The sequence below is a fragment of the Bidens hawaiensis genome, unplaced genomic scaffold (genome assembly GCF_021521415.1).
Source record: "Bidens hawaiensis isolate Kalapana, Puna unplaced genomic scaffold, B.hawaiensis_p1.1 tig00002772_1, whole genome shotgun sequence".
Lineage (NCBI taxonomy): Eukaryota > Viridiplantae > Streptophyta > Magnoliopsida > Asterales > Asteraceae > Bidens > Bidens hawaiensis.
In genome coordinates, this window is record NW_027491150.1 from 260,049 (window position 1) to 314,253 (window position 54,205).

At 35.3% G+C, this 54,205-nt stretch overlaps 4 protein-coding genes and 1 pseudogene across 5 annotated transcripts; 4 read left to right on the forward strand and 1 right to left on the reverse strand.

The window, feature by feature from the left end:
* The first annotated feature begins 11,522 nt into the window (after positions 1 to 11,522).
* On the forward strand, positions 11,523 to 18,489 carry LOC143621032 (SKP1-like protein 21). Of its 2 annotated transcripts, XM_077092565.1 has the most exons (10): positions 11,523 to 11,668; positions 13,723 to 13,805; positions 14,215 to 14,436; positions 15,170 to 15,361; positions 15,439 to 15,549; positions 15,612 to 15,690; positions 16,215 to 16,339; positions 16,426 to 16,610; positions 17,209 to 17,342; positions 18,231 to 18,489. In XM_077092565.1, exons 2-10 carry the CDS (start codon positions 13,776 to 13,778, stop codon positions 18,260 to 18,262), a joined length of 1,110 nt encoding a protein of 369 aa, XP_076948680.1. In that variant the 5' UTR covers positions 11,523 to 11,668; positions 13,723 to 13,775; the 3' UTR covers positions 18,263 to 18,489. The 2 variants fall into 2 exon arrangements, with proteins under 2 accessions (XP_076948680.1, XP_076948681.1); XM_077092566.1 differs by lacking the exon at positions 11,523 to 11,668 and having other exon boundaries at positions 13,711 to 13,805.
* A 6,845-nt stretch (positions 18,490 to 25,334) lies between these two features.
* On the forward strand, positions 25,335 to 31,044 carry LOC143621139 (uncharacterized). The gene is made up of 7 exons (XM_077092653.1): positions 25,335 to 26,623; positions 27,354 to 27,554; positions 27,603 to 27,673; positions 27,925 to 29,107; positions 29,188 to 29,300; positions 29,948 to 30,119; positions 30,193 to 31,044. The coding sequence occupies exons 2-7, from the start codon at positions 27,401 to 27,403 to the stop codon at positions 30,510 to 30,512; spliced, it is 2,013 nt and encodes a 670-aa protein (XP_076948768.1). The 5' UTR covers positions 25,335 to 26,623; positions 27,354 to 27,400; the 3' UTR covers positions 30,513 to 31,044.
* A 1,880-nt stretch (positions 31,045 to 32,924) lies between these two features.
* On the reverse strand, positions 32,925 to 35,056 carry LOC143621214 (pentatricopeptide repeat-containing protein At1g03540 pseudogene; annotated as a pseudogene).
* Positions 35,057 to 39,097: 4,041 nt separating this feature from the next.
* LOC143621033 (gibberellin 20-oxidase-like protein) lies at positions 39,098 to 41,785 on the forward strand. Its single transcript, XM_077092567.1, has 2 exons — positions 39,098 to 39,505; positions 41,019 to 41,785. Exons 1-2 carry the CDS (start codon positions 39,141 to 39,143, stop codon positions 41,662 to 41,664), a joined length of 1,011 nt encoding a protein of 336 aa, XP_076948682.1. The 5' UTR covers positions 39,098 to 39,140; the 3' UTR covers positions 41,665 to 41,785.
* Positions 41,786 to 49,876: 8,091 nt separating this feature from the next.
* Positions 49,877 to 53,428, forward strand: LOC143621034 (beta-amylase 2, chloroplastic-like). Its single transcript, XM_077092568.1, has 7 exons — positions 49,877 to 49,999; positions 50,102 to 50,305; positions 50,388 to 50,582; positions 50,671 to 50,835; positions 51,806 to 52,066; positions 52,158 to 52,376; positions 52,891 to 53,428. Exons 1-7 carry the CDS (start codon positions 49,991 to 49,993, stop codon positions 53,131 to 53,133), a joined length of 1,296 nt encoding a protein of 431 aa, XP_076948683.1. The 5' UTR covers positions 49,877 to 49,990; the 3' UTR covers positions 53,134 to 53,428.
* Positions 53,429 to 54,205: the final 777 nt, after the last annotated feature.

The window sequence follows — 54,205 nt, forward strand, 5'->3', positions numbered from 1 at the left end:
ATCCCTAGACTTTGAAAAGTTGATACTTTGAACTCGAAATTTTCACCTTGTTACAGGTGATAAGATGGCTGCTGATTTGTCTTTTTGGCACCATGAATCCATCCTGCATTTTGTGATTTTGTCACACTTGTTTAAAGTTTAGACAATAGTTTGTTATACAATATTATTATTATATAATTATAAACAGTATGAAACAATTTGGACATTTGGTTAGTAACTAGTAAGACTTAAATGTTAACATCAATGAGACTACCATGTGGATTCTGCACAGAGGCATTTAAAACAATTATGTACTTTATTATATATATCCAACCACCACCTAAATGTACTGCTAAACAGATATGTGTATTTTGAGAAACAAATACACATGCCAATGACATAATAATGCACCAAAAATATAGATAATTTATAAGTCAATTCTAGCTATTTTTTCCCATTTAGCAATGGATCCACCAAAAATACGGTGTGAATGACATGAGCTACTTAAACTTGGATTGATAAAAAAACTCGAAACGAGCTTAGCCATATCGAGCCCAAACTCAAGCATTGTACGGGAAAATCGTTTAGGCTCGTTAATCCTTAAGGAGCCTTGTGAATCTTTAAGGTTTTAACATTTTTCACTTCTATATGTTAGTTTCAAACTCCACAGGCGAACGCTCGAGTTGAGCTTTAGTTCGTTTAAGTCGTACTGCACTCGAGCTGAGCTTAGGGTTGTTTAAGGTTTTCTCAATATGTATAAAAATATATAATCTTTATGTAAGTTAATTAATAGTAAGTAATGAGCGAGCTAGCCGAGCTCGAGCTTTATAAAAAGAGCTTGACTAGTAAGTCAAAACGTGAAGCCTTTACAAGCCTTATGAACTTATAAATTTTAACACTTTTGAACATTTAAATTTTAGTTTCACACCGCACAGCCGATCTCGAGTCAAGATTTGGGTCATTCAAGGTTTTCTCAAAACGTATAAAAATAATATTTTATGTAATTTAATTAATAAATAATTAACGAGCTGAGCCCAGCCATGCGTGAGCTTGAGCTCTCGTATGTCAAAAGAAGTCGAGCTTGAGTCTCACCGAGCTCAGTCTCGGCTCAAACATTGCTTTTGTATAAGTGACGGATTCAGAAAATTTTTTAAACCGAATGAATGAAGAGAGCGTGGGAGGTGTTGTGTTTAAATCTAGTAGGGTGCATCATGGAAATTGACGATATTGTCCCTGGATGTATAGGTAATAGGTGAGAAGTTGACTAATGAGTTTGACTTTTGACTTTATTTAATGTGTAGTTGAATATTTCATATTTTTTGGTTTATAGTTATGCATTTGTTATAAGTGCCATTAGAAAAATAAATAATAAATGAATGAATAATGTGTAATAACGTTTTATGAGTCAAAATTAGGATATAAATCAGTTATAAAACATATTAATATATAAATCTATTTTTATATATAAATCTATTTACGGGTTAAGGCAGCTTGTACATAAGTTGATTGATTGTCATGTTCTTATGATATTTGACATTTGACATTTGGCATACATATAATATCCAAAACTAAAAAATATTCTTCTAAATTTCTAATAGAATATTTATATATAGTTGATTATTCTTGTAATTATTAGTTGATTATTATTGCCATTTATACGGGATACTTTGTATTATTTATACCGATGGGAATTGTTAATGAAAAGATGAGGATGATTTATTCTAATATGGTATCAAGAGTCTAACCCTAATCTCCCCACCCCTTCCCTGCCGCCCCCTCCTTCTGCTGCAGTCTCATCTGCCGAAACCACCATGGCCGAGAAACTCCACCCTGCCATTACTGTCAACAACATCCGACACGCCATTCCAGTCCTCCTTGAATCCGAATCCAGTCAATATGGACTGTGGGCAGAGCTCTTCCAAAATCACTGCCATGCTTATCAGGTAAGTGATCACCTTTCTCCTCGTATCACAACCGCAACATCCTCCTCATCGGATGCTGCAAAAGATACAACTCAGCAGTCCCTGGATGATCAATGGTCTCGTCTAGATGCCATTGTCAAACAATGGATCTATGGGACTATCTCTAATGATCTTCTTAATACTATTGTCAAACCCAAGATGTCGGCCTATGATGCTTGGTCGGCTCTTGAAGGCCTTTTCCAAGACAACAAGAACACTCGAGCTACATACCTTCTTCAGAAATTTGCAACCACTCGGCTTGATGGTTTTCCCAACATGTCTGCTTATTGTCAAGCCATCAAATCCATCGCCGATCAACTTGCCAACGTAGGTGCTCCCCTTGATAATAAACTCCTAGTCTTACACCTACTTGCTGGCCTCACCGATGCATATGAAGGCATCTCAACCATCCTACAACACAAAGACCCCATCCCATCCTTTCATGAAGCCCGCTCCCAACTTTGTATGATCGAAAGTCAAAAAGCCGAGAAAGCCCAGTATGCAGCCACCATAGCCGGTCAAGCCTTACACACTACCACCTCTAAAACCACAAACCAACCCACCCCCCCTCGGCCGCCCAACCTGACCCGAATCCACCTTCAGCCCGCGGTCGCGGACGCACCCGGGGCCGTGGTCGCGGTAGATACTCCTGGTCGCGGGGCAATCCCAACCTTGGGCGTGGACAACCATACGGTCATTGGACCTCACCCACAACCTACACTTGGACCATGCCGAACCCCCACCCCACCTCCTCCTCCCCACCACCTTGGCTCCCTTGGTCTCCTCCACCACCCCCATGCCCGTACCCCACTGTCCCCCCACCACAGAACACCTCCCACAGCCAAGGGATCCTCGGCCCACGACCTCACCAAGGCCACCAAGCAACCTATACTCCCACTGACATTCAACAGGCACTTTACACCATGTCTCTCAACCCACCGGACTATCAGCATGGCGTCATGGACACCGGTGCAACCATCAGCATGGACCCTAACTCAGGTAACTTTCGTACCATTCTTAATAATCGTGTGAATGAAAATATTATTGTTGGTAATGGCACCTCCATTCCGGTATATGGACATGGACCACAAACCTTCCCAAAACCCTACCCACCATTTGTCTTAAACCGTGTCCTCTATGCACCCAACCTTATTAGAAAACTCATCTCTGTTCGTCAATTCACTAGAGATAATTCTGTTTCTGTGGAATTTGATCCCTTTGGTTTTCTTGTGAAGGACTTCAAGACCCGGAAACCTATAATCCGGTGCGACAGCAGCGGTGATCTCTACACCTTCTCCAAGGATGCCCACTGTTTCTCCACCTCCACCACTGCTGCTCAGTCCTCCAGTCTATGGCATCAACGCCTGGGTCACCCTGGCCCGGCTCTTCTACAGTCTTTGAAGAATTCTAATTCCATTGTCTTTTCAAATTTCAATAAAGCTGTTTGTGAACCTTGTGTGTTTGGCAAGAGTACTAGACTCCCCTTTCATTTGTCTAATAATAATACATTGCAACCATTTGATATTGTGCATAGTGATGTTTGGACCTCACCGGTCATAAGCTCCGCCGGGCACCGCTATTATGTGTTATTTTTAGATGATTATACAAATTACTTGTGGACATATCCAATCTCAAACAAATCACACGTTTTTACCGTATTTGAAATTTTCACCAACCTTGTTCGCACCCAATTCAACCGCACCATTAAAACTTTTCAATGTGATAACGGTAAAGAATATGTTAACACGTCATTCAAACACTTATTTGATAAACATGGTATCCTCTACCGTCTATCATGCCCATATACTTCGCCACAAAATGGCAAGGCGGAACGCAAAATCCGCTCCATTAATAACATCCTCCGCACCTTACTTGCCCAATCTTCCTTACCCACAAACTTCTGGCATCATGCCCTTGAAACTTCCACCCACCTCATCAACATAACCCCCTCTAAAACCCATCACTTCCGCACACCTACCCAACTGCTTTACTCCCAAATACCGACATACGACCACTTACGCGTATTCGGTTGCCTTTGCTACCCACTTAAACCCTCCACCACCATTAACAAGCTCGAACCGTGGTCCTACCCATGCTTTTTTCTTGGCTATCCTCCTTCCCACCGCGGTTATAAATGTTACAACCTACGATCCCATCACATTACTATTTCCCGCCATGTCCTCTTAGACGAATCCACTTTTCCCTTTGCCAACCTTATTCAAACCTCTCCACAAAAATCATACCAGTTTCTCACTGATCGTCCTTCCTCGTTCCTATGGGACTCATATTCCTTTCCTCATAACCCCACCTCCTCACCCTCTTCACCCCCTCATACACCAGTTCGATCTCCTTCCTCGCCCTCACCGTCGGCCCAACCCACTACCTCCCATTCCCCACCCTCCACCCGACCTATACTCACCTACTCCAGGCGCCGCCTGGCCCCACCCCCGGCACCCGCCACTCAACCCGCATCCCACACTACCCCATCATCCCCCCCACCTATGCAGCCAACCACCACACGCACAATGCGTACACGGGCTATGGATGGCATCATTAAACCCAAACAACCGTTCACCTTTCACTCCACAAACATCATCCCTGTACCCAAAAACCCATCCCTAGCCTTGTCCATACCGGAATGGCATACTGCCATGACCAATGAGTTTCACGCCCTTATTAATAATGATACTTGGGACTTGGTGCCACGTGAACCACATATGAACATTATTAGAAGCATGTGGTTACTTAAACACAAATTCAGGTCTGATGGTACCCTTGAACGGTATAAAGCCCGATTAGTTTGTGACGGTCGATCTCAACAGGTGGGTATTGATTGTGGCGAAACCTTTAGTCCGGTGGTTAAACATGCTACTATTCGCACCGTCCTAACCATTGCTCTATCAAAATCTTGGCCGGTTCATCAACTCGACGTCACCAATGCCTTCCTTCACGGCCATCTCCATGAAACTGTGTACATGCACCAGCCCATGGGTTTTCGGGATAAGCAGTTCCCGGATCATGTTTGTCGATTGAAAAAGTCTTTATATGGTTTAAAACAAGCACCTCGAGCCTGGTATCAACGGTTCACAGACTATGTTCTTACCTTGGGATTCACTCAAAGTGGCTGCGATGCGTCCTTGTTCATCCTGCATCAAAATGGTGACACTGCATATCTTCTCCTTTATGTTGATGATATTCTCTTGGTTACTTCTTCTACCTCTCTCCGCCAGCATCTTATGCAGTATCTCTCCACTGAATTCGCCATGAAGGATCTCGGTGACTTAAGTTTTTTTCTAGGGATTTCGGTCACCCGACGCCAAGACACCATGTGTAACATCCCGAAATTTCGAGATAATATTAATTATATTACTTAACAATAGAGGGAAAGATTACTCGGGTTATCAGGAAATAAATAATAGAATAGGAGTTGGTATGGGTCGGGCTAGTGTTGGGAAATGTATGTGGGTCTTGGACTTAGATTGCGTAAGATGGGTTAAATGAGAATGGGCCTTGGGTCCGTGGGCTTGAGAGAGATAAATACCCATCCCAAGCCCAAAATATCATTTATTTCCATCTTTCTCTTTTACACTCCTCAAAAACACACACATAACCGACCGAGATTCGAAGCCGAGACCCGAGATTCTGTTGAATAGATCTGAGTTGATAAGGTAAGAACTAATCCAACAAAGCTAATATTACTGAAAATGGTTAGGATTGGATGGGTTAACCGGACCCGAAACCCAACTGCCCAAATCGGACCCCTAAAACGTCGATTTTAGGCCGATTTGATGGTTGGGATTTGTAGGCGCCGATCATACGATTCCGTGGGTACCAAAATCGAGTTATTTGGCTAAGAAACGAAGGAGTTATGGGCAAACAGATCTGCAGCGCGACAACTTCGCCTTCATCTGGGCAACTTCGCCTTCAAGCGATGAACTTCGCCTGCAAGCTAAGTTCGCCTGATGAACTTCGCCTGCAAGCCAAGTTCGCCTGATGATAAGTTCGCCTGAAGCCAAGTTCGCCTGATGGCAACTTCGCTGAAAAGCTAAGTTCGCCTAAATGGTAACTTCGCCTAAAAGCTAAGTTCGCCTAAATGGTAACTTCGCCTAAAAGCCAAGTTCGCCTGAGGTTTAACTTCGCCTAAAAGCCAAGTTCGCCTAAGGTTTAACTTCGCCTAAAAGCCAAGTTCGCCTGAGGTTTAACTTCGCCTAAAAGCCAAGTTCGCCTGAGGTTTAACTTCGCCTAAAAGCCAAGTTCGCCTAAGGTTTAAACTTCGCCTGAAGCCAAGTTCGCCTAAGGTTTAACTTCGCCTAAAGTGAAGTTCGCTTAGATAATAAATTAAAAACCTAATGGAAAATGTGTTAAGGCAGTTATCGAAAATAAAATTTTTCCAAGCTGACCTGGCAGCTTAACCCCAGCCAGGGGCTCTGCCCCTTGGACCCCGCTAGGGGCTGCCGCCCCTAGAACCCCGCTGCCAGGGGCGCTGCCCCCGGACCCCCGTTCGTTGTGGGTCATATATAGATAGAAATACAAAACGAGTAGTAGTAGTTAATTGATATATGTAAATATTATACAGTTAGCCGAGCCCAGTTAAAGAAAGGAATTACGATCAACGGCGAGCGTAACAGGATCCGGGTGAGTTTCTAGCCCCATTATGTGTTATGTTTTCGGGGCTGTGTGCATACTCGATATGTTTGTTAATACGCTTATCCTAAGAGATAAGTGTATGCCTTATGTGAATGATATGATATATAGGAATGATTGCTTGATGGTACGTGAACGATCTTCGGATATTGCACGTACTGTCAGGTTGTAACACTATGTGTAAGGTAAGTATGATATGTATGTTTATGTGTATGAACATGATAGAGATAATAGAAGAAAGAAATGATAATGTATGGTTACGAAAAGGGTACCGAGCCCTACTAATACTCGAGGTATGATGTATGGTTGTATGGTGACGAAGAGGGAATCGAACCCTTCTAATATTCGAAAACAAGGGACCAGACCCTTATAATATCTGTGATGTTAGGGACCAGACCCTTATAATATCTGTGACGTTAGGGACCAGACCCTTATAATATCTGTGATGTTAGGGACCAGACCCTTATAATATCTGTGATGTTAGGGACCAGACCCTTATAATATCTGTGACGTTAGGGACCAGACCCTTATAATATCCGTGACGTTAGGGACCAGACCCTTATAATATCTGTGATGTTAGGGACCAGACCCTTATAATATCTGTGATGTTAGGGACCAGACCCTTATAATATCTGTGAGGTTATAGGGCGAAAGGCTCTTTAAAACGTATGAATATATGAATGTATAGAAGTATGAAAGAATAAAAGTATGAATACATGAATGTATAGAAGTATGAAAGAATAAAAGCATGAATACATGAATGTATAGAAGTATGAATGAATAAAAGTATGAATATATGAATGTATAAAAGTATGAAGGTAAGAAAGTATGAAATGCAAGAATGTATTGTATGATTATGTGATTAACTAGAACTCACTCAGCGTAGCTGACTTTTAGTATGCACGCAGGTGAGCTGATTATAGAGTTAGCATGAGGATGGCACATGGCATGGATTGAACGGCTGGCATCTGAAGAAAGAAGTAAAGATGTTTTAAATATAAAGTTTTGGTGTTATGGTATCAAGGAAAAGATTTAATGTTTTGTAACAAATGATTGACGTTTTATATTCCGCGAAAAGTTTTAATAAACTCTGATTTGAAGAACTGTGTTTATGAGTAAATCCGACACGACAGTAGGGTTACCGGTAACGGGGCCTTACACCATGTTTCTATCTCAACAAACCTATGCGACTGAAATTATTGAACGTGCCGGCATGTCGTCTTGTAAGCCAGCTGTCACTCCGGTCGACACGAACTCCAAACTCAGTGCAACCTCGGGTACCGCCTTTGACAACCCAACACTCTACCGGAGCTTGGCTGGGGCGCTACAATATCTCACCTTCACACGGCCCGACATTTGTTATGCTGTACAGCAAGTGTGCATACATATGCACGCGCCCAAAACTGATCACTGGAATGCTCTAAAGCGCATTATTCGTTATGTCCAAGGCACAGTCTCATACGGCCTCACCCTAACTTCTCACCGTGATCCCACGCTTCTTGCTTACACCGATGCCGACTGGGCTGGTTGTCCAGACACTCGTCGATCCACAAGTGGTTACTGTGTGTACTTAGGCGACAACATCATTTCCTGGTCTTCCAAGAGGCAGCCTACCATCTCTCGTTCTAGTGCCGAGGCTGAATATAGAGGGGTTGCAAACGTAGTTGCTGAAATCTGTTGGCTTCGCAATCTACTTCTGGAACTTCATCGTCCACTGTCTAAAGCCACCGTCGTTTACTGTGACAATGTGAGTGCAATCTATCTCTCCGGTAACCCGGTTCAACACCAGCGCACTAAACACATTGAACTTGACATCCACGTTGTCCGTGAACAAGTCCAGCGTGGTCAAGTTCGAATTCTCCACGTTCCGTCTCGTTATCAAGTTGCTGACATTTTCACAAAAGGGTTACCGCGCATTCTGTTTGAAGACTTCAGATCCAGTCTCAGCATCCGGTCGCCTCCCGCTTCGACTGCGGGGGTGTAATAGAATATTTATATATAGTTGATTATTCTTGTAATTATTAGTTGATTATTATTGCCATTTATACGTGATACTTTGTATTATTTATACCGATGGGAATTGTTAATGAAAAGATGAGGATGATTTATTCTAATAATTTCAAATCCATCTAATTAATCATAAGAAGATATGTGTTTCGTGGTGTAATCATGCATACGCATACTGACGGAAAGAAAACATGTTAGATTTGTGTTAAGGTTGCATAATCATATAAAAGTATGAAAATAAATACGATGTCAAAATCATTCTATTTATACATAATAATGCATTTATGTTAACTTGTATCATAAAACTATAAATTTTTGTTTATCTTTCAAGTCATCTAGTAACATTTATAAAAATGCCAAAAAAACATATTTGTCAAAATTCATAATATTTTTAAGGCCAACTTACATTAGTCGTTTTTAGTTTATGCTTGTTACATAAAATTTCAAATGAACACTCCATTTATTTAGTAGAATCCCAATAATCACATTATGTTTTTACACATACATATTACTTGTCTCTAAGTATTCAGTTTTTTGATCTTACATCATATTTGTCACAAGATTTTCACTCATGTCGAAAGCAACAATACTCTTTTACCGCAAAGTACTCATATTTAAACGAAATTTGTCACCTCAAACACTATATCTCGTTGCAACAAGCATATTAAGAATTTATACGAATTACAACCGTTGAACTGTTCAATAAGACAATAACAACGATTAAGAAATAAAATACAATGTCCAAAAACTTCTCAATAGGTTTGATAGAACGTAAGGCTTTGTGTTTGAACAATATATTTTTAAACACACGAAGACTACGAGTTGATAAATCAACAAAAGTACTTTGATGGTCAAAGATACTGGTCAAGATGTTCGTGAGCCTAAATCATGGGCAAACAATAGAGAAAACAAAATATCATTTGGGCCACTTTATTTCAAATTCATTTTCAACGGGAGTCCACGGTCCACTAATTTCTCGTTGAATTCATCAAAATTGGTTGGACTATATATAAATGTTTGACATAAATATAAATTTTTTTCATTAAAAATACATGATTTACGAATCAGGTCATTTAAAATGTTTATTTTAAGGCGATGTTCTTTACATGGTATGTTTATTTTATTTGATTTTTGTCCTTTAAACTAACTGTCATCAAGACTTCCGTTAAGTTGATGCGCACGGGTAACATGTATACATGTTAAAGATATTTATGTGTGATTGATCTGGTATTTAGCGTGGTTTAAGAGAGAGATGAGGGATAATTGATATGTTAAAAGACCAAAAAGCCCTCACATGTTACTCACGGTCTCACGTGCATCAACTTAATGGAGGAATTAGATGATAGTTAGCTTAAATGATGGAAATCAAATAAACATAACATGTAAATGACACCATCTGAAAGTAAACATTTTGAATGACTTGATTCGTAAATCAGGTATGCTTAAAAAACAAAATTTGTATTTCCGTCTAAATGTTTTCTTTGTGACTTTCTTTGTGATGGGCCCATCTATTTTGTGTCAACTAAGAAATATTATATTATATTATATTATTTTATTTTATTATGTAATATTATATTATACTATTTGTATTATATTATTTTGCTGTTTACTAGCACTGATTTAATATTAATACTTTTGCTAATAAACTATGTAATTATTTATTAATATCTTTAAACTAATAGTAAATATACTGAAACTTCAACAAAGCTACTTGATAATCTTCTTTTTTATTAGTGTTATTATTTTTAATATAAAGTATAACTATATGTCTATATCTAATTATCTATAACAATAAATTCTTTACAATGTTTAACGCATAGCAATAAATTAATTGTTACGATACACCTTTTAACTATATTTGCAGTTGTTTGTTGTCATGAGTTAAATTCAATTAATTTTCGGATTTAAAGTTTATTCAATGCATCTATTCTCTTAATAACACCAAGCAAACTAAACAACATTTATAGGTTACAATACCATCATACTTTAATGTTTACCAACATTAATAAATCGTAATATTACCGGTGATATATAGTCATAAAAATAATCAAACACGGTAAAGAAATAAAAAAAATCATATTATACATCAATTCAGACGAGGTTGTTCATGAGTCAAACTGATATGAGGTTGGGCATGCTCATGCTTGGCTTGTTTATAAACCTAATCGAGCAAATATGTTTAAATACAAATTGAGCCAAATTGAACGAACATTTTTTGATTGAGCATCGAGCGAGTTTTCTAGCATTACTTATTTTTTTCACTTTAAACGAACATTTTCTAACATTTTTTGATTGAGCGAGTTTTCTAGCCAAATTGAACGAACATTTTCTAACATTTTTTGATTGAGCATCGTGTTTATCTCGCTTACAAACCGAACCTAGCCCTCGGCTCATTTACATACTGAATCGATAGGATTGTTCATAAAGTTCGCGGCTCATAGCTTGCTCGATAAAATCCCGAATAAAACCATCTAAAAAACTTGATTTGAAACAACCGGAGTCAAGCAGGATCATTTTTGTAATCGAGATGAGCGTGACCCAAGCTCGGATCAGTTCATGGCTCAGCTCGTTGGCTCATTTAACTTCAAGCTCGAGCTCGAGCCTAGCCAAACGGTCTCATTCAACTTCGAGCTCATGCTCGAACCCACCCTGGCTCGGCTCGTGAACAAACCTACGAGTCACTAACACAAGGTTACAACAAAAAGGTAAAAAATGACATGATTGAAATGTGAGAGGGGGGTAAATTAAACAACTCTAAATTTACAAAACTTACAATTAAAACCCCAAACTTTATCTCTTCACACAAACACACCCCTCACATTTCTATCCCTAAATATGAATAATAATAATAATAATAATAATAATAATAATAATAATAACAACAATAATAATAATAATAATAATAATAATAATAATCAATCACATACACACAGTCTCACCACATAGCGAAAACAAACACACACAAATTCACACATCTATCTATCGTCTTCTTATCCGCTAATTGATTCATCTAAACACCCGCCAATTTTCAAAGCCCTAATTCTTGAAATCAAACCCACCAGATCTTATTCACTCAGGTACATATATACATACACCAAACTGTTGAATCGTTTCAGTTTTCACAAATGTATGAGAATTTGAGATATAACCCAAGTTTTTGCTAGTTAATTGGTGGAATATTTAAACCCTAATTTGTAATTTGGTGATGGGTTACCGGGTTCGGGTTTGGGTTTTGCGAAATTGGGTTGGTGGGTTTGTGGGTAATTCGGGTTATTTTTGTGGGTTTTTGTTTTTTTTGCTTAAAGTAATTAGCTTTGATAGATTTTTTTTATTATTTGATGAAAAAATTCATTTTTTGTTCAGTTTTTAGAAAAAAAATGGTATAGGGTTTTGAACAGATTTTGAGTAATTTTGGGTGTTTGTTTATTGCCTAAAGTAATCAGCTTTGATAGTTTTTTTTTTTTTTAATATTTGAAGAATAAAAATCATTATTTTTCCAGTTTTTAGAAAAAAAATAATAAAATGGTCTAGGGTTTTGAACAGATTTTGAATAATTTTGGGTGTTTGTTTATTGCCTAAAGTAATAAGCTTTAATAGATTTTATTTGCAATATTTGAAGAAAAAAATGTTTTTTTTTTAATAAAAGTTGGCCTAGGGTGTTGAACAGATTTTGAATAATTTTGGGTGTTTGTTTGTTGCCTAAAGTAATTAGCTTTAATAGATTTTATTTGCAATATTTGAAGAAAAAAATGTTTTTTTGCTTTATTTAATAAAAGGTGGTGTAGGGTTTTGAACAGATTGTGAATGATTTTGGTGTTATTGTTGTGATAATATTTGTTTGAGTAGCTGTTATAAAGTGTTAGGGTTTTGCAAAATTGATGAATTTGTTGGAGTAATTTAGTGAGTGTTTGATTATTACTTAAAGTAATTAGCTTGAATAGATTTTATTTAATAGTTGATGAAAAAAAATGTTTTTTTAAAGGAAAATTTGGTGTAGGGTTTTGAACAGACTGTGAATGATTTTGGTGATATTGTTATGATAATATTTGTTTAAGTAGCTGTTATGATTAATCCAGATATACGGGTTGAGTGTTAGGGTTTTGCTGTTTTGCTTATCTAGTTGCTGCAGTTAATCTTATTAAAATGATCAGAATTTGTACTGATTTGTGCGCACTAAGAAGTCCATTCTTATAGAGTTGGAAATGTGCTAGTCGTGTATGTTTAGGGTTTTGCATCTTAACGAATAAGTTTGTTTTTGTTTGTGAAGTTTGTAAACTTTGTAGTTTTGATTCAGATGTTAACACGTGAAGAACAAATTTTCTTTTTAAAATTTGGTCTTATTGTCATGATATTACGATATTATCTGTTCGATAAGCTGCTATAATTAATCAAGACATAAGGGTTAAGTGTTAGGGTTTTGTACGGTTATTGAATGATTTTATTTATCTAGTTGCTAGAGTTAATTATATAAAAATAAGCAGAGTATACTTTAATTTGTGCACCAAGAGATACATCTTTATAAAGTTGAAAACATGCTAGTGGCGTTGTTTATGGTTTTGCATCTTAATGAATCAGGCTGCTTTTGTTTATTTAGTGTTGTTTTCTCGGTTGTCAAAATGAATATTTGAAGTTACATGGTTAGCAGGCTACCGATACTTAAAAGTTACAGAATGCAGTTTTTTTCTTATTTTTTTCGGTATTTGGTAAGGGTGGGTGAGCCTGTAAACTTTGATGTTATATTTTAAGGAACATCTGTGCCAATTTCTTTAGCAATTTCTTTAGCATTGCTTTTGTTAGTACTTTCATGCCTAATGATATAATAGGAAAGAAATGGTTTTTGGATAATTTTTGTTGTAAACGTGTGTAATGCTTAATTGGCCATGCTTGTGCTACCACACAAATTTGCATGTCTGTAAAGTGTTATAAGCCGGTCTTAACATACAGACTTATCTTCTTAGATAAATTCAAGCTAACTGTTGTTTTTGCAAATTCGCCAAAAAATGCTGCTTTTGAAGAATGAATGAGAATTGTGGAAATTTAAGTGCAAAAAAGAATATATATTATGATGCATATATTTAACAATGAGAATTGTGTAAATGCTAATATCTGTTGCTCAATATCTTGATTACAGGCTTTTAATTTACCAGCACAGCGTCCCTTTTAAGTATTTATCATCCTGGCATAATGTCAGAACCTGACGTGATTAAACCTGAGGTATTGTATTCACTTTTCTTCTTGATTTTTTTGTTCTTTCATTAGTATACGGTTTTAGACTTGTTATGTGTATAAGGAGAGCTGCATACAATACTTTTATTTTTGTATTTTATAACGCTTAATGTGTGGTGATGTCTCTTGGATAACGATTTAAAACAAGGCTGGCATTCTGACAATATTATTATTATAATCTTACATTTATATATTATTTTTACGACGGTGGAATACTAGCTAATTAAAAACAGAAGAGTATTTTGTAAATATTCAATAGGCAGAAAAAAATATTTATGTGGTTTCAATCCACAACTTTGTTAAATCAAACAGTCAATGCAGTTTTTGAATACATAAATCACTCATGTGAACCATGAAAGCATCAAAATCATGATTATATTCTGATGCTTTATTTCAGATGATGAAGTCATATATATGGCTTCAAACTGCTGACGGATCGATCCAACAAGTGGAACAAGAAGTTGCCATATTTTGTCCTTTTATATGTCATGAGATACATGCTGGCATGGGTTCTTCGAAAACATATCCAATTTCTTTTCCAGCACGAGTCAATCCCGTTACATTAAGTTTAATTCTTGATTATTGTCGATTCCATCAAGTCCCAGGGCGCTCTAACAAGGTATGCATTTAAATAACTAACTTCTTTATATAAAAACAGGTTCAAATTTCATTAAAGTTTATATCATCATCATCATCATCATCATCATCGTACTCAGTAAATCCCACCAATAGCAAAGCTATGGTAGGGTCTGATGAGGGTAAGATGTAGACAACCTTATCTCTACCCTTTAGGAATAGAGAGGCTGCTTCCGGTGAGACCCCCAGCTCGATAGTAGTTTTGCATCAAGCCTTGGACATAAGGCACATAGCACTCAACCATCGGGACACCGTCGATTGGTGCATGTACCCTACTACCCTTGTCTTTCGGCTATCAACGCCACCGCATGATGCCTGATTAACCTTCCGCCACTTACACGTTATTTTCACGAGATTAGTAAAACAAAGTCAAAATTTTTCACTTTTGCCCACCCGAGGGTTCACACATATATACATTATATGCGCGCACCGGAAGTAGGGCGTACCATTAAAAATTCATGAAAAGTTAACATAGTGATTCTATATAAAATTTTTCATTAAAGTTTACAAAATCTTTTATACTGTTAATAAAGTTTATATAACGTCAAAATTAGTGCAATTTCATTAAAGTATATGTATTGTTTATGATTACAAAATCTTTTATTAAGATAATGACCAACTTATTCATATCTTGTTGAAATTCATGAAAAGTTAACATAGTGATTCTATATAAAATTTTTCTTGATTAATGAAAAAAAACTTGGTTTTTTATATAGGAGCGGAAGTCATTTGACGAAAAGTTTATACGTATGGACACAAATAGGTTGTGTGAGTTAACGTCTGCAGCTGACAGTTTGCAATTAAAGCCGTTAGTTGATCTTACCAGTAGGGCACTTGCAAGAATGATTGAAGGGAAAACTCCTGAAGAAATCCGTGAAACTTTTCACATACCCGATGATCTAACAGAGGTGTTTTATGCTTTCATATATATTATTTTGTATGCTTTACTTTCATTTAGTCTTAATGTATATTATAACTGCTGCAGGAAGAAAAGTTGGAGCCTTTAAAAAATATAACTGATGACCCGCGTATACGATTGTTGAATAGACTTTATGCAAGAAAGAGGAAAGAATTAAAAGAAAAAGAGAAACTCAAGGTAATTTCAGTACCGAATACCTGTTTTTGACTTATTGTCACATGTGATATTTGGATCTTCAGAACATTGAAGTTGAAACAGAGCATGTAGATGATCGTTCAGTTGATGAACTCTTGTCATTTATTAATGGAGAAAATGGAGGTACCTTTAGCGCATATATGTATCACACACACATAGGGGTGGCAAATGGGTTGGGTTGGATCGGAACGGGTTAGGGTCAGAATGGGTCAACTAACAAATGAGTTGTTTTGGTTCGGGTCAGAATGGGTTAGGGTCAACAGGTTTGGGTCAGAATGGGTCCAGGTCGGAACGGGTCCAAATGGGTTTCGGTTTTTTTTTATGAAACGAGGACAATGGACGAAACGTTTTAGTTTTTTTACTTGTTTTGTTTTATATATTGAGTTATGATTTTTTTATTGATATTTTTGGATTTTTTTGAGGGTGTTTATTAAGATTAAAAACCCCTAAAAAAATCCAAAAAAAAAACAATAAAAAACATCATAACTCAAAATATAAATAAAAAATGAAAAAAGTACAAAATTAAAATGTTTTCGCCGTTGTCTTTGTTCATAAAAAAAACCCGACAAATTAATTGAAACTCTTTGCTGCACACACATATACACACATATGTGTTCATTAACATGATTACTAACTCTTTGTTGCAGATTCTAAGGAAGTAAAAACAGCGAAGAACAAAAAGAAAAACCGTAGAAGAAAGAACCAACAAAAGAACGTGTCTCCTGTATGCACAAACTCAAACACCTCTTCTTCTCTAAACAATGGTGCCAAGGTTCTTAATAATCCTTATTTGAACTGTTAGTCATATGTGATAAGAACATGTTCATTAATAATTCAGATATTTGTCCTTTGTTTCAGGAATCAAATGGTATTAGTTCTGTGAGCCGTGATGATAGGGTCAAAGGTGGTCATTGTCTACCAAATATCAGTGAGCTTTTGAAGTTGCAAGATTCCGAAGACGATAGATTTGCTCTTGATGATGATTTTGATGATTGCGACATAGGAGATGGCATAGATCCTGAAATTAAAGAGCAAATTGACAGGTACAAATTGCATACATGTATGTATGTATGTATGTATGGGTGAGGATCTTAAAAGAACTTTTTGAAATTGAGAACTTTGTGAACCATTTTGGGCCACAAAAAAAAACCTTAAAAAAATTTTAAAACAAAAAAATGAAAATTTTAAAAAAGTAAAAAAACTAAGTGTTTTTATTTTTCATCCCGGTTTCATTAAAAAAAACCTAATTATACACGTATATTTTTATTTAATCTCGATTTACATAATCTGCACATATGTACGTTATCATTTATTTGAACTGTACATATGTGTATAAAGGAAAACTTGTATAAAATTAAAAAATACGTATTTTACATATATGTATATGTATAATTTTGCTAAACCGATATTTTTTTTAAATTTGATTTTTTTATAAAAACGGGATGAAAAATACATTTTTTTTTGTTTTTTTACTTTTTTTATTTTTGCGATTTTTTTGTTTTATATTTTTCTTAAAAAGAATTTTTTTTTGAGGTCGAAAATGGTTCTCAAAGTTCTCAATTTCAAAATGGTTCTCACATGATCCTATATATATATATATATATTATATGTGTGTGTGTTTTGATTTGATTCGTTTATCAGGGAAGTAGAGGACTTTGCTAGAAGGTTGAATTCTGATTGGCCAGAAAGAGTGCAGGAGCTTTTATCACTAGGTCAAGAAAGAAGACCGAGTTTATATTCTATTAACGGGAATGGTTGCTCGACGAAACTTTCACGTATGTATACTTTCTTAATCTTCACCAATTTATTTTTCTACTTTTTTTTTCCTGTTGGAGGTGCTAGTTTATTTTCATTTACTTATGCATGGGTCGATTTTAGTTATTGCATCTAAAAGGTCATATAAAAATTAGCAAGAAAATATGTGAAAAGTGAAAACATGTCAAAAGGCGCTCAAAATTGTTGTATTAGGAACATTATAATAGTTTAGAAATAATATAATTTGCTCTTAGCACACCAAGTTTTTATAAAACTTAAATGTATTGAACAAAAAGTGTTTCGTCACTTCGTGTCAACCTGACCCAGCCCAACTCCTTTCAACCATTTCGTCACTAGTTTTCGTATTCAGATGGTGAAATAGTTTTTCGTTTTTGTGGAGGTTATTCTTTTATAAATGGAGGAAAGTGTATTAAAATGATCACAGTGATTTAAACTATAAAGCAAAAAAGGTGAAATATTTGTCTTTTCTATGGCGGTTGTTTTTTTGTTTTTTATAAACAGATCGGACAAGTTAAGCTAGATAATTTGTTATTATATTATTCCTGTTTTACCCTTAGATAGGTGGGACGGTTCTTGTTGGGTTGTAGATGCTATGCAACTTGAAAATAGAATGGAATGGAATGCCATGCTTATTTTAAGGGTATATCTGTAAAGTTGCGCATTTGCTACTGGAATGTAACGAGTTTGAGTGTCGGATACAAGTTACATATCGGCATATATTTTAGCATAGAAAAATAACTAATAAATATTTGTTATTCTAGTGCATCACCTAGTTGATTTTAGGTTATGTCATATTATTAACGGGCTAAACGAGTTAGGCTATAGAGGGAAACGGGTCAAACGGGTTGTGATCATCTGCTAACATAAGTGTCTTTTGTAATGGACAGATGCATCAGGGCTGGAGAAGCATGAGAAGTGATGTTTAAAACGACCCGGACTGAGTTTTTGACTTGCCGAAAGAGAATAGAAATATGCATGGGATTCTCAACTGTAAACCATCTAAATTATGTTTCTTTTTTCTCTTTTGTTAGTCTGTTAAACCCAAAATGATGCAATTTTGATATGTTTTTTTTACTTGGTTTTATTTAACTATTTTTTCTTTTAGTTGGATTATAATTAAAGTTGCACTTTGTAATAGCTACTAATGCTTAAAAAAGTTTAAAAAGATGATAATTAACAATGTCTTGTACTTTGCTAAAGTACATCAAGATTAAACATTAATCTACCTGTTTCTAGACGGGTACTAAAAAAGCATCTGTTTTGACATTTTGCACGATCCGCATATGTTTTGACACCTCTAGTTATAACCAGTGTTGCAAAAATCTTGATTAGGTGCTGATTAATTCTCAATTAACTTATTAATTTTGGGCTAATTGGTCAATGGTTAAAACTGGCCAAAATCAAGATTAATCAGACTTAAGCGCCTTTTTTATAAGGTTTTGGCCAAAACCAGTAGATTCCGGCAAAATTCAATCAAAAATCAGCAGTTTTTGGTGAGATTGTAGCCAATTTACGGAAAAAATGTGTTTGTGTATATATAAAACTAAAAATTACATACAAAAACGTGTGTGTATATAAAACTGAAAATTATATATTAACAACTAGGTTAGTTACCCGTATAGCACACGGATTAGAATAAGTAATTTTTTAAAATAATAACATAATGTGAAATACAAAAAAATGTATCATATATAGAAAGATATATCATACGGTAAAAAAATTAAATATTACGCAATTTAGAAATAAAAAGTTCTTAGAAAATTCATAAATCATAAATTATTTCTTTGTTATTTTCTGTATCAAAACTTAGTTGTAAATGACTACTTTTTTAAATCAACTCGTGGAACAAAACTCATTCTAATCTTAAACTGTTTTGGCATGAACAATGTTTGATACTTTAACCGGTTAAAAAAGCTTACCCGTTTCATATTGATTACTTATAAAAATCTAATATTAATAACTAATGCAATATTTTTTATATTACATAACTAATGCAATATTTTTTATATTACTCAAAATTAACAAATTTATGATGGTATTAATTCTTTTAAATTAGGATGGAACTATTAAAATTTGAAAAATGAAATATTAAAAAGAGAAATGTATTTAACTTGAGAGAGAGGAGTAAAACTTTTGTAAGAATTAATATAGTGATGACATGTGACATTAGAAAGCTTTATTTATTAAATAGTATAGATCCGATTAATCGTTTGTCTTTATCCCACTAGCGATCTTTACAATACTGGATATAACCACCTAGATAAAACCTACCCAATGTGAATAGGAATGTGTTCATGTATCAAATTTAAAGCTACATGTGTATTATTAAGAATTTTTGCATATATTTCCCATGGTTTAGTTGAAATAAAACACTGGTAAAGAAAATTGTATCATCTTTGTATTTTACAAAGATGAAAAGTATGATGGTTACCTGACAGTTTTTTTCGGAGCTACTTTAGCTCTTGCTCAAAAAGACATTAAGAGAGGTTTAGCCTATTCCACAATGTCTCAATTGGGTTATATGATGTTAGCTTTAGGTATGGGGTCTTATCGCAGTGCTTTATTTCATTTGGTTTCATGATTACCTTATCACACGCGAATCGTTTACTTGTAACTATTCAATACCCCTACAAAAAATTGATCACATCCGAGCGTTTCCGCGGCCGAATTCACTTTGAATTTGATAAATGCATTGCTTGTGAAGCATGTGTTCGTGTATGTCCTATAGATCTGCTTGTTGTTGATTGGAAATTAGAAACTGATATTAGAAAGAAACAATTGCTTAATCAATCTATAAGCAATCATTGTCCATAAGAAAGTAAGGATCTTGTTGGATAACCAATCATGCCTGTCAAGCCAAGAATATAATGTGGGACTGTGGAACTTATACACCTATCTTGTTATGATACCTAATGAGCATTCTCGTCTTAGGCCATGCGTAATGGTTGTTAACGCCTCTTAAGGTCTTAAGGGGCGTTTTTCGTCACATAATAATCACTTTGTTTAACGTGTAATGGATGATGTCTGTTCAACTATTACCACTTCAAAACATGTGTGAACATTATTGTGAAATGCCCATGCCCCTTCACACCCCTATAATACATCAGAAGGTGGTGTAGGGGCTTTAGCCGCCTCTATAAGGCCCCATCATACATGACCGTAATACTTATTACTTAACAACTCGGTTTAAGCTTGTACAAATTCAGCCTGCCGGTCTTGATTCAACCTCTATCAACAATCTATAGATTAGTTAAAATATTTTAAAATACCTAAAGAATTACCTGGAGGTCACACGTGCCTTTAGAAATTAAATAGAACTTTTGTGGGAACTCATGAAAGCTCTTGTATAAACGAGTTTGTTGGCACCACCGAGCGTTGTTAGTTATTTAATTTTTTTTTTACTTTCTGTTACTCTCTACGTTTTTGTTTTGTATTTTAAAGGATGAAGTCATTAACAAGTTACTTTAAAGTTCCTATCTCATACCATATAAAAAAAATATATAACACGTTCTTAGACCATTTGCAATATACGTCCGTGGGTGACCTTTCATCTGCGTTTTTCAGGGAGAGAAGTTAGTATACACAAACCGTTCATGAGAAGGGAGAGTGTATCCTTTTCATCTTTTCCCTTTTCGCGATGCATACTGTAGCTATTTAATTAAATTCTTCTAAAATAAAAATAAAAAACTAGTTTCAACTAAAAATTTGTGAAAGTTGAATATAGACATGATTTTTTGTTAAGCTATTTATAGGAATAATAATTGTAGAGATTGGTTTGATGAATAGTGGTGAATGTCCCATAAATTTCATTCATGTCTCTTGAAAGATTGGCTATTGGTTATGCTAAGTTCCTTCAATATCTTATAGTGACCATTCTTTGTGGACAAAGTTAATAGGAGTACAATCAATGTAACATGATGTTTCTAATTATTAATAGCTTTTTAATTATTATGTATATAATTTTATAGAAAAATTTGTAGGAGTCATCCTTGATTGGCTATACCAAAATCATTTGATTTTTCGTAAAATGTAAGTAATGTTTTTGATATCTATATAATATGAATACTAGTGAAAGTCACTTACTCGTCTTGTCTTCCATTATCATCCTGATGTCTTTGAAACTAAATACAACTACATGTTTCAAACATGAGTTAAACACAAAGATTCACATCATTTTAACTGATTTTGTTTCATTCTAGTTCAAAATTTAAAATACTTGACCATTAATCAAATATCACTATCAAAATACTTACAAACTCAAGATTATATTTATACAAAAGAAAGTACAATTAATATCATCACATCATATAAGTTCGTTGTGACTCAATGGTTGAGCACTCACTTTTTAAGTGAGAGGTAGGGAGTTCGAACCTCACTATCATCAATTTATATGGGATATATGAGGGATGACTCTGGCTTGCCATAGTTCGAGTCCTGACCTCACCCGGTTTTACCGGCTCCTCGCTGTCGTGCCGTTTGGCGGGCGTGGAGGTCGGGTTTTATCCGGTGAATCCCTCAATAGGTGGACCGCTAGGGGCTCCGTCCGTCCGGACTAGTGGCAGGCTCGGGCTACCTTTAGACAATGGGGGCCGCGTACGGAGTACCCGGCGTTACTTAATTGGCCGTTAAAAAAAAATATATATCATCACATAAATTATAATATTATTCAAAATATATTTGGAATATAATATAAAATTGAGTAAACAATATTAACCAAAAAAACAGCTAAGCGATGCTCTTGTCTCTTTCCAATCCAAAAAGAGGTGTGCATACCAACAATGTTTTAGTCAATCAAATCTTTATCTTCCTCCAACCCTTATGGGTGATGATGATTCATCATCATCCAACATAGAGGTGCACAAATCGGTTTTTTTTAAAAAAACCGGTTCGGTTATTAACCGGACCGGTTTTTTTCGTCCTGGAAAAAAACCGGTTCGGTTAATAACCGGACCGGTTAATAACCGGTTTTTGTGCATGAAAACCATAACCGGTCAAACCGGTTACGACCGGTTTGTGAACCGGTTAGAACCGGTTAATAAACCGGTTTTTTTATTAACCGGTTTTTTAATAACCGGTCTAACCGGTTAACCGGTTTTTTTTTTTTTTTTTTTTAAATAACCATTATTTTTTCACAGTATAAACAAACCGGTAACTACAAGGCAAACCGGTAACTACAAGTATTAAATCGTTATCGCATATTCGTAACTCAAAAATACATAACTTTCATTTATAGCTTTTACATTAAAAATACAAACATTAAATCGTTATCGCATATTCGTAACTCAAAAATACAAACATTAAAGAATGCTTAGACACGATTACATTAACAACTTGCTGTTTCTTACTCATTATTTTCATCGCTACCCGATCCCGAGCTATTCCTTAGGTAATCGTCGTACGCGGCTTCTTCATCGGTCATTGGTTGAGTGTGTCCTTGATTGACCTCGTCTTCATACAAGCCCGCCTCATAGTCCATTTCCCCCTCGAGTGAGCGTTGATGTTGTGCCCTATCTAAAGCGTCCAAGTAATCCTTGTAGCAAATAGACATCTCTACAGCTGGTGGAGTGAGTCGAGTCCTCCTAATCGATATAACCCTGCCAGAAACAGAAAAAGCAGACTCCGAAGCTACCGTGGAAGCTTGGACCGTTAGTAAATCTTTGGCCATGGCGGCGAGGATCGGAAACTCATCCTCCTTACCTCTCCACCAAGCCAGCAAATCAAGACTTCTAAATTCATCTGGAGTCATGTGTTTCACAAAGTTGGTACCACCATACCTTCCAAGTTCACTGCTTGAGGTGTTTACCTTTTGACGTTTACCGGCGTCTTCCCAAATCATGTAGTACATCCCCATTTCAAGGTCGGTTTGGGATTGGGATTGGGCAACAGCTCTTAACGAGTCATGAATTTGGGAAGACGACCCGTATTTTGTAAGGTAAACATCATACATGTTAGACAAGGTGGTGTTGAAAGCATTCTTTAAAGTTTGGTTATAATAGGGGTTTTGATCGTCGTTTAACTCTAGCTCATCACAAATTTTTTCTATTAAAGCTTCAACACCACCAACATTTATGCAAGGGTTTAACGCAGCAGCACATGTCAAAACAGCGGGTAGTTGTTGAAAATATTTTCTAAATTTTTCTTTCATTTTTACACCCATATCAAAATAAGGTGCACCCCTACAATGAAGTTCACTCAACTTTGTGCACATGACAGCAATTTTTGGTAAAGCAATGGGGCTTGTTGGATAGTAAACCCCGGATAAACTAGTTGTGCAAGATTTAAAAATTTGAAGGACCTCCGTAACGATCTCAATCAATAACCAGTTTCTAGGATCGTACGGTGCACATTTACCCCTACTTGACATTATTTGATGAAACGCAATTAGTGATTCTTTGTGTTGGATGGCTTTCTCAAACATATCACAAGTCGAGTTCCATCTTGTTGGACAATCCCAATTGGGCCCCAACCATTGACAATTAGCTTCATCACAAAATTTTTTGTATCTTGAAAATGTTTTATTGTTGCTAAAAACATCTCGTAACATTCTTTTAAAATTGTTTCTTTGCGTTTCGATCACGTTTAACCCATCTTGCACGGCCAAGTTGATAATATGTGCAATGCATCGGCTATGAAAAAACGCTCCATCACAAATAGGTTTATACTTTAATTTTAAATGGCCAACCGCGGCCGTATTGTTGGACGCGTTATCAAACGAAATTGAAAAGATTTTATGTTCAATCTTGTATTGTCGAATGACTTTATCCAAGAGTTTAAAAATATTTCTACCCGTGTGCGGGTAATCAAACAATTGAAACGCAACGGTTCGTTTCATCATTTGCCACGACCCGGGGTCAACCCAATGAGCCGTCACACAAATGTATGAGTCGGGCGAACCATTAGGTACCGACCACACATCCGTTGTTAAGTTTACACCAGTTTGTAAGTTTGAAAAGTATGAAATTAGTTCGGATTTAGCGTTTTTCCAAGCTTTAAGACAATCTCTTCTAAGGGTCGAACGACTTACGTGTTGGTAGCGTGGTTGAACATACTTTTGCATCATCTCCGTGAATTGAGGGTTGTCGAAGTGGTTGAAAGGAAGTGTATTTTGAATCACAAAGTTTGAAAACTTTTGACGTACCGCTTCAAGGTCGTACGTAAACACCGTTCCTTGATTCGTCATCTCCGGCTGCGAACTACTTCCCGATTCGTCCTTCAAGGCCTTGCAAAAGGGCCTTTGTACATGCGCTCTTAAAGTGGAGTTTGCATCTTTGCCATAAAACTTCAAACAATGTTTGCATCGAGCCTTTTAAGTACCGTTAGACATTTCGCATAGGTCGAAATGTTGCCAAACATCTTGGTTTCGTTTCGTGGGGATGACCCGAACGACCGTTTCTCCCGTGTTCGAGGCACCCATGTTGACGGATGAAGCAGCACTTTGGGAGGCCATGATAATCGACTACGAAATAAGAGCGTATGGAGTGGTAATGTGGTATAATTGAGCGTGAGATAACAAAATAATCGCGTATGTAATAAACGTTTAGAGCGTTTGGAGTTGTATAATCGAGTGTGATCTAACCAATACCCAACCTAAGCTATATATAGATGTTTGTGGGGTTAAAATGGGGGAAAAAAAAAACGGTCAAAACTTATAAAAAACGGCTATATGGCCGTTAATCAACGGGAAAAAACCGGTTTTTAACCGGTTAACCGGTTTTTTTATAACGGTCAAAAACCGGTTTAAACCGGTTTTTTAAAAAACCGGTTATTAAAAAAACCGGTTTTTTAATAACCGGTTATTAAAAAAAACCGGTTTTTTTTATAACCGGTTATAAAACCGGTTTTGGCTCCAAATTGTGTAACCGATATATAAACCGCCGGTTTGTAAACCGGTCAAACCGGTTTACAAAAAACCGGTTTTCTTAAAAACCGGTTTCCGGTTTAAACCGGCAAACCGGTTCGAGGACCGGTTTTTTTGACCACCTCTAATCCAACATTACATTGTAAGCTTTCTCTTTCAATTGATCAAGATTTTGTCATCTGTGTGTTTTAATGTTTTATGTGTGTTTTATAATTTGATTCCATTGGCCCCACCACAATCATACATGCTAACTTTCCTCTTCCAATTTCTCATCCCACCCACCATTAAAGATCCAAACTTTATGTGTTCTTCATCACTAATGGACCTTTAACGGTCATAAAAACCCTAACTTTTTCAAGAAAATTTGTGGGTTTTTCTGTTTCTTGATAAAGTTGAATAATTTGCTGAAATATTAATCTGGGTCATCTGTTTCTTGAAAATCTTGAGATACCCAGATGAGATTAAGGCTGGTTTTGGTGGATTATAGAATGTTTGAGCTGTGATCTTGATCAAGATTCATAAAAGCTTCAATTTTTAAGGGTTTCTTCACCTCCAGTGGACCTTTAAGGGGAATAAAAACCCAAACTTTTTCAAGAAAATTTGTGGGTTTCTCTGTTTCTTGATAAAGTTGAGTAATTTGCAGAAAGATTGATTTGGGTGATCTGTTTCTTGAAAATCTTGAGGAACCCAGATGGGATTAGGGCTGATCTTGATCAAGATTCATTAAAGTTTCAATCTTTAGGGTTTGTTGTTGTGTGTATGATGAATTGATGTACCCACCACATCAGTTCATAAGTAAGTGCCAATTTCCTCTTGTTCATTGCATTTTGTAACCACTTTTACTTTTTTACAGTCTTTTATGGCTGTCAAACCTTTACACCTAATCACTTAATAAAATAGGTGGTTTAAGTGTTTAATCCATCTGGGGTCTCTGTTTTTTTTATTTTTTTCACAGTTTTTCTACTTTTTTACCTACCAAAAGTTGCTTTGAGTCATAAATTCCTAATCTTTGAATTTTTATTTTGTAATAATCGACAAGTGATCGCAAATTCTCATAAGTTTTCGTCCGGTTTTTTATTTTTTTTGTGAAAGTTTGAGGATCAGATCGAGTGAAGTTCCGATATTTGACGAGTGATCGCAAATCCTTTTCTAAGATCTTTTAGTTTTGTCAAAAATCTTAAATTTAGGGGCTTTCTTGGGGTTGAAGATTTGACTTTTGGGGTCTATAAATATTAAAGAGGGATGATTGTTTGGTCCTTTAAATTTTCTAAGCAACATTGAGTGATAAGAGAGATAAAGGGGAATAAATAAGTTTTGATCCGTTACCTAATCGAAGAATTCAAGTTCGGATCTCCGTGATCTTGTTCTAGAAAACAGGCGGTTTTGCTCTTGCTGATACAATCAAAAGATTATAAATTTGAGGTACTTTCTCATCTCTGCAAATCTTTAATCATGAATTCTCATTTTGTGGATTAATAATGAATATTTGTACTTCCTTTTTTGTTGCATTTAAATCATTGTTGCAATGCAAAGAGAAACATAAAAATCTCACTATTTGATCGAAGGGCCATATACACGGTTTCCTTTTGCATTTTTGCTTTCATAATTTGTTGAAAATTATTCTTAATGGAACTATGTTTTTTCTGACAAATAGCCAGTAAAACTATGAGTATAATAACTGGAGTAGTTTTATGAATCGTTACTACTTACTAGTGAATTAGAAATCGAATAAAAATAAATAGACAATGTCACAATGCCCATGAAGATTTATGTCGAAGATCTCATGTAGTATCAAGAATAGTAAGTTAGGAATAATTTGGTACTCACTTGATTGAAGTTAGGAATAATTTGGTAATCTTACGTGTATGATCAATAATCAGTTTTTTTTTCAGCAATACCTTTTTTGCTTCTCTGATTTTTATGGCACTAAACGAATCAAAACATCACAAACATAATCATTTTTGCACACCCGAACATCCCATTAGATATGAACATCTAGCCAGTGATTTTGAAATGCTCGTCACTCGTAGTTGTGATTATATTTTTATATGATAGATTGCAGCCTCTATTAAATTATTTAAAAACATGTCATTTTTCACATTATTTTTCTGGTTCTTTGAGCTTATATTCTCTTTGTTTTCTTTCTTATCAGGTTCGTTATCTTCGTCTCTTATTTGTTAAAAAAAACTCCATTTCATCATGGCAAAAAGATCAAAACAACGTCCTGCTCGAAAGAAAGACCAGTCAGGAGGGTGTATGTGGGGAATAATTAGTATATTTGACTTTTTACATGGTCGGGCCACAAGAAGACTGCTTTCAGATCGTAGAAGATACCCCGAAAATAATACTCATGGTAAAGCTTTTGCTTATAATTCAACTTGTAATTCTATTATATTTTCAGGTTGTTCTTCACACCCTACATCGGAAGCAAATTTGGCCACAAATTCTCAAGAGATGCATCCACGCATTGAGGTAATTTTTATTAATAATTTTTTTCACGAAAATCGCAACAAATTTTAATACTTGGGATTACTGTAAAAGTTTAAAGTTTTTTTGTTTTGATTGCCAATTTGACCATTGTTATTAATACAACCTTTTGGTTCTAGTGATAGAGGACCACAAGATTATATTGTTTGTTTTATTCATTTAAAATTTATTTTTAAGGATATTGTTTTACAAAACAAAAAGAAAAATGATACAAATAGTTTTCTTGAATGAATCAGGATGGCGAAAAGTTAAAAAAAACAACATTTGATGTCATGAGCACTAAAATAAAGGAACTTATTGAAGAAGAAATGTTTATTGACCAAGATCCTAAGTCAACAAAGAAAGATCATGAACAAAATAATATATCAAAAACATTAAAGAAAGCTTTTAATGAGGAAGTCTCGGTTAATCATCAAGTTTCAGCTCAAAAAGCCTCAGAGTATCATGATCTTGAAGCTCTAGTGAAAGAAATCTTGCTGATTTATAAAAAAAGAAACGAGCAGCATGGTGTTCTTGATACAAGGGCAAAAGGGTCTTTTCCCATTGTTGAAGAAAAACTTTTTCTAGCTGTTGAGGCGTTAGTGAACGAGAACTCAGCAAACGGAGACATCAAGAAAATTCCCCATTTGAAAGAGATGTTTCAGATGTGGAGCTCAAACAAAGAAATGTTCTTCAAAATCCTTCAAGATCAAAACTCTTTGTTAAACGAAGACCAAAAGTCAAAGTTAAAGTCAACAGATCAAGAATCAGAGGAACCCGTGACCCGTAAACATCGAAAGTTCTTTAGTAGAAGGCACAAGTCACAAGAAAGTACACCTTTTAACGAAAAGGGCAGAATTGTCATTTTGAAGTCCGGGCCTTCTGAAAATCAAGCTCCGGTAGAAAATGATTCCCATAGTGAAGGTGGCGGTTCCCCATTTTCGTTCATGGAACTTAAAAGACGGTTAAAACACGCGATGGGAAAGGGAAAGGACCGACAATTATCGGGACCCACAGAAAGAACGGGAAAAACGGGCTTTGGTAGCGGATGGAGCTCTCCAAATAGAGACCATTTCTATACCGAAAGATTTGCACGAGTCAACAGTGGGCTTAAAACAAGTGACCGATTTTCAAAACTAATGGAAAACGAGAACACAAATAATCAGATACCAAACATTTATGTCGAGGCTAAAAGACATTTGTCTGAAATGCTCACGAGTGGCGACGAAAATGCCGAGTCAATGAGAGGTCTTCCAAAAAGTCTTGGGAGGATATTATCCCTTCGCGAGTACAACTCGTTTTCTCCCATTACAAGTCCTCGAGTACGAACACGGCCTTTGTCTTGTGACGATCTTCCTATGGTCAACAAAAGTCAACTGTTCACGACTACCGACAACTCTGAAAAGAAAGTTTTGGGTCCCGATGATATGACTTGTGAAGGTACACTTTCTTTCTCACGCTTCTCTTTAGTTCCAAGAAAACCAATATGGTTTGACTTTTGAGGTCAATGCTTAATGCAGGGGTTCAAGAGGTTGTCAAAACGCCTTCATGTGATGAACACAAAGAACAAACGGAAGCTTGTGAACCACGTGACACTCCAAATAAAGATCGAGCTTCCGATATCTTGGAACTGGTAACAAGTTGTTTTTGAAAAATGTATCAAAATGTTTAATTCCTTTAATTTAAGGGATTACTCTATAGAATAGTAACCAAGTTTTGAAATTGTTCCAATAAGGTCATTCATAAATCTTTTGTTCCAATCAGGTCACTAAAGTTTATTTTTTTTTCTAATCCTATATATTTTACCTTAAATAGTTTGACATTTCAAAATATGTTTTTTTAAATTGACAAAATTAGTAAAATTGAGAAAAAAAATTAATTGTGAAAAATTGCAAAAAAAAAGAAAAAAAAGATTTTTTCCCCAATTTTTCTCAATTTAAAAATTATTTTTCTCAATTTTTAAAAAATATTTTGCAATGTCAAATTATTTAAAATTAAAAAAAACCTACATGATCTACTATTCAGGTAAAATATCTAGAATTAGAACAAAAAGAAAATTATGAGTGACCTGATTGGAACAATTTTCAAACTTGGTTACTATTTTATAGAGTTGCCCCTTTTTTAATAAGAAACTACAGTCTAGTATATTTTGAACATTCAAATTCTTACGTGAGCGGGTTTCGAATCTTGAATATAAAAATGACATCTTTTTAAAGATTTGATTTATTTTTAGCGAAACAGCTAAAAAGTGAAACTTTTCTCTTTATATTGATTTTGCAGGACTTACATGAAGAGGGGTTATTATCTTCTCAAAACGCTAGTGAGTCTTCGGTTGATAGCGAGACCGAAGAACACAATATCATCAGTCCCGAGAAGCCTAGTCCTGTATCGGTTCTTGAGCCATTGTTTTCTGATGATGATATTAGCCCTGCAAGAACTGTATCTGTGCCTGGTATGTAAACTTATTAATTATTATACACACACACACTCTTGTGATGATACTAAAGTCTGTTTTTGAAACTCAGTCGAAGCTGCGGTTCAACCAATATGTATCCAATTCGACGAGTGTGCCGAAAACCAACCGTTACGAATCACAGACTCGGGGGAAAACGAAGAATCCCCGTTCGAATACATCGAAGCCGTGCTCCTTTCTTCAGACTTAAATTGGTCCGAGTTTGAAACCCGATGGATTTCATCACTTCAAATACTAAACAAATCCATACTTCAAGAAGTCGAAACGTTTTCGGGCCGGCCCAAACACGACCAAAGGCTTCTATTTGACGCAACTAACGGGCCGGCCCAAACACGTCTGCAACCGTTACATTCCCGAGTCATCGTTTATTAAACAAAACGTTTGGCCCGTTCCTAAAGGAATGGACTTGATTAAAGAGGTATGGTCAAGGATCGAGTCGTGTCTATGTACGGTTTACCCTCGAGACCCGAGCAAGCTCGTGAGGTATGATTTGGAAACTTGTAAAACGTGGTTGGATGTTCGGTCCGAATCTCGTGAAGTGGTTCACAAGATTGAGGAATCGATATTTGAAGAAACGATCGATGATACACTTTTGAGTTTGTTCGATGGTTCGTTTGAAGTCGGGGTTCCGAAAGAGGGTTTGGTTTGTTAACAATCAACTTAGTGTTTGGTTTTGGTGTGGTTTGTGTGATTTTGATTTTTGGTTACTTTTTTTTATATAGTTAACAAAGATATAAGAATGGAGAGAGGTTAGTTTAATAGTTATGTAAGTATTCACATAAAATGATATAAAAATATAGAGGGAAATGTTGTTTGTACTTCAAAATAGTGTGTTCAATAAGAGTAATATTTGACATATACATTATTTGTGTTTGATATGAATTTATGAAAGTTATTTTAACCATTATATAAAATGCTTTATTCAATATATGTTTTTTTTTAGTATATGAATTTAATCCATTATTTTTTTTTTGGGTCTTACGTGTATGAAGGCATGAAGCTTATACATCAAAGGAAGTTTATAAAACTTAAACCACATAGGCCTTGTTTTTACCATGCTTCACATAAGTTATGTGACTCATAAGTTATGTGATGCATTCTAGGCTTGTAGGTGCTTAATGTATGGCCTAACTTCTATTGTATTGCGGTTAGAAGTGAGCGGAAAAGACGATGGAACCGATCCGAATAAACATTTGACATAGGGGTGTTCTTTGGGTTTTTGGGTAGAGAAAGGGTAACCCAATAATCAACCCTTTTATTTTAAAGTTAAGGTTGGTCGGATTCGGATTATTTGGGTTTAGGCGGTTAGGTTTTAAGGCTTAGATGTAAAATGAAAAATAAAATGTTTTTTTTAACAAAATATTATCAAAACTCATCATGCTACTAAAAATTTATCCTTAAAATTCAAACATGATTTAATAATATGATACAATATTGTTTAAAAGTCCCAAAACTTAATATTCCAAATACCAAAGACTCTAAACCAAAACAGTTCTAACAAATAATTAAAATGTACTGGTTTTTTTAGGGTTTCAGGTTTTTTGTTGGAAAAAATGACCCGATTTTCAAGCAAGAAAGTTTTTAATCTATCATCACATGCTCTAGGATCCTGTTTAAGTCCATATAATGCCTATGCAATTTATAAACTGAAGAAACAAGGCGAGATATGACTGTATCATCTAGTTTCCAGATTGGTAGTTGCAAAAGAGAAAAATGAAAATGAATATGAAAATTTATATAAAGAAGAAGAAACTCTAAGATCTGCTCAGAAGGATATGAAGGAGTGTAGGGAGAATTTGGAAAATTGCGAGAAAGTACTGATTCGGTTGCAAAATAGAAAAGATGAGTTGCAAAAAGAAGTTGTGATACTGAACGATCTTGCAGAGAAAGCACAAATGGATGCGTTAAAAGCCGAAGAAGATGTGGCTAACATAATGCTTCTAGCAGAAGAAGCTGTTGCTTTTGAACTCGAGGCTTTGAAACGTGTTAGTGATGCTGAAATTGCATTACAAAAAGCTGAAAAAGTTCTTGCCAAGTCCCTTGTAGATACTTCTGAGAGTAAAGTTTCAGATGGGGAAACACGAGAATGCCCTTGAAGGGACTTCAGTTGAAATCATAGCTGACAAAGACAGTGATGGAACAACTGAAGATCCTTTTGAGTGGGCCCATACAAGATAACGGGCTAAGTTTTCTTGGTCAGATGTCGGAACTTTCTGATGATAATGACAAAGGGAATGAACAAACATCTAAAGACACTGAAATTGATATAGAAAATGCGGTTCAAACAAAAATACAAGAAACTCGAAGAGATTTCACAAAGGACAGCTCTCAATCAGATTCACCAAAAGCGTTACTGATGAAATCATCTCGTTTCTTTCAAGCATCCTTTTTCTCATTGGAAGGAGATGGTACTGAGTTTACACCAGCTCAAGTATTTCAGGAGCTTGGTGAATCTGCAAGAAAGAATTTGCCTAAACTGTTAGTTTGGTCTTTGCTTGTTGGTGCAAGGTATAATTTATTTTTCTGACTAATATGTGTGAAGAATTAAATGAAATAAGGGGCGTGCCTGTTAAACATTATTGGCTAATAATTTGTAGAATATTTGTGGTATATTGACAGTTTTACTTTCTACGCTAAACATTATTGGCTAATAATTTGTAGAATATTTGTGGTATATTGACAGTTTTACTTTCTACGCTAAACGAGAACTTCTCGGATTGGTAAAATATTTCAGCAGCCAAACATTATAACTGCCAATATGGATGAAGTTTCATCAAATGCTCAGCCATTGGTCAGACGGATTATGAAGTTACCATTATGTCTTAACGAATAAAGTGAAATAAAATTTCAAGCATTATTCTAAACTAGTTACACGTTTTGGAGTACATCTATATCAGTCCAACTTTTCCCAAGTGTTTTATGAATTCCTCTTTCTTTCATAAGCTCTATAATCTTACCCGATTCGTCCCACCGCCCAATCGTTCTATAAACACTAGCTAAAAGTACATAACTCAAATGATAATCCGGATCCAAATCCATCATCTTTGTACCAACTCTTTCTGCAACAATGAAATCACTACTAGTAGCACAAGCACCAAGCAATGTTGCCCAAAGAGATTTGTCATCCTTAAAACTTGACTCCATTATTAAATGTTCAGCATCTTCTAACCGGCCTGCACGCCCTAAAAGATCAACCATGCAACTATAATGCTCAATTCCCGCTTCAATTCCATACATGTTCTTCATTAACATAAAGTATTCTTTCCCTTCATCAACCAAACCAGCATTACTACAAGCAAAAAGAACAGCAATGAAGCTAATGTTGTCGGGTTTGATCCCCGACTTAATCATATCATTGAACATGTGAATAGCGTCTAAACCTTGCCCGTTTTGAGCAAGCCCACTAATTATTGAATTCCAAGTTATCATATTTCTAGCTTGCATGCGTTTGAAAACTCTATAAGCAAAGTGTATACATCCACATTTCGAATACAAATCAACTAAAGCCGACTCTATAATAACAGATTGACACGTGTGCCTCCTTAAATACTGGCAATGAACCTCTTTTCCTTGTCTGACAGCTGTCAAAGCCGCACACGCTCGAATTATGGTTCCAAAACTATAAAGATCAACCTCTTTCATTGCTCGGAAAATGTTAATAACAGTATCGAAATCACCCGTTTGGCAGTATCCACCGAGCAACGCACACCAACTCACTGAGTTTGGTTCGGTGATTCTATCAAAAACCATTTGAGACTCATAAACGGAACCACATTTACCATACATGTCAACTAAGCTGCTGTCAACAACCACATTATCTTGAATACCAGATGTAACAACCTTGGAGTGCACTTGTTTACCTTGCTTTAACCTACCTAAGTTCCCACAAGCGGTCAAAACCGTTCCAAACGTGAACCTATCCGGAGACATCCGATGGCTCCTCATCATTGACACAAACATCACCAACGCTTGTTCAAACAAATCGTTTCTAGTAAACGCGGAAATAACCGAAGTCCAAGAAACCGGATCCGGTTCAGGCATTTCATCAAACACCTTACGTGCATCATACGATACAAAACTTCTCCCATACATATCAATCAATGAGCTAGCAATGACATGATTCATATGAAACCCACGCTTAACAACGATCCCATGAGATTCACTTCTCCTCCGGAGTGAAATGTTGATTGGTGTTTAGAACATGTATGGCATCAAAAAGTAGCTTGTTTTTGCAGAGGGAAATGATATTCATTGCAAGGAAATGGAAGAATAACATTTGGGTGATTGTTGATGGAGAAAAGGTTCCTTAATCTAAAACCGCACTTCTCAAGTATATATTACAACCGAGCTTTGACCTCAACCAACAGTACTGCCAACACCTGTCGGGCTTGCCATCGAGACGAGTTTGTTAGATGCACACAATGCCATAAGCACCGCAGGGTTCGTCTACGCACTAAAGACGAATGTCGGGCGTACCATGATGCTCTTATTGATGATGATTGCAAGTGTTCTGATATGCCTTATGAAAAGTATCGAAAATTTAACGTAATCGATTATGTAACGTAGTCGAAAATGAAACATAATCGATTATGTAACATAATTGAAAATGTAACATAATCGATAAGATTTAGGCTCCCTACGTAAGTACGTTTGGGTTTGAAAACAAGTGATAAGATTTAGGCTCGAGGGAGATGGCTTTTCACCAGAGACACGAAGGATTTGACCATCGACATGCGGAATACGAATGAACTTCTCGAAGCAAACAATTTTAGCACGTTGAACAGATAACCAGTCTATGTCTACTATGATGTCGAAACTTCCCAATTGCATAGGAATGAGGTCGATTGAGAACTTGTGGTCATTTAGATTTAATATGCAATTTAGAATAACCGAGTCAATTGTTACAGATTTACCATTAGCTACCTCAACAGAATACGAGTTTTTAAGCTTAGATCGGGGTTTAGCAAGTAAAGGATCAAATTCAAAAGACACAAAGCTTATATTGGCATAGGTATCAAATAAAATGGTTGCAAGGTAGTCATTTACGAGAAACGTACCGTTCACCACATCGCCGTTTTGTTGAGCTTGATTGGCGTTAATTATAAAGGCACACCCACGATTTTCTAGAGAAGCTTGAGCAGCTTGAACGATCTGACCACCTTGTGGTGTAGGAGCCAAAATGACATGATACGGCTGAACTTGAGCTTGTTTAGCCAACAATAGTGGACCATGTGGCTGATAAGCTTGCTAGACTATTATTTTATTCATAAAAGTAACTATATCATACCAATGAGATTGATGGACTTCCCACTCTTTAAGAAAAACTTCCAATATTCCATCTTTTCATGATGAAGAAGATGAATGTATTCATCAAATTGGTATCCAATTTTGATCATATCATAAAGCTTATATAACTATAAAATATATTTCGTAAATGATATAATTGTTTTTTCATTTAAAGCTTATGATCAATTTCTTTCATTTTTATAATGCTAGTAAAGATGGTTTTTTTTAAATGATTTATTAAACCATTATTTTTTTCTAAATAACAAATTGGATTTTAACAATACAAACTATGACCATTGATTGATAATAGTTCGTATTGACAATGCGACCAATAGCACTTGTAACTTTTTTTAACTTGGCTATCAAGAGTAATCCTAGTCAAATTACAAAATTATCACGTGTTATTTATTTTCTTCACTTCGCACACTTTGTAGGATAAGAACCTTTATGAAGATGTGAGAATGAGTCGGTCATTCAGCATTAAGAAATTTGATATTCATATGCATAATCATGTTGTTTTGTAACGATTAACAAGTATTGGGTCCATATGTGTCCTATAGAGGGTGTTTTGAAAGTGATTACTTGATTATTGTGTTTTCAAGTTGCGCATGATCCATTATAATATTTGTGTATTGTGTTTTCAAATTGCAATATCACATTTTCCATTTATAATGTTTTTGTGTTTTCAAATTGCCACTCTTGCGCTCAGGATAATAAATTTAGAATAATGTTTGAAATTTTATTTCACTTTATTCTTTAAAATGATTGAATGGTCCTAAAGATATCGGAAATCAATAAAACCGGCGAGTAAAGGTATCGATACAAATATTGTGGTACGGTATCCGCTTTGGTATCATTTTGTTTTTTTGTTTTTCAAATCTCAACTGAATTTGGTAATAGTACTCGTACGAGTAACAGATAAGCTGAATTGATCCAGGTTTGGGTATCGGCATAGGACCCGTTTTAGTACCACTTTCTTTTCTTTTTTTTTTTCTTTTGCTAATATATAATGAACTTGGTATCAGTACCGGTACGAGTAACAAATAATTTGCATTCGTCCCGGTACCGATATGAGTAACAAATTAGCTAAATTGGTACATGTACCGGTATTCAATGAACTATATTACTAAAATGTAATATCACAACTAAAACATAATGCCAAAACCAAACCCAAACTAAAAACAATAAACCATAATATCAAATGGGTACTGAATAGTTAAAGTACCCGTATCCAAACGGGTATCAAGTACTAAAACACCCGCTTGAAGATACGCATGTGTTGGACTTTCCAATAAATCGAGTATAAATTATAGTTATAGACTTGTATTATTTATAATTTGATGTTTTAGTTACCATGCATGGGCAACAAATACATTCTCAATCTTTCATACTCAAAAGCATATATATATATATATATATATATATATATATATATATATATATAAGTTGTTTCATTTTTTTTTACAGAAAACTATCAAGCCTCATGTTGCTCAGTTAAAATATATACATTTTCGGTCATATTGGTAACAAAACAGTATATAGAATGAGGTTATCAAAGACTTTAAAATCTCTTATCAACTAATCATATTATTTATTATTTTTATGCATTTAATAACATTTAGGAGTTGTTTTGTCATTTATACATAGAGAACAAGGTATCACTTTGGTGTAAAGTGCCCCCATTTTTATTGTTCAGTTTTCGAGATTTGTTGGAGCTTCACAAGTTCTTGGAGCTTTCTAAGGATAAAGCTAACGTTTTTCAAGCGATTTGTCTAATAGCGGTGTGGTGCTTTTGGAAGAAAAGGAATGCCCTTGTCCATGACGAGGTTCCCATATATCTATCGGGATTGATGGAGGAAATAAAAGTTTTGGGGTTTCTTTAGGTCAAGAATAGGGGTAAGATGAAGAGTCTTACTTGGGAGAATTGGTGTCGGTTTAAAGTGTAAAGTTGGGTGGTTTTGTATTTGGGTGTTTTTTTCTTGTTTGGTATCTTGGTGTTGTATTTATCTAGCTTCTTGCTAGTTCTATATATTAATCTTTGTTGGTCGTTCAAAAAAAAAACAAGTATTAAAATTAGATTTAAAGAAATGTTATAATTTATTTAAATATAATGCTCTGAGCTAGCCGAGCGCAGGCTTACAAAATAACATACGAGTCAAGTTAAAGTTTTTTACATATAGATGTTTAGACGAGCCGAACCAAAGCTCATGATCACTTAAGTTAAACAACATAAACTTGTAATTAAAAATTTAAAATCAAAGATCAAGATCACTTAAGTTAAACAAGATATGAAGAAACTAAATAAGTTTAAATTAAGCTCAACAATACTCTAATATAATTTATTTATTTTTCACTCGCTACAAATAGTCAAATTAGACGCGTTGTAAATCTTGATAAAGCAAATCTTGGATTTTATTTTTTTTAAAGCAAAAAAGTTTTGATAAATACAGCTACGATATCAAATTGATTATTATTACTGTGCTTTGGAAAAAGTACGTATCACACTATCACTAATTAATTTTAATTGAACAATCAAGTTATTTATTTTTTGGCGGCCTAAAATCGTTTGTCTAGAAAAATTAGATAATTATTAAGTTTTATAATTATATTTAATATTTTAGTTTTTAATGAAATACGACGAAATAAAGAAAGCGATCACAAGCTAACTGAAGTGAAGCCGTTTCAATTAAGCAATCAATATTCAATACTTGAATTCAAATAGAAGGATCAACCATAGATTAAGAATCAAGAAAAGGAAAACTAGACCTTACACACGTAATTCTATTCATGCCTTACACGATCATCGATTATTGCTTGTAACATGAGCGTTTTACTTGTTTGGGCTTGGACTCACTCTTAAATTGGGCTCTTTGGTTTGACTAATTGGGCTTTGCTTAATAGTGATCATAACACTAGCCCTCATAAACTAATATCAATTTACACACTACCCACAAGAAATAAGTAGTATTTTTAACTGAGTTTTGACTCTTCGTAAGCCATTAGGCATATCAATCACCAATACTCGAGTTCGAGCTATGTGATGGAATTTTAACCGTCTATTATTAGTTTGACGCTCCAGAGATTTGTGGAATTTCAACCATCCATTATTAGTTCGACTCTCCAAAGGTTTGACTGGTACCTCATCAAGAGGAAACCCTAATAGAAATCCCTTGACCATCAGACCAGGCCCTGATAGCAAGAAAAAAACAGTATTAATGATAGTTATTTTTGGCAAAACAGACACCATAGTTAGGTTACGACGGATTTGAAAACAAGATGCGCCAACAATAAGAATTTTGTTAGTCATATGATTCTTAAGAAAATTACATCCTTATAATTCTATATGTTAAGTTAGAGTTTAGACAAACTTATCGAACAACTCACTCAAATGTGTATCGAACAAACGCTTCAGTCAGATACAACAGCACACAACCCTTTTTATGATAGATCAAAGATTGTGATAGTAAACATACATTATTTCTCAAGTTAACATCTTTTATATAAACTACACTATATTGTTTTAGTTATATAAAAACACAAATACAATTATTTAAAATTAATTTTAATCACCCATTTACCCAACTAACCAATCCAGGATCTAGTGCCTATATATAACGAACCCTACACCTATAACCTACAATCTACAATCCTAAAATCCTAAAATCCTAAAATCTTTTCTTTCACTATTTTGTTTTTTTATTTTTAACAAAAACAATGGTTTCAAGTTCTGCTTTTGAAACAACCCTAAACCTCCCAAGTCTAGACCTCTCAAAGCCATTAGAACCTTCATCTTTGTCATCTCTTTCTGAAGCTTGTCATCAATGGGGTTTCTTCAATATTGTCAACCATGAAATCTCTAAGGATCTTTTTGAAAATATGAAATCTTTGTCTAGTCAACTCTTTGATCTTCCTAGTGAAGCAAAACTTAAACTTGGTCCTTCTTCATCCATCAAAACTTACACTCCTCATTTCATTGCATCTCCTTATTTTGAAAGTTTTAGGGTTTCCGGACCAGATTTTCGTGCATCGGCACAAGATTCAATTGATGTGGTGTTCGAAAACAATCGTCACGAATTTAGGTAAGGATTGATGTTGGTAATTTAAGTTGTTGTTCTTGTGTTTATTTGTCAATATTATTTTTTTGAAATAGTTTAATAAGGGCCCCATAATTAAACAAAAGTATGATAAGTTGGAGGGCACATAATCATTCTTACTAATATTTTAGTTATATTATTGATAAGTTAATATTTATGTATTATACTTGCAATTTGAAATTGATTTTTTAAAATGCTTAATATTAACAAAAAAATGTCACATTTCAATCTCATAAGCTTTAGTAATGGTTTATTCACATGTGAAACAGTTAGAGTTAAGTGCCATTTTAGTACCTGTGGTTTGTCTAATTATGTAACTTTAGTACTGATTTTGAATTTTTTGCAAATGGCTACCTGATGTTTCTAAAACTTACAATTTTAATACTTTTTTTAACCCCGTCTATTTTATCCGTTAAATCAGGGGTATATTTGTAATTTTATATTTTCTCTTTCTTTTTCTCTCCCCGTGTTCTACCCCCATCTTCTTCCTTCTCACATCTCTCTCTATCTCTTCTCTCTTGCTCCGGTCACCATTTCCGACGAGATACAACTACATCTCCATTTAAATCCATAACCACCCCCTTTGAAAATCTAATTTTGGAACCCCTACCACCACATCTATGGTCAAATTCACAGTCGCTCACCACCGGAACCCACCCCCACCCCACCCCACCCCCCTTTTCTCTTGCAATTCGTCCACCACTACCATAGCCACCGCCGGACCACCGCTACTAACCAACGACCAGGCCTGCGGCCACCAATAACATCTTAGGTGTACTCGCAATCTGCAACCTCAAGAACAAATTAGGTAATAATTTAGGGTTTTTGTTGCTGCTGACGGTGATAAGCAATCAGTAACCATGAAATGGAGTGCGATTTATGCGTAAGGAGTTGAGGATTTTTGGAGGCTTCTGAAACAGTTAGGGTAAGGGTTTGTAGATATTTGGATAGCTTGATGACGAGGTCAGATTATTTGGATTAAATGTTGAGTGACTTGCAAACAAGTTCATTGGATGCTTTGAGGATTTAGGGTTTGCTTGGATTTGAGAAAATGGGTTTTAAAAGAGAAAAGGGGGAAGAAGATGGTGTAAAAGGTAGGGAATGAACGAAAGAGAAAAGAAAGAAAAGAGAAAATAATGAAATTACAAAGGTAACCCTAACTTAACGGATAAACTAGACGGAGTTAAAAAAGAGTACTAAAATTGCAAGTTTTAGAAACGTCAGGTAGCCATTTGCAAAAAATTCAAAATCGGTACTAAAGTTGCGTAATTAGACAAACCACAGGTACCAAAATAGCACTTAACTCTTCTAGTTAACAACCTTGCTTCTATATGCACAGTTGTAATCTAGTTTACATAATCGATTTGTCCGAATCGATCACAAAATTTGTTTAGGACAATATACTCAAACGTCGAAAAAAAAGTTCTAGTAAATTAATTAAGAGCCATGCATATGTCACTAACTTGAAGTGTTACAATATTTTTGGTTGTTTTTGTAGTGAGATATTGGACGAATATGGGAAAAAAGTGACGGAATTGGCAAAGAAGATTATGAAGATCGTGTTAATGATCCTCGGAGATGGATTTGATACACGATTCTACGATTTAGATTTCAAAAACTGTCACGGGTATTTAAGAATAAACAGATATTCACCTCCAACCATTTTAGAGGACAAGAAAAGTACCATAGAAGGGCTAGGTATGCATACAGATATGAGTTGCATAACAATTGTGTATCAAGACGAAATAGGAGGTTTGCAAGTGAAATCAAAACAAGAGGGGAGGTGGATGGACATTGTTCCGAGTGAAGGGACGTTGGTTGTAAATATTGGTGACTTGTTGCAAGCTTGGAGTAACGACAAGCTCGTCTCATCTAAACATAGAGTCGTGTTGAAAAAACCAGTAAACCGGCTTTCAATTGCTTTCTTTTGGTGTTTTGAAGACGAGAAGGTGATTTTGGCTCCCAATGAAGTCGCGGGCAATGAGGATATGAGACTTTACGAGCCATTTGTTTGCTTGGATTACTTGAAATTCCGAGAGAGCAATGAAGAGGGGAAGTTTGAAAAGGTTGGATTTACGTTTAAAGATTTTTGTCACGCACAACACCAAGAATTGTCTACGAAAGTCCAAGTCATGACGCAATAGATCCAAACCTGTCATCGCGTTGTGGTGATAAAATCGTGTGTATGAAACTTGTATAGTTGTATAAAAATCGAATGTATGAATAAAGGCGTGCAAAAAATATAGCTAGGCTCAAGGATATAAGCATGATTTATTGTTGTATGTATATTATATATATGGTTACTAGGCTTTTTTTCTCTTCTTTTTTGTTTCGTGCAAACTTCAGTTGTACAAATATTCATTATTATTTACTAGTTAAATTATGTATATGAATAAAATAAGGAATCATGTAACACATGCAACATTTTTAATTTAATTGGTTGGAACCTAGCTATGTCTACATTTAATTGCACACATACTTATTTATAACTAGTATTTACACCTTTCGCGTTGCGGTAGAGGTGTAAAACCGTGTATTTACATATCCACTTCACTCGAAAGTATGAAGTTACCATCACCACCGCCTTCTCTCCTATCCCGCAGCCAGTAACTAACCTTAACCATTAAGAAAACTGAACAAAAAGTAGACGTAAAAACATTGAACCACACGCACTCGTTGCATTGTGTTAACTCACAAAAAGTTGACCATAACATAAACTATAGAAAAAATAACTGAGTCAACTTAACATCTATGCGTTGCAATGAGGCCGCTAAACGGGAAAACAGATGTAAAAACATTCAACCACGCACATGCGTTGCAGCTCGTTAACTCGTTAAATTCAAATGTAAGCGTCAAACAAAAAATATTGTAAAACATGAAAAGTATAGGGGGGCAAAGTTGAAAGTGGAAAAATGTTGACGACTAATACTAAAAATTATTTTATGACATCTTGTAAACTGTGAAAAATGTTATAACAAACCATAAAATAAAGAATAAAGGAAATAGAAGGAAAATCTCATCCCACATTGGTGGAAGAAAGAAATGAAGAAGGTATCACCATAGTATAAATAGGTTTATTTTTTGTCCCACATCGCTAGATTATAAAACTAGTGAGCTCTTTATAAGAAAGAAAATTTATATGTTAATGTTCTTATATGACATATCACACCCAGTGGTTATAGCGCGGGTGGGGTGCGAAGCACCCGCACGGGCTCGGGCTCGGGCGAAGTGCGATAGGCGCAATGTGACGCTTTGATGGCGCACTTCGCACGCTCGCTTCGCTGCGAGCTGCTTAAGGGCCGCCTTAGTATTTTTGTCTTCCATCGCGATACGTGATACACTGATATAGCTACGTCCAAAATCTGCTATAAATAGGAAGTGAACGGGACATTCAAATCTCGCACCAAAATTCTAAATCTCTCTCTGAATTCACACACATATACTTTTATATATTAAGATAACGGTATAATACCCGAGTATCGCAATGATATCCGATCGAAAGAGATATACACGAATCCGAAAGCTCTGCCTGTTAAGGTATGACATTGTGTCATTGTGTAAAGTTTCTACTCTCGTGATTATCGTTATGATTATTGGTTTTATACTAATCTAGGTATACTATATTGTGTTTATCCTAGGTGCTTAATACCAGGAGGTGTTACTTAATTGTAAACTTGCAAGGTGAGACATTCGAGTTTTTGTACCACTCACATTTGTGTGAGACAACTGTTTTTCCGACACTGTCATGATGATTTCAAAACCTATAAAACTCATGGCTGATGGTCTAAATGCTTTCAAATATATTTTTAAAAGTATTTTAAATACATTACAGTGATTAAGTCTCTGTAGACTTACGGGATGGTTACTACTGGTATTGTGGGGTTTTGTATACAAGGCTTGCCTACTGGGCTATTACACGTTACTTATTTGACAAGTGTTAGCCAATAAGTAATATGACCACAGTCATAGATACGGTCGAGTGACAAGCACCTTTCCGTAATTTGTAAGCAGACATATGTAAAAACATCTTAATGCTGTACCTGTAAAATGTGTCATTTACTAAATGAATGTACTCACCAGTATTTCCTGCTGATCAAATATTTTAAACATGTTTCAGGTGACTTGTTAGAGACAAATGAATGAAGAAACGTGTTTTGTAAATTAGAGTTTAACTCTATAAAACTTATGTTTGTATCAAAAGAGATTAAATTCCCGGTTTATCATAATAATAATCATGGTGTTTTTATAACTCTGATCATTTTCCCTAACTACGGTTCTGATGAAATTTTCCGCTGCAAAATAATTTAATAAACACCGATACCACCAATCAATGTTCACGGCTCCCCTCCCGGGGTATAGGGGTCGAGGGCTGTGACAAGTGTAGGGACCAAAAATAAAAAAAAATTAAAGTTAGATATAAAAGAGTATTACATTTACAAATTTGAATGCATAATGTACAATAGATTATTGCTTAAGTCTCCCATTTTTATTATTATATATAAATTACATATGAAACAACTAAATCATCTTATACTTGCTATTAATATTTATATAAATTTTTCCATCACAAACTAGTACACAGTGCACGGCATTATATCTCTGTCAAATAAATTACAAGTTCTTCCATCAAGTACTTCTTCCTTCTAGTTTTTTTAATACCCATTTGAATCACTAACGAGTTAACCCGCTCGATCATCTATTCATCTCTATTCTTCGAGTATGAAACCGTGAGCTGCTAAGCTGACACGTTCTTGAAGAAAAGCTCGTATATTAGTCTACCTCATCAACTTCTTCCAACTAGTTAGTTAATTAGCTAATTTAGTTAATAATATCTGGTATACATAGTTAAGTGGTATAATTTATGTACTTACAATAAAATAAATTAATGAAATAAAAACAATAAAAAAATGCAATAATCATTTTTTGTGACTTATATATTTGGTGGTTAATTGTTTGGTGTCATGGAAAGTAATGCTTTGTTTTGGTGCTTACCTTTCATGGCAAACATATCCACTATAAAACAAGTGCTTTACATGTAGATTGTGGAAATCTTTTTCATTTGTCTTCCATGATTACCATTACCATTCCTTAATATATATAGGAGCGTATTGTTTTATAATATTAAATTTTTATAAAAGTACATAAAACAAAATTAAACAATTTATTTCTTAATTCATTCTTAGCCTTTAAATTTTGTACTTATGTGTATATAGGTAGATTATGTAAAAATAACAATCAAACTAATTTGTTCATGTGTTTTTTTTAAACTTTATACACATATCCCGTCAAAATCCAATGGTTGTTTTCTATTGACAACAGTGATTACACGCAGTCGTCTATTAACAGTTGTTTTCCATTAATAACAATGATTACACGCAGTCGTCTATTATAAGTGTTTAGTATTATGTAAATAATATAACATTCCGATAGATCTATAGTTGATTAGTGTCCCCAATTGTTTACTTATTTATTTTTATAATAAAAGAAAAACCTACACGTACATGACCTTTATTTTTTGTTGCTAGTTCTAGTTATCTACAGTATTTATTATTAAAAAAATATTTTAAAAAAGCTCATCATGCTCAATAATACATTTGGTGTACAAAATTGGGTTGTATCATGTGCAACTTAAGCAGATGATACGTGTATAATATATAATATTTGGTAATTATATATAATTTAGTTTTAGAAAATCTTTGACCAAAAGTTGCCCATTTCTCAAGTTGGGCCTTCCTAATTTCTTTAATCGAAATGTTTGTAAACTTACATTAGTAGTTGTGGAAGCAATGGTGCTAAGAGTCGGAATTTGTTTATGTCAAAAGTGCAATTACATGTAAAACATTACTTGGATTTTATTTCAATCGGGTTTTATCAGGTATTCGGGTAATGGATTTTACCCATAATTGAATATTGTGGGCCAAGGCTATCAAATGCCATATGCAATCACGGGTGCATGAGCCACATTTTATCATTGGGTTATAACCTGAGTGACTGGACTTTTATTTGTTGGCTTAAAAAAAACGTGAAATTTAATTAGGAAGAAAATGTGATATTTTTCTTTTTTTAAATAAAATATGAGTTTCTAGTAAATTAAAAAAGGATATTTAATTTGGAGGATAATATGAATTTTATACTCAGGTTGGATTATTCTTCATCATGTAGATTTCGTTTTATAGATTAAAAAATATTTTTATAGTGATTCCAACTATTGTGAAAATGATGCTAAATAGTATTTATTAGACCATGCTTAATGCATGATTACAAAATATTTTGTATTATCTATCTTCCATTTTTAATATTTTTTATAATATTAACAGTGCATTAAAGAAGTTGGAATTAATCTAGAAAAGAATTAGATATGAATTAACTTTAAAGACTATTCATGTTTTTTCAAACTCGGGTTCGGCTCAAGCTCGACTCGTTTATTTTTATTGAATAACTTATGGAGTATATGTTTTAATTAGGTTTACATATTTTGAGAAAAACCTTAAAAGAGCCCCAGCTTAGCTCGGGCTCGTGTAGTATCTTTTATGAGCCGAAGTTTGGATCAAGCTCGTATAGTACCTTAAATGAGTCAAAGTTCGGCTCGAGCTCGGTTGTGCAATGTAAAATTAATATATAGAGGTCCAAACTAGATAAAACTTAAAAACTCACAAAGCTCGAGCTCAAGCGTGATAACTAAACGAGTTTTCTTCGAGGGTCGGGCTTGAAAAAGATCCGCTCGTTTCAGGATTTATAGATCCGAGCTCGAGTAGCTTGTGATCAGCTCGACTTGTTTACACCCATAATTAATATGAACATGGGCGACCAAAAGCAAAATCCGGATTGAGTAAAAGGTGAGTTGATCTCGAATTCTATTGGGTTCAGACTTGGTTAGTTGTATACTTGTATATGCAGTTACATAAACATCAATGGTAAGTTTTTTGTGTCACAATTTGAAGAAAAGTAACGTTCTTAATAAAATATTTGAACAATGAAACCTATTTAAACAACATAAGGGCTTTATATAATCTACCCTAATCCAACAACTGAATATCCTTGGCCCATTACAAGCTTCGTTTCTTTTAATGCCCAGTGTCCATGAGGCCACGAGCCCATGACATTGAAATACTGAATACAAATTTATTGGTTTAGTTAGACCGTCCTTAGTACAGACGTTGTGATGGCGTTTTGGACCCAAAACGTCGGGGAACACCGCCCCCTCGGCGTTTTGGGGGTAGCGTTTTGATTAAGCGTTTTCCACAAAACGCGAAGGTGGCAGGCGTTTTGATTAAATTGTTGGGGTGGGGGGAGGAGAAAGAGGGGAATAAATGTAATTATTGTTATGACGTTTTGCCCACTACGCCACTTTTTGCATAACTCTCAATTGATGACGGAGATGCCACATGGCGCAAAATGCCTAAGGGTGAGACGTTTTAACTACACATGGTCTTAGAGAGTCCCATAAAAAAGACGTAACTAGCAATTAATATCATTTTATTTATTTATTTTAATTTATTATATTTGTTCACCATTAATCTCCATATAAACTTCTTAACTTTGAGTTGACACTCCATCTTTGGTCCATACACTCCCAATTCCCTAAGAGCGAACGATATAGAAAACATGTTAAGACAAGCCTACATGATATGACATTAAGACTTACTAACACTGGTATGCTTTACATAAGTTATACAACCCATATAAACTCATACAACGTGTATAATATGTGGGGTGTTGTTTGTACAGGGTTGTAGACTAGTCGAGCTGAGCTCGACCTCGAAATTAAACGAGGTAGCTCAAAATAAAAGTAAAACGAAGTTACACAAGCTTAAAATCGAGCCAACGAGCCGAGCCGAACTGGGCTTTGGCTTGGTTACAAAATGAGCCAGCTTGGCTCAGGTCGTTTGAAATCAATTTTTTTTAACTAGATTTATTCGAGCGAGCTATGAGTCGAACTATGAGCCTCAAGTTATTTGAGTAGTACCTAATAATAATCAAACAAACGTATTTAATCATAAGATCATGTGTAGTGAAGGGGCTAGAAAATGAGGTGACTTGCGACATGTGGCGCCCAATAAGCAAATGATGGGTTTTTGTTTTAGGTGTGTACTGGTTTTGTAGGTCAATACACACACACACACACACACACACACCACATAACAACAAAATATTATTATTTTCTAAATGTTTCCAGAGACAAAAAGACCCCTCCTTGTCGCCCCACGTATCACCCGGGGGGGGGGGGGGGTTGCACTCAATTTATCTCCCCATTACGCTCACCCTAATAATCGGTTAATCTATGCAGTCAATCTCGGTGGTGTCTCTGTTATCGGTTCTCATATGAATTTTCAATTAGAATATCGGTACAGATAATATCGACGATATTGATCGATATTTCACCGATATTCCTGATATCAATGTTTTAAGTTTTAATTTTCAACTTTTAGTGATTATTATTGTTTTTTTTAGTCTTAATCATTTTTTGGTGCAACTGTTAGTGTTTTGCAAGTTACAAAAGAATAAATTATTAATAGTAGAAGTGAATACTGAATTATTAGTGTTAAAATGCTATATATATAAATTTTGGATGATATTAAAATTACCGATATTCCACCAATATCCGATATTTTTCAATGTTACCTGTTAATAACAAACAAACAAACTTACCTAATAATATCCCGTTAATAAAAAACGAATAAAAATAGAAGAAATACATCTACCTTTACGTAAAACTTAAACTCCGTTGATCTCAATATCTCGGATCACGTGTCCATCTTCTTCTTCTTTTTCTTCTTTTAAATCCCAAAACTCGAAACCATGACCTCATCCTCCAATGGCGATAACAGCCGCGCACGTTATGCTAAAATGCGCCACAACCATCTCTTCAAACGCTATTCTCCTTCGTCATCCATTTTCACTTCAATTCAGTCATCGGTCTCATAACTTGAAGGTCAATTTCGTCAATTTGACCTCTCGCACTCGAATCTCGTCCGCATCAAGTGATCTGGTAGACTCGTCTAGTAGTTTTAACGATTCAATTTGTGCTGATGATGATCATCACCACCATCAGGTAACTGATGTGATGTTTAATTTTAGTGTTTTGTTGTAATTGTGATTATTTCTAAGAGTCAATTTGTTTTAGGTTTTTATGGTTCGTACACAAGCTGATCCCGCGCGCGAGTAGGATTAAGCTCGGCTCGTGTTGACTTACGAGAGCTTGAGCTCGGCTTGTTTTGAGCTACTTTTATAAAGCTCGGGCTTGGCTGGTTTGGAGATTTTTTTAAAAGTTCGAGCTTGACTCGTTTCAGGTCTTTTTATTAATGCTCAAGCTCGGATCATGAGTCGTATTTTCAAGCTCGAGCTTGGCTCCTAAAAAAGTTATAAACAAATGATTTTTATTGTTATTATAATGTAATTTTAAAGCTCGAGCTTGGCTCATGATTCGTATTTTAAAGCTTGAGCTTGGCGCCTAAAAAAGTTATAAACATATGAACTTTATTGTTATTATAATGTAACTTTAAAGCTCGAGCTTGGCTCCTAAAAAGGTTATAAACAAATGATTTTTATTGTTATTACAATGTAATTTATAAAGCTCGAGCTCGGTTCATGAGTCGTATTTTCATCCGGTCACAATTAAGAAATTGTGATGTGAATTTAGGTTGTATTTGGGATCGACAAAATGGAGAATAGATAGATAGATTGTTTCTGTTTTTTCGCATAAAAGTCCCTTAACAGTTTTTTGAACGACATACTTTTTTATTTTTCGCGTAAAAGTCTCATAACGTTATTTTGCACGTTAAAGTCCCTCCACATATTAAATTTAAACAGAATTGTGATTTTTTAATTATTATAGAGGTGTGAACGACCCGAACCTGAGCTCAAGTAAGAACGAGCTCGGCGAATACTTTTGACTTACGAGAACTTGAGCTTGGCTCGTGTCAAAGCTATTTTTCTAAACCTCGAGCTTGGGTCGTTTCAAACTATTTTCTAAAGGTCGAGCTTAACTCGTTTCGGGCCCCTTTTTCCTAAAACTCAAGCTCGGTTCATGAGTCGTATTTATAAGCTCGAGTTTGGCACCTGAACAAGTTATAAAGAAACAATTTTTTATCATTATTATAATGTAATTTGTAAAATAATGTTTTCATTCATCCAGTCATAAATAAGAGGGTTTTCTGACTTTCTCTTCCAATTTTAAAATGTTAAAGAGACTTTTATGATAAAACAGAAACCGCGTTGGGTTTTTTTGTGAAAATTAATGTTAAGGGACTTTTATGGGTACCAATAGAAGGTATGCTGGTTTTCTACATGCAAAAAAAACTGTTAAGGGACTTTTACGAGAAAGAACATAAAGTATGCCGGTTTCTAATGGTATATACCCAATACATAATGATCATACTCTAACCTGATTTAAATTCTGTTTTGTAGGTCACTGAAATTGTTTCAGAGGAACGAGATTTTTCAGGCACGCCACATGTTCCTGTTTATGTTATGCTACCAGTAAGTTCGTTAATGTACTTTACTATTAGCTCTACACTAAAATACTTGTAAAGTTGTTATCTCGTTATTGCATCTTGTTCTCATTGAATAATTGACATTCAGCTGGGGATCATCAACATGGAGTGTGAACTAGCTGATCCTGATGATCTGAAGAATCAGTTAAGAACGCTGAAGTCGATTAATGTTGATGGTGTAATGGTTGACACCTGGTGGGGGATTGTTGAGGCCAGCCATCCTCAACAATATAATTGGAAAGGTTACAGGCAACTGTTTTCGATAGTGCGTGAATTGGATCTTAAGTTACAGGTTTGTTTTCCATGGTGTATAACCATATATAATTCTTAATTATTTATAAGTCGATGGGACGATAACTATGATTTGTATTCAGGTTGTAATGTCATTTCATGAGTGTGGAGGTAATGTTGGCGATGATGTTTATATTCCATTGCCTAAATGGATCAAAGAAATTGGTCAAGAAAATCCCGATATTTATTTTACTGACAGAGATGGAAGGCGCAACCCTGAAAGTCTTACTTGGGGAATTGATAAGGAGCGGGTTTTGAGAGGCCGTACTGCTGTTGAGGTATTAGATTTTTACTGATAAAGTTGTGACATTTAATTATATAAACATTAATAATTGATAAAAGTTGTTTTGTGGATAATATATGCAGGTATACTTTGAGTATATGAGAAGCTTTCGGGTTGAATTTGATGAATTCTTCCAAGATGGAAGCATTACCGAGATTGAAATTGGTTTAGGTGCGTGCGGAGAATTGCGTTACCCGTCTTACCCTGCAAAACATGGTTGGGAATATCCTGGTATTGGTGAATTCCAGGTACTTGTGCATAAACAAATTAGTATATAAACAATTAACCACTAGATAACATGATATTACATGATTACGAATAGTAATTGAAGACGGACACGTAGACTTTTTTTATGAATTGGTCGACTTTAATCTTTAAAGGGTCAAACATGTGAAGTAAAGATGTTGGCATTAAAAGAAATGGATGAAACATGTGAAGTAGAAAAAAGGTAGCTTTAAAGGAAATGAGAAAGTCACCCAAAGTGTATATTCAGGGCATAAACAGTTAATTGCTCCCAAACGTTTGTACTTGAAAAATTAGATAAACTTAAAACTAAATATGTTACTTAGTATTCAGACTAATTTGTTTAGCCGAAAGACGAGGGTACATGCACCAATCAGCTGGTATCCCGATGATTGAGTGCTATGTGCTTTATGTCCAAGGCTTGATGCAAAACTACTATCGAGCCGGGGGTCTCACCGGAAGCAGCCTCTCTATCCCTATGGGGTAGAGGTAAGGCTGTCTACATCTTACCCTCCTCAGACCCTAACATAGCTTTGCTATTGGTGGGATATACTGAGTACGATGATGATGATGATGATGATGATGATGACATATCAGAATATAGACAAACAGTGTTTCGGGTCAAAGCTAACAACCAGGGATATTAATGGTTCGGTTATAATCCGCAAACTGATCACTGGTTTGGTTTCGCAATTATTTTTTTTCTTAAACTTACGGTTAGTTGGTTTTAAAAATTTCAAACGGTTTTGTTTACGGAAAATCTTGAATGCACTCCTTACACTATATTAGTAGATATATTATGTAATACATACTAATATGCACTATGAGAAATATTGACTGTTAAGACTGAAGTGCCAAGCAACCAACAACTTATAACTGTTACATTTTGTTTTATGAATTCTAGACCACTTTTTTATTTTATTTTTTATGCATTTTAATAAGGTTTAATAAGGCCAAACCGTGTTTATCTTGCAGTGCTATGATAAATACCTAAGAAAGTTTCTTCAGAAAGCCGCAGATGCAAGAGGACACTCGTTTTGGGGTAGACCGCCTGATAATGCAGGCACTTATAATTCTCACCCTCAGGATACCAAATTCTTTTGTGACGGTGGTGATTATGACAGCGCGTATGGCAGATTTTTTCTAAATTGGTACTCTCAATATCTCATCGATCATGGTGACAGAGTACTAGCAATGGCTAATTTAGCCTTTGAAGACACTCCCATTGCTGTAAAGGTAATTCAATTATTCATAAATTCAACACTGATCACATTATATGTTATAACTTATAACCAACTTAAAGTTTTCATTTTTCATGGATGATCAGTTATCAGGTATTCATTGGTGGTACAAAACCGCCAGCCATGCAGCTGAACTGACAGCTGGATTTTACAACCGGGCTAACCGTGATGGATATGCTCCAATTGCTTCAATGTTAAAGAAGCATGTAACCGCTTTAAACTTTACGTGTGTTGAATTGCGTACGATGGACCAGCAAGAGGGGTATCCGGAAGCAATGGCTGACCCTGAAGGGTTAGTCTGGCAGGTAGTTGGTTATATAATAGGTACTCTTATAGAGTGTAAACGAGCCGAGCCCGAGCTTGACTTGGCTCGAGCTCAGCTCGTTTTGACTTATTAGAGCTCGAGCTCGGCTCGTTTCGTGCTCTTTTTTCTAAAGCTCGAGCTTGGCTCATTTATTGTTTATGTATTAATTTATATACATTAATTATTTTTATATAATTTGAGAAAAACCTTAAGCAAGCCTAAGCTCAGCTTGAGCTCATGTAATACCTTAAACGATCCAAAGCTCGGCTCAAGCTCGGCTGTGTAGTGTGAAATTAATACATTAAAGTCCAAAATGCGTAAAACATAAAAATACACAAGGCTAGAGGTTAGGCTCGATAACTAAATGAGCCTTCTTTGAGGCTTGGGCTCGGCTTGAGCTCGAAAGAGCTCGGTTCGTTTCGAGCTTTCTATCAATCTGAGCTCGAGTAACTCGCGAGAAACTCGGCTCGTTTTCAAACCGATGAAATTTGGGTTATTTTTAAAACATATTTTAGGTGCTGAATGCTGCATGGGATGCTGATATACCAGTTGCAAGTGAAAATGCACTTCCGTGTTATGATAGACAAGGGTATAACAAGATACTAGAACACGCAAAACCGAGAAACGATCCAGATGGTAGACATTTATCGGCTTTTACCTACCTTAGACTCAATCAAGCTCTCCTTGAACAACACAACTTGAAAGAATTTCAACTATTTGTCAAGAGAATGCATGGTAAATCTCGCTTAAATTTGTAATATGTTGTTGAACTTTGTTTAGTTATTAATTTGTTCCCTTAAACAGGTGAAGCTGTGGAGAATCTTTAAAAGTGGATCCAAATCGACCGTTAAGCTGTTTCGTGTTTCGCAACTTACCTTAGGCTTTCTACTTGAACTCAAATTGATTTTCCCTCAAGATCATGTATTTGTGGTAACGAGTTTCTGTTAAATTCGCTTATTTTCCGGTGTAAACTGTATATTTAGCATCGGTTGCCTTGCAGTGATACTGATTTTCTATCCACTTCGCATACTTTTCGGGCAAAGAAGCTTAAAAAATTGTATAAAATTAAATTTCACATAGCATAAAGTTTTGATTTGGTTCATTTTGTAATCTAAAATACCAATATACCACAAATTAAAATTAATACATTTAAATGAACATACTCGATCGCCCAAAGATTCAGCGGATGCTATTGAAATTTCGTTATAGATCGATCTTCGAATGAACAAGCTCGCCTAGAGGTAGAGGTGCAATTTATAGCTGGTTAACCGAACCGAAACCGGTTATTAACTGATGCAGTAGAAACTGGTTAGTCAATGATGGTTAGGAACCGGTTTGGACTTTTGAGACAGGAACGAGTTGTAACCAGTTAACCGATCATAGGTTAACACGGTTAGTAACCAACCGATGGTTAGGAACTGGATAAACGATAATAACATTCTAAACACACCAAGACTCAAAACTCCTAACATCTACTAATGCAAATAACTTAAAACTTCCAAAACATTCATAACTAACAATTTAACCTTCAAACCATTAACTAAATCCAAATTAATAAAACTCTTTCGAAACACCCCTTCAACTTTTACTCTTTTTCCCAACCGACCCGTTAACTTTCTTAACAATCTGTTCATATGGCAACACACTCTTAGCTTCTTCCATATGCTCCTTTGTTTCGAAACTTATTTCTAAAACTAACGGATCGTTCCTATAAAACTCAATCGTGCGGTAGTTGGGATGCAAATAGTTCTCCACCGTCTCATACCGCTCTCGAGCGCTCCCCTCAAGATCTTCGGCACTAATTCGCATCTTAAACTTTCCATCACCGTA

Bases quoted from the DNA above. Each gene is read 5' to 3' on its own strand.
- LOC143621032 (XM_077092565.1), top strand. From the start codon at position 13,776: ATGTCAGAACCTGACGTGATTAAACCTGAG. The intron at 13,806-14,214 runs GTATTGTATTCA...GCTTTATTTCAG, and splicing joins CTGACGTGATTAAACCTGAG to ATGATGAAGTCATATATATG. The intron at 15,362-15,438 runs GTGTTTTATGCT...TAACTGCTGCAG, and splicing joins TACCCGATGATCTAACAGAG to GAAGAAAAGTTGGAGCCTTT.
- LOC143621139 (XM_077092653.1), top strand. From the start codon at position 27,401: ATGGCAAAAAGATCAAAACAACGTCCTGCTCGAAAGAAAGACCAGTCA. The intron at 27,674-27,924 runs GTAATTTTTATT...TGAATGAATCAG, and splicing joins AGATGCATCCACGCATTGAG to GATGGCGAAAAGTTAAAAAA. The intron at 29,108-29,187 runs GTACACTTTCTT...TGCTTAATGCAG, and splicing joins CGATGATATGACTTGTGAAG to GGGTTCAAGAGGTTGTCAAA.
- LOC143621033 (XM_077092567.1), top strand. From the start codon at position 39,141: ATGGTTTCAAGTTCTGCTTTTGAAACAACCCTAAACCTCCCAAGTCTA. The intron at 39,506-41,018 runs GTAAGGATTGAT...TTGTTTTTGTAG, and splicing joins AACAATCGTCACGAATTTAG to TGAGATATTGGACGAATATG.
- LOC143621034 (XM_077092568.1), top strand. The intron at 50,583-50,670 runs GTATTAGATTTT...TAATATATGCAG, and splicing joins GAGGCCGTACTGCTGTTGAG to GTATACTTTGAGTATATGAG. The intron at 52,067-52,157 runs GTAATTCAATTA...ATGGATGATCAG, and splicing joins ACACTCCCATTGCTGTAAAG to TTATCAGGTATTCATTGGTG.